Source organism: Herpailurus yagouaroundi, unplaced genomic scaffold (genome assembly GCF_014898765.1).
Source record: "Herpailurus yagouaroundi ecotype Mexico unplaced genomic scaffold, PumYag 196, whole genome shotgun sequence".
Taxonomy (NCBI): domain Eukaryota; kingdom Metazoa; phylum Chordata; class Mammalia; order Carnivora; family Felidae; genus Herpailurus; species Herpailurus yagouaroundi.
The window spans coordinates 7,286,802-7,357,956 of NW_024412427.1; the positions used below are offsets into that span (position 1 = coordinate 7,286,802).

At 53.4% G+C, this 71,155-nt stretch overlaps 2 long non-coding RNA genes across 2 annotated transcripts in view; one reads left to right on the forward strand and one right to left on the reverse strand.

The window, feature by feature from the left end:
* The first annotated feature begins 18,105 nt into the window (after window positions 1-18,105).
* LOC121011984 (uncharacterized) lies at window positions 18,106-33,162 on the forward strand. The gene is made up of 4 exons (XR_005781894.1): window positions 18,106-18,116; window positions 18,170-18,175; window positions 19,880-19,894; window positions 33,052-33,162. It is a non-coding gene; the product is annotated as an uncharacterized LOC121011984 (long non-coding RNA).
* Window positions 33,163-70,159: 36,997 nt separating this feature from the next.
* LOC121011985 (uncharacterized) overlaps window positions 70,160-71,155 on the reverse strand; it is a 7,840-nt gene continuing 6,844 nt past the window's right edge. Inside the window, exon 3 of the long non-coding RNA XR_005781895.1 lies at window positions 70,160-71,055. This is a non-coding gene — a long non-coding RNA (uncharacterized LOC121011985). The remainder of the gene's footprint in view (window positions 71,056-71,155) is intronic.

The window sequence follows — 71,155 nt, forward strand, 5'->3', positions numbered from 1 at the left end:
TCCGATCATGGTCTCATGTCTCATGAGTTCGAGCCCCACATCGGGCTCTGTGCTGACAGCTCAGAGCCTGGAACCTGCTTCGGATTCTGTGTCTCCCTCTCTCTCTGCTCCTCCCCTGCTTATACTCTGTCTCTCTCTGTCTCTCAATAATAAATAAAATGTTAATGCTGGTGAGGATACGGAGCAAAAGGAGTTCTTGTTCGTCGCTGGTGGAAATGCAAAATGGCGCCACCACTTTGCAAGACAGCTTGGTGGTCTCTTACGAAACTACACATGCTCTTACCAGGTAACCCGGCAGTTGTGTTTCTTGGTATTTACCCAAGAGATTCAAACACTTACGTCCACACAAAAGTTTGCATGTTTTGGCAGCCAGTTTCACTCATCGAAGCTTTACTTCTAATTGCCGAAATTTGGAAGCAACCAAGATATCTTTCAGTAAGTGGATAGATGAACAAAATACGGTACGTCCAATCAATGGAATATTTTTTCAGCGCTACGAAGAAATGAGCCCACTAAGCCCTGAAAAGACATGGAGGAAACCAAGTGAAAGAAGCCAACCTGAAAAGGCTACATGTGGTAAGATTCCAGCGACATAACATGCAGATCTTTATTGTCATTTCTCTGAATTCTATAAATGGTGCACAATGATCATCCATGACTTGTGCAGCTCTAAAAAACGACAATGAGCTACTCCGTCTCATGCACTTTATCGGGTCAATTTTCCACAGGGGATGGGCAAGCAGAAATCGCCATGATCACCCTCACCTACCTTGGGGCCGCCTTTATTATCTGAGTCAGATCAGAAAATATTGTGTAGACTCTCCTCTGTGTAGGAGAGTCCGTTGACCCTCCCTTAGCCCACACCCCGTCCCTCTCTGGAAATGTTTCTGAGACTAGGTCACCATTCTTGTACACCCAGATCCTTCCTGTACCAAAGGCCCAAATGTGACTTTTTTTTTTTTTTTACACTGAAAGGCTGATCTGTTTACTGACAGAAGATAAACCTTACAGACCCCCAAGCCTGTTTTATCATCTGTGAAAGAAGGTTAAATCCTTGCCCCACGTGGAGATGAAAAGACAAAACTAATGAAGGGTCTTGGTGTATATTAATCAGACAAGATAAGCTAAGTAACAAACAAAAATCTTTGGGAAGACCACAAAGTTTTATTTCTTACTACACAACACATCTCCCAGAGGTCAGCTGGGGCCTCTTCTTTCTATGATCTTCACTCAAAGACTCAGGCTGAGGGGCACCCCAGCTCTAGAACTTCTCTTTGCCAAAGTAGTTGAAAGAAAACATGGCACCTGATGCACTAGCTTCTAAGCCTCCCCCCGGGGAAGGGACCACGTCACTTGGCTCTCACTTCATTGGCCAAAACAAGTCACATGGCCGCACCTGAATGCAAAGGAAATAGGGGCCTACAGTCCTACCACTTGTCCGAGAGGCTGAAAACCAGAAATATCGGTGAGCCGCAAAGACAGCTCCAGCAGTAGGCATCCATAAATGTTTTTTGACTCAGAAGTACTTCCTTCAACCTAGCACTGGGACAGAGGAGCCTATGTTGTGTCAGGCATGGTACTGGGTAAAATTTACATGGGAAATTGATTTAGGTGATTTCTGCCCACAAGTCAGGCACCGAAGCCCTGCTCTCTGCCCCAGGTGCTCCTGCCCGTCATACATCTGTGCCCAGAAAGGGGCTGCTCCTGCGGCTTGGGGACCAGCGTCAATGACAGACAAGTCCCCTGGGGCCCAGAGCGGCCAGAGGGGTCCGAGGAAGTATAAAACTCAGGGCCAGGCCCCATGCCAGGCACTGAGGAGAAGGTGATCCACGGAAACAGAGGCAGTCCCTGCAGGGAGGGGCCTCCCATGGGGGGGCAGGGGCAAGAGACACACACTGTTTAAAAGCACGAATAAACGCACACTTCAGCTCGGGGAAGTGGCAGGAAGCAGGGGTACACGGAGCTGGAACATGTGCCTCGGGCTCCTCACCTGTATGACAGGTAAGAATCCCAACCTCACAGAGTTGATGTGAGCAGGATATGAAATAATATGCATGAAGTACTTTTAACAGTTCTTTGGCACAAAGAGCAGGCCTTATATTGTTAGCCCTTGATTACAGCTGGACCTTCCTTATCGAGGGAGGTAACAAAATGAGAGATGAATAAGGGCTTCCGCATGACCGTGGCAGCTGAGGTGATAGCTGAAGGATGAGTAGGAATTGAGGAGATGAACGGCAAAGGGCAACAGGAACGTCACGTGCAAAGGCCCTGTGGCAGGAAGAAAGCAGGGGCCGTTCCGGTAACTGGGAGAGAGGCTCGGGTGGTTTCCGTACAAACAGGAGGTGGTTGTTCAGCCTGGGGCTGGAGGTGCTGACAGACCCCAGACACACGCAGCGCTGAAAGCCATGGTACACGGGCAGCCGTTGGAGTTTAATAAGTGCATGAAGGGCCAGTGCAGAGCCCTAAGCAGACAGTAATACATTTACATGTTGAAAGAGCTCTCCGACGGAAGTGAGAACAGACTGAAAGGGGGCTATGTCAGCCTTCCATGGAACACCTGGAGGGGACAACCCACGCTGTGTGACAGTGGTGACGGCCACTGTCAGAAATCCATTGACCGAGTCTGGGGAAAGGGCAGAAAGCATGACCAAAGGGGCCCAGGGTAGGATCGCCTCCCTGGCGGAGGGGCTCCCCCAGTGCACAGAGAAGCACAGCAGGGCTGTGTCTGCAACCTTCCGGGGAGTGGGAGTCCTGGGCGGGTGGGAGCATGAGGACAGAGGTGACTTTAGGCCCGTCGGGGAGGCAGCGGCGTCTTACTCCTAAGGCAGTAAACTTGGAGCGGGATCCAGGCAGCAGATGGGGATGAAAACCTGGCCCTGGTTCCCAGGGAGAGAGTCGCCGGTAAGAACAGAGCTGACGCAGCTCTGAGCAGGTGTCAGGCCCCCTGTCGCAGGGTCAGGAGGGGAAGAAACCAAGTCATCTGATGCGCCTTGAAGGATGACAAGTGCATTGGATCCGATTTCACCTGCTTCTCTGCCTGGAACTCTGCGCTGCGAAGGATCCCAAAGCCAAGTCAGGCTTGGGGAGGAAGAGCGTTGGGGGTTCTGAACACGCCCGTCATGGCCGTAGAAGGTAGGGACAGGTGGCGCATGCACCGTCACCTTGTCACCCGTGAACGATGAGTTGTAGGCATCCAAACTCTTGTGGTTGCGAGCGACGGGAACCCAGTTCAAAACTGCTCAAGCAAAAAAAAAAAAAAAAAAAAAAACAAGAACACATTGGCTGATACGACTGGGAATCTAAGATACAGAACTGGTCTGAAACACGGCAGAATCCAAGGGGTGCCGTCGCCAGGCCCCGGCCTTTCTCCTTCAGTCTTGGTTTTGCTCGCCTCTTGGCTGTGTCCGCAGGGAGGCTGCCCCTCCTGAGGGTGAGCGAGGTCGCCTGGGGCAGCTCCGGCCCGGTTCTGTCCTCGAGGCTCCTAGTCTAAGGGAGACTGTGCCACCGTTCGCGACGTTCGCGATGCTACCTACCCGGCTGCATATAACGAACCCCCTCAAAACTCAGTGGCTTCGAATAACAGCTCCTCTCTGTCACGTGTCCGTGAGTCAGCTGGCCGTTCTCTCGTGCGTCCCTAGTCCGTGGTGACACGGGGGCTGGTGCTGTCATCTGATGGCTCAGCTGCGCTGGACGCGCAAGATGACTTCGTCACCCACACGTTTGCCACCTCCACCGGGACGGCTGGAAGAGGCAGGGCGGTCCGGGCAGCTCTCCCCGCGTGGCCTCCCCAGGTAGACAGCCCGGGCCTCCCCACAGCTCGGGAGAACCGGGTCCCTTGCGTCGCAGCTGGTTTCCCCCGTCCCGAGAGAAGAGAAGTAGAAGGTTCCAGTTTTTTCAAAGGCCGGCGAGGCCCCGAACGGACACAACATTCCTTCCTCCACACTCTACTGGCTGGAGCCGTCACGAGCTTGTCTTTCCACCTCTCGGTGGGGGAGTCACAAATAATCTGCAGCCACCATTGTCCCCCAGCGCTGACCAAGAGAAGGGAGAGCAGTTTTAAATTTTTTTAATGTTTATGTATTTTTGAGAAAGAGAGAGAGAGCAGGGGAGGAGCAGAGAGAGGGAGACACAGACTCCGAAGCGGGCTCCAGGCTCCGAGCTGTCAGCCCGGAGCCCGACGCGGGGCTCGAACTCACAAACCGCGAGATCAAGACCCCAACCGAAGTTGGACGTTCAACCGACTGGGCCACCCAGGCGCCCCGGGAAAAAAAGAACAATTTTAGATTTTTAATTATAGTCACCATTGTTATTGTCACTGCCTTCATCATCACTTACTGTGCACCAGGTTTACTATGCTTGGCCCTTGAGAGAGAGAGAGAGAGAGAGAGAGGTTCCCATTTAATCCTCACAACCATTACTCTTCATTTCATAGAAGATGAAACTGAGGTTCAGAGAAGTTCAAGGATTTTCCCAAGACCACACTGCAAGTGACAGAAATAGGACACAAACCCAAGTCTCTGTGACTGCAGAGCTCACAGCCTGGACCACTGACGCGTCCGCTGACCCAGCACCTCTGGTCCATCTCAATTATCCTTCACCCCGCTATTGTTTGGTCCACATTTCACTCATCCCCAGAGGACTCACCCTGGGCTTCCTGGATTTCCAACACGAAGCAAATCTACCAAGAGCCTCCTTGGATTTTTTTTTTTTCCTTCAAGATAATGCCCTGTTCATCAGCCATGAGTTGGGAATGACCCAGCGGCTCAGGAACTGCAAGTCATATTTCTACAGGGAGCCCAAGAGGGGCTGCCAAAGTACCTCTCAGCCCGGCCAGGGTGAGCAGGTAATTAGATTGAATCCATTCCTTGGCTCAGTTTCCTTCCCAACCAGACCAGCTATTGAGCAATCCATTCTCCAGGCACTAATACATCACCTGGGAGCACGGGGCCATGATGGATGAGCTCGACCGTCAGCAGGGCCCACGATGGATGGGTGTCATTCATCACAGCAGGGAGCCATTGGAGCCATGAGTTACTCAGGCCGTGGCACCTTCCACCCCCACTGGGGCCACAGCCAGGAGGACAGAGGGGGGGGGGGGGGGGGGACGGTGGGGGAGGTGCAGAGCTGGAAGGACTTCTCTGGGAGATGTGCCAGCAACCACGGGCACACTGTCTTGAGCCACTCCAAAGCAGGGAGCTGTTTAATGGAGTTTGCAGCCAAGACAAGGAGAATATAAAAGAAGGAGAACGTAATGGATAAGATCACGGGTTCTGGAAGTCACAACTGCCCGGCATATCCTTGTGGCCTAACCTTCAACAAGAGACTCACCTCTCTGAAGCTGAGTTTCCTCGCCTCATTCTAGGTCATCCCAGGGGCTTCTTTATAGTTCCAGCCCCTCATAGGTGGGGCAGGGCCATGGAACAAGTTCCGGTGAATGAACTATACGCACAAGTAGCCAGAGCCGCATGAGTGAGGCCGTGAAAGTCCCCATGGGCTTCCCAGCCTCTGTCTTCTGCCATAACCACCAAGCGGCCTCGTGTTGAGGTATTAGAACTGCAGGATCAGAACGGCCTGATCACCTGGAAGACGGATGCCCTGGAGGGTTGCACGGACCCACAGCTGCCACGAAGTCAGCAAGAGACAAACCTCTGTTAGGCTAAGCCATTGAGGCCGCGAGCTGTTGGTCACCACGGCATAACCTGGCCTGTCCTAACAAATACTCCGTCTCAGAGTCTGGCAGAGAGCCAACGAGTAAATATTCGAGGTCCCGTGGGCCGGACGGCCTCTCATATTCTTCTTTGTTTACAGCTCTTGAAAAATGTCAAAACCGTTGTTAGCTCACGGTAAGCCACGGGCTGGACTCGACGTACGGGCCGTAGTTGGCCGACTCCTTGCCAGAAATCGTAAGCTTGCCGTGAGAGTCAAGTGAAACGGGGACACAGACCTGCTTTAAATGTCAGGTGCTACTGTTTTTACTACTGGTGATGATCATTATCTACAAAGAGTAGAGAGTTGCACCAGGCACTGCTCTAGGCGTTGGTGATTCGCGATGAACAGAGCGGCACGGAGCTTTCTTCACCGCAGGCTGTTGTTGTTATGGCAATGGCAGTGGTGAAAACTGGGGGGATATGTAAAAACGTGCACCCAGGGACGCCCGGGTGGCTCAGCCGGTTAAGCATCTGACTCATGATTTCGACTCCGGTGACAATCTCATGGTTCATGGGTTTGAGCCCCACGTTGGGCTCCACACTGACAATGCAGAGCCTGCTTGGGATTCTCTCTCTCTCTCTCTCTCTCTCTCTCTCTCTCTCTCCCTCTCTGTCTCACAGAATAAACAAATAAACATGTTTTCATGGGAATCCAATCCCCGGGGCCCGCGTCCTGGTCTCTGCTATGATTTGGGACACCTGTCAGGGCAGGGACCCGAGAGATGCGTCCTCTTGTCCATACCCCATGGTTTTCGGGGACAGAAGTCACCCGGCCCTTCCACGTGGCCCTGAACCACTGTTAACATACGAATAGTCCCTGTTCTCCCCACACCCCGCCCAGAGTTAACTCCCTCCCCACCCCACACAGCCCAAACCAGTGTTCTTGAAAGCCCCTTTCGCTGTGGGAAGCTCAAAGCTGCCTTGCTCACTCTGGTAGACAAGTGTGGTTGGATGACGTACATGCCCAGGGTTTGCTGGGGTCGGAACAAACCTCTCCCTCGTGTCTACGGCTCCAGACGCGGCATCAGGATTTCTACAGAAGATCGCAAACCGCATGTTTTGGGAGCCCGTGATGTGCCAGAAACAACCGTGAGTAATCCTCATAATTCTGCGAGCCAGGGGTTACATTATTCCCATTTTTCAGATGAGGAAAGTGAGGCTCAGGGAGGTCATCAAAATTGCCAGGCTACCCGATACATAGGCGGTGGGTGACCGGAGCATGTTAAGGGCAGGCCGGCCTTTGCGGACTCTGGGGTCCGTATGTTCCGGCTACTACACCACACCCCCTCCACGGAAAAAGACTTCTCAACGGTGCCCCAGGGAGACGCTGATTGTGCCAGCCACGTCCAGTTCACGGGGAGCGTGGGGGCTTACCTTGGAACCTAAGCCGGGTGGGCACAGTGATACCACGCCTCCCATCCTGTGCCCAAGGCAGACGTCGCCCACTGCGTGCAGCACTCTTTCCCACGAAGGCCAGACCCAAGTTTCTTCCCCACGCGGAGCACCAGCCATTACTAACGGCTCGGGGCTTGGCCACAAAGCGGGATTAGACGGCGAGCGGCTTGAAAGCAGGGGTGTTTGATTCGTTTCTGAAACCCCACCGCCTGCACAGAGCCTGGGAGTGAGCGATGGTCACCCCGCCTGGCAGAAGCACACCCACGTGCAAAATACAGGGACATGAGTTGCTCCTGGGGGCTCTAGTGATGGGGAGAAGGTGGTCGGCCCTGTGGTGACTTGCAAGACTGAGAACTCATCTCTCACTTCTAAGAGCATCACGGATCAGCATCTCCTCCTGTAAATGGTACCACAACCCCTCCAGATGCTCACACCGGCGCCTCGAGTGATCTCTGCTTCCCCCCCCCCCCCAACTTCTAGTCCTCGTCCAATCCGTCAGCAAGTCCTGTTGATGTAAACTCCCAAACACATCTGACACCCAGCCACTTCTCTCCATCCTCCCCTGCCCACCGCCCCCCCCCCCACCAGCCCGGGCTGCCTCCCCCCGACCAGCCCGGGCTGCCCCCCTCCCCCACCAGCCCAGGACACCTGCAACAACCTCCCTCTGATCTGGGTGCTTCCCCTCTTGCCCCTCGACGGTCTGTCCTCCGTGTCGTAGCCAAGGGGAGCTTTGCACAATAAAAATAACACCACGCTCTTCCCCCCAAATGTTTCTCACTGCTCTTAGAGGAAACCCAGATGCCCTCACATCCGCTACAAGGCCCTGTATGGTGGGAGCCCTCCTGCCCCGCCCACCTCATGGGATGCCACCCTCCCCCTTTATCATACAACACACTAGTCTCCTCTCAATTCCTATAAACACCAAGCCCTCCCCACCAGGGGGCTTTTGCCTGTGCCTGAAATGACCTTCCTCATTCTCTATGGCCCGTTCCTTGGAAGTCCTTGGAGAGACGGTCACTGATGCGCCCCATCTAAAGAATGCTTCTCCCCCCAACCTGGAACCTCAGCACTATGTTTATTTCCTCCTTAGCACTCATCCCAAGCAACATATCCTTTTCATTTATTTGTTTACTTGTCTGTGTCTTACCCCCACCAGGCTGAGAGCTCCATAAAGACCGAGATGAGCTCTGCGTTTGTCTGGATCACAACGGTATCTTCCGTGCTCAGCATAGCCACATAGTAGGAGCCTGATAAATATTTGTTGAAGGCACGATCCATGACAAAGAGACCTCCCACCAGGGTCACAAGGCCCCATGCCCTCACTGACATAGCCCCGTCCCGCCACACTCACTGCCCACCCGTCACACCTGTCACCACACCCAGCTTCACTGGGCCATTGTCACTTTAGCTGCTTGATCTCTCCCCGCACAGACTCCTGAGAAAGATCCAGAAAGAGGGAAAGTGTCCTCTGTGCCAGAAACAGAGAAAGTGCCCTCTGTGCCTTCGTGTCCTCACGGCCCAGGACAGTGCCCTGCACCGGGCAGGTGCACAGGAAAGGTAGGTGATGATGGAAAACTGTCCTTCAAAACGGCATCGCAGACAAGGCGAGGCCAGCAGCATCCCTCTGGCATCATCTCAGAGCCACATGAAGGACCTCTGAGAAACCAAGAAGAACGTTAGAGTGGCCAGAAGATAAATAACGTTTTGCTTTTCTAAGAAAAGGAAACAATCGGATTCAATCCCAAGAAAAAGTCTAGGTCTTCTTAACTGGTCAGCTGGCAACTGATGTACAAAGAATGAGACATTTGCCAAGATCCAACGCCCGTCCCCAGGGAAGGTCAGATGAAGTCACTCTAATTTCCTTTTTGACAAGGGGCCTACACGTGAGACTGACACCATGTGTATTTCAGCAAGTATTCACTCTACAAATATTTATGGAGGGGCCACCGTAGGCAGGCGCTGAGCTGGAACCATGGACGCAGTGTGACTACAACAGGCGGAGCCCGTGTCCCAGGGGGGCAGGGACTGCATGGCGGGAGCTGGTGCACAGCTAGGCGACAGGCACAGTGGGATCGATGGCAATGAGCTCGTGGAGAAAAACCCAGGCAAGCTAAGGAGACGGACTGATGAGGAAGCAAGACAGAGCATCGGGTAGGTGCTCGGGGAAGGAGATGTCAGGGCTGAGACGGAGGGAGGTAGGAGGGAGCCACGCAGATCACTGGGAGGAGAGCATCCCAGGCTGAAGAAACGTGTGCTGAGGCCCAAGGCGTGGGTGCCAGGTTGTGTGAGGAGCATCAGGCCCGTGAGGCTGAAGCAGAGATGGGGGGTGGGGAGGGGAAGAAGAGGGTAGGGGTGCAGAAGGAGGGCTTTGTGAGGATTTGGCTTTAACTGAGGTTATACATGGCATGTAGCCGGGTTCCAACTTCACACAGCCACTTGAAGTCAATCAAGACAGGAGAACTTGCCCGGGAAACTGAGGCTGAGAGAGGTGTTTCAAATGTTTCTTGGAAACATTAAGGGAATAAATCAGGGACTGGGCGAATATGATAAAAGACAGATCTTAAAATCAAAGACTTGGGTACGATACACAGTCTTATGATCCAACAATTCCAGTCCTAGGTATATACCCAACAGAGAAACAAACGAGGTTCCCCAGGAGGCATGTTCTAGAATGTTCACAGCAGCACTGTTCACAATTGCTAGAAACGCCCATCCATGGGAGAATGGATAAGTACATTGTAGCGTGCTCACACCGTGAGATATCCTACAGCAAAGAGAATGAATAATAACAAAGATAATGCGAGTGAACAAAAACCAGAAACAAGAGTTTTAAACTGTGTGATTCTGCTCACATCAAGTTCAAAAATGGGCAAAAGCAATCCATGCTGTTGGAATTCAGGACCAAGGTGGGGGGGGGGGGGGGAGGGGGTCTTCCTTGGTCTGGGTGCTGGTCACACAAGAATGTTCCGTTTGCAAATTCATCAAGCTGCATGTGTCTGATCCGTGTGCTTTGTTTGTGTGCTAACTTTCCAAGAGTCACTGATGAAAATAAGTCGTTTAGGTTAGCTGAGACAAAGCCAATAAACTAGCATGACTGATTAAAAAAAAAAAAAAAAAGAGCCCTGGGTTGGTTCAAGTTTAGCACTTATTAGCAGAGGAACGGGGCCAATCATAGCCTCAGTCTTCTTGTCTCTAACAGGGAGGCCCTAAACCAAGGGCCAAATGAAAATGCACGCAAAAGCCCTTCAGAAAATAATTTCCACGATACTGACATTAGTTGTTGCTAACAGAACCTCACCTCGGGAGTGCGCGGGGATCACAAGAGTGGCTGGAGATGGGCCACAGACTCAGTTCTTGCCATGTTCTCCATAACTTTATAAACCACTTGGGGGAAGACTTAGAAGGTATACGCCTCCTTTCCAAAGGATGAAAAGTAACTGAGTTGACAGAATCAAAATGATCCCAACAAACTGGAAGGTTGGGAGGCAACCCACAGGCTAATTCTAGCGCGACCCACTGAGGCGCAAAATACACCTTGCAGAAGCATGCGCCCCAGCTCAGGGAAAGAGCATTTGGGATCCTGTAAAATCTAGGATTGTTTGGACAGAAACAGGAACGTGGGTCATGGGAAGGGATTCTCCTTCAGTCCTTCCGTACCACACGGAGCATACCTGGAGCTCTGTGTCCGGTTCAGGGGTCTGCCTTTCCCTGTCCCAGCCCCAACCGATGGTGACAGGAACCGTGTTTGGCAGAAGGTCACCCGCCATCAGTAGGTGGTGCTGAGGGCACCAGGATTCCCTACTTCCCCTCAGCGTGAGACCCCAGAAACCCATCAGCAATGCCTCCGTTTCCTTCAGCGAGATGGGGCCGCGGTGAGCCCCAGGGCAGACTGGGGAGGGGGTTGGCTCTATCATCAGTCTCTGGTTCCAGTTCCAGGAAAAGTCCAAGAAAAGACTCAGGGCCAACATGGGGGCAAGGCAGGAGACATCGGCGGCCAACACTGGGAACAGCCTGTCACAACCCTCACCCCCTCCCTCGGACCACATACATCGCCATTTTCCGTCACAGCCGTGTTGTTGGGGAAAGGTGAGACCAACTCTGCCTTTGGGACACATCTGCTAGAGGTTAACCCAGACCCAGGCACCCACATGAGTCCCAAGGGGGGGGCGGGTTCAGGCTTGCAGCTCACTGTACCTCAGCAGGGGGCAGACGGGGAGGAAGAGGTAGCTGGCTCTGGGCCGGCTGGAGGCTGACCACCTGGCCGTGGCCCCGGCCCTGGCCCTCAGAGGGGGAGGTCAGCAGTCCAGGATCCAGTGTCCAAAGTGATGGAACACATTTAGTTCCACTCAGCCTAGATCAACAGCCAGATGGGCCCAATCCAGAGCGGGACACGAGGCGATGGCTGGGGCCAGAGTGATGGGGTCCAGCGGGATGGGGAAGTGTTAAGAGAGGCCCAGGCGTACATGGGCCCAACGTCACGCAGGCGAAGTTAGAGTAGGACTCCAGCACCTGAGACTCCATACGAGCGGGTCACTCTGTCAGCTAGAAGTTGGGAGCGCTGCCACAGGCCCAAAGCCAGAGAAATCATGCTCAGCGGGGAGCCAAGGAAGGCTAGGACTCGGCGCATGTAAGATCACCCCGGCACTGAGGCCGGCAGGATTAAGGCCAGGGAGCAGAGGCAGGGGCTCTGTTCACATGGACCCAGGGCCTTGACGGGACCTGCTAGGTCTGGCAGGGCTTCTGGGCATGGAAGGGACCCAGCCCAGGTCAGGGACCTCCCTCCAGGCAGCTGGCCCTCGCAGAGAAATGGCCAAGCAGCACGCGTCTGCCAGGGGGAGGAACTCACGCAGCAGGAATCTTGGGAAAGCCGTGCTCAGCAGCCTTCCACCACCGGCCAGAGCCACCCTCCTCCGCTCCCAGCGTCCCGGCCCCGGCCCAGCCCCCGCGCTCCGGCAAATGGTCCCCTTTGCAGACGAGCCCGGTGAGAACAGCTCTCAACGCCACTTGTTCCTTAAAACCCGCTCCTATTTTCCGTATCTCAACCGCAGGGCATTTCTCAAAGTCGGCCAGACTTCTCCGCATGGCTTGCCTTTGACCAAGTTTTCCAGGTTGCTCGTTCCAAAGGGAAAAGCCCGAAGACCCGCGACTGCCCTCGGTCATCAGGGTTTGGGGCCCAGGCCGCTGTCTGTGGCCGCGGACGTCGCTGTTGTGTTACTTCTGGGCACGTTGCGACTTTAAAAAATCATAACAAAGGTTGGCTTCCGTGGGGGCGCGTGCTGAGGCCTCACAATGCTTGCTGTCATCGAGGGGCTGATTACCCAACTCCATTTATCAAAGTGCCACTTCTCTGACAGCCCCTAATAAATATCCTGCCAGAGACCCCGCACCTGGCAGCCGGGCCACTCGGCAGCACGCCGCTAACCTAATTTGCTAATTGCTGCTTTCCCCATTAATTTTAGTCCTGTCTTATTTGGTGTTGACGTGGAGGAAAAAGAAATAGGGTGGAAAAAACAGGCGAGAAAGGAAACATCTCGGGGTCCCCCAGCATGCACCCTCCCCCCGACTCCTTCGCACAGCCACTCACTCGTACTCCCACCTAAATACCAACTTCCTCCCCTTTCTTTTTCTCACCAGGGCTGCAGGAGATTAAACATTTAAAGGTGCAGGCACCAGATTTCCCCAAACAAAATCCAGACACGTGTCTGACGACGGGGTCGAAGGTTGGACCACGGGGCAGCGGTCTACACGCCAGATACACGCCTACAGATACATATTGTATCTGAAGCCATTCTAACCAAGCAGGACCTCAAGGGGTTAGCAAGCCCAGCCCATCGGCCCTCCAGCCTGGGCTCCCCCTTCCAGACCCTCCCTGTGTCACAGGGGAGACTCTGCCTCCCTTTTGGTCCCACTCTGAGTGTTGATGTTCAAGACAATGGCGCAGAAGAATGCTCGGGGACAGGACTTCCCAGCCAGGGCTGACTCTCCTTATCACCTGGGCTGGCCACACCGCCTGCTCCTTCAACGGCTCCTCTCCAGCTCCCGCCAAAGGCCCTAATGATGGAGAGGCGGCGTTGTGGGCTAGCTGATTACAGATCGTGATAGATGAGCCCAATGGGTTCAGAGGCCCATCGGAGAGGCAAAGGCAAAAGTGGAAAAGGCTCCAGTGGCGAGCAAAGGGGAACGAAGGCACACTCCCTTCTCTGAGATGAACCAGCTTTCCCATCTACAAAGGGAGGTGGCTGCGTCACTCACCCAGGAGTCTACAAATGACCTCCTTCTCCATCCTGGCTGGTGCGTATGAGTCCTGGGCGGTCGGCTGGCGTCCCACGCTGGGCAGAGTGAACGCGTCCACAGGTTCTGTTGATCTCTGGCACTTCCCTACGGTAGATCTCACTGCAGCCCAACCAGCCACAGCAACCAAGTCAGTGCCGTGGCAGAGCGATGTTTTTTACGTTTAAGCGGACAGAGATCACGCACGCTGGCTGTTACACAAATCTACACCTTCAGAAAGGTCCAAAGAAGGAACCAAACATCCTTCCGGGGTCTCCGCGCTCAGAGACGGCCACCACCAACATTCAGCCCTTCTGTGATTTACAACCCCCCACACCGTGGGTGTGATTTTACCAGCGGATCATGCTATGCACCCCCTGCCTTGATTTTTTGCTCCCATGTCGAGGAGCTCTTTCTGTGCCTCTGAAAGCATACCCCTCTCACGCTTGTTAGCCGTTGTATCAGAATGTATCTAACTACTCCCACATAGATAGATATTTAAGGTGTTTCCTTTTTTCCCCTAGCCACCAGGCGATGATGCGTAGCCCTCTTCCTACACCTGTATGAACTTGTCCACTTATTACCTTGAGGATAGAGGACAAGAGGTAGAAGCACCAGCTTCAACGGCGCATACATTTAAAATTTAGATAAACTTTCTCACGTCGCGTCTCCAGAAAAGGTGTGTGCATTTTCATTGACCCCCCACAGTGCGTGAGCGTTTCGCTTCCCTGCAACCTTGAAGAAGTCAGTTATTTTTAATTTGTAACCATTGCCAGTAACAAGTGATCCGGCTCCTCCTTGCACCTCTCGGATCACCCGTGAAGTTGGGCGTGTTTTTCTGCGTACAGGACATTCACATGTGTCTTGTGAATTGCCTGCTCTGAGCCTTTGCTTGTTTTTTGTAATTAGAGTGTTTGTCTCTTTCTCATCCATTTTTTAAATTAGAGTATCTGTCTCTTATCCACTTGCAGGAGCTGTTTAGTTATTGGGAATATTGCTCCTTTGCCACGTGCAAATTTTTGATGTCTTCCCTGCCATGCTCATTTTATCATTTGCCCATGATGAAATCTACAATAAGGAAGTACACAAGATAAATAGAATCTGTGGACACAGGCACTCTCCCAGCGTGGGACACCAGCCGACTGCCCAAGACTCAACACAAACAGGAGGAGAAGGAGGTCATCTTCCGACCTGTGGCGGAGACACCCCTAAAATCTATCACCTCTGTGTCTCTGGTCTCCTGTCCACCTGCCCCTTCGCTAAGTGGATGCCAAGTTTCCCGGGGGCCCGACTTCCAGGAAGCGGACAGGCAGTGACAGAAATTGTGCTCAGATGCAGGGACACGTGATGACTTGAATAACCAGCCTCCTGGGTCCTGGCCTTGACACGAGTAAGGAAGCCCTCTGAGAGTTCACGTCTGGCTCCAACCTGGATGGAGCACCCACTTCTCTGTCCCCAGATCACAGCACAGCCCATGCGTCCTCGCCGAGAAGGGCAGCTTGACTAGAAGAGGGGCCAGAGTGGGAGGAAGAGGAAACTGTGGAAGGGCCGCCACATCTGAGTACGTCCCCCAGTCCTGCATTCCGGGCTCCAGGGCCAGGTTACCGCTGATAGTAGAGAATGAAGCGTGGATGGTCACATACACTGAGGACAGAAGACCAAGGACGAGGTCCACCGTGCGGGAGTGTATGGGTGCGTGTGCTTACACTCCAGCCTCGAGGTATCCGCAGTCGTGTGCACAAAGCTGTGCACCAAACACGTGTGGTGGGGGGGGGGGGGGAGTGAGGTTGACGTGAGAGAGTCACCGATCACCCCGTCCCAGCACGTCCACGTGATCGTCTGTCTACACAAGGGCAAGTGTGCCTCGACAGGCGCTGGAGACAGGAGTCTCTGTATGTATGTGCAGGGTTATAATATTGGACATCAGGCCCAGGGCACTAACTTTAATGAATGCTTTCCGGATTCCTACATTCAGTCCCAGAGGGACTGACTCCACCTCCGGACTGAGACCGTGTGCTCAGAATATCCCTCCTTCGTATACCTAGAAGGCTTCTATTCTTACTGTAGGGCCTAATCCATGTATCCCCCTCCTCCCTAAAAAGCCTGCAGGGAGGAGCCTATCACAGGCCCAGTGTTCCAGGACATTCTTCGTAGCACATTCCAGTTATCTGTGCGCATACGTTTCCTCCTCACTAGTCCACAACGTCCTTCAGGTCAGAGCCTGTGGGCCTGGGTCTTGTTTCTGTCTATACCGCAGCACCTGGCTACTGACACTCAGCGGGTAGAATAAACATTCGGAGAATGAGCTCTTGAATCCTGGCCCTCGCGGCACCGGGGCCGCGGTTCTTGAATCAGATGCCAGCGACGGGGCAAAACAAAGACATTTAGACGCTCTTAATTCCTCTACGTCAGCGGCACCAAGAAAAGACGTAGCTATGTCTGGGCTTGCGTGATCAAAGCAGTCACTAAAAGCCCCTGGGGCCTCCAGAGACAGCAAGCAGGTAAGCATTAGAAGCCATTCTTCCTTCCCCACAGTCTGGGGTGGGGGTGGCAAACGGTCTCCTGAAAGGCCAGATAGTAAATGGGCTTGGCTTTGAGGGCTGCATGATCCCTGCGGCTCCTACTCAGCTCTGCCATTTGGAAGCAGTCACAGACAATGCATGAACAGATGAGCATGGCTACAGTCCAATAAAACTGCATAATTGGCCAGCCTCTGGTCTAGCATGCTGAAGCGGAGGGACGACAGGCTCAGACCCGCCGGTGACGGCAGAGGCCTCTGGTTATCAAGAGGACCTAACCCACGAACACCCCTTCTGAGAACCACACGGTCAGACCCCACGGCAACATTCCACACCATGCCAAGGCGGAGACCTGCTGGAGGCTGAAGACCGGGCTGTCGTGTCTGGTTGTCCAGGGTGTGCACTGCACAAATCAAGGAGGTGCCATTCACACGGACGGTGATATGAGTGGTTCCCTCCTTGAGTTGGGCAATGTGTCAACCCTGCCTGAGGGTCACCAAGGAGCGCCACATTTGTGAGAGAGAAGAAAAAAATCACCGGTAGGGGACCACATGGACTCTTGGCTACGATTTAACTAGTTCCGATATTTGAATGACGGAGGTGTCTCCTCCAAAATAATTATGAGCTACTTACTGCATGTTTGGAAACAGTTTGACGGGAACTGGCACACTGCATGGACAGTTTGAGGTTGAAGGGGGCTGGGGCCAGAAGGTCCCTGGAGGGAGTGGATCACCCCCTGTGGAGAACTATGGGGACTAAGGCAACGCTATTCCTGTTGAAGCTGAAAGGGCATTTGACTTGGGGGCAGAGGGCTGCCTGGCCGCGGGGCGCCTCTCCTGGGAGCCTCCTGCTCTGCGTTCCCTGGTTGCTCCAGGACCCAGGGGTCAGCGGGGGCCTCTGGAAGTCTCAAGCCTTTCACCCCGCCCAAGGCGTGTGGGGTGGCCCTGGGGAGGAAGTGCGTTCCTCCTGTGTCCTCACAGGCTCCAGGGCCCCTCAAGAGCCGGGACAGGAAGCACCCCGCCCCACCCCTCCCACCCGCAGGCCCCAGAGCTGGCTGCAGCTGGCCCCAGGTCCCTCCCAGGGTAAGCCTGCTGTCCGGGTCTCGGCCATTAAACTTCACCGAGCTTCTTTCCAACAGCTACACATGAACAAAATATTGCCCTGTTCCCAGTTACGTTAAAAGGGCCTAGTAAAGAATAATGGCAAAGATGCTCGCAGCCAAAAGCTGCTCTTGATGGCCCTTTAAGCAAGATTTACAGCAGGCATTTAGCAGTGTCCCTGGAACATTTGCTGGCACCGATTGGTGGGAAGTGCGTGCGTGGCGCCTCCCCGGGCCAGCAGGGAGGCCCATCCTTCATCCCAGGCAGTTCTGCCTGCCCTCTGCACGGTGCCGGCTCCCCCACGGGCCCTGCCCAAGTCCATTAGGCCCTTGCCTGGGCTGCCTACTAATAATCCCAGCTGTCAGGTGCCTCAGGACCAGGCCAGATAAAAGCCCGTCCCAACAGACGGCCGTGAGATGGGCAGGGATCTGAGAAACTGAGGCAGGGACGGGGGTAGAGCATAGAACACAGAGGTATTCGGGGTTCCTGGAGGATAGAGGGCCATGTTAACTTGTTCCTGCAACATGCATTTATTGAGCCCCTCCTGTATGCCGGGCAAGCTGGGTAGAGAGGAGCTCCTTGCCCTTACGAAACGTGTGACCTGGAGGGAAAGAGAAATAGTGAACTAGCAACAACAGTAAACTATGACAATTCTTTTGATAAGGAGAGCCCAGTGTGGGAGCAAATATATCCAAGCTCAGGGCCATGCCTGAGGACAGGGGATTTCCCTAAGACGTAAACCTGTGCTATCCCCTATGGTGGCCCCTCACCACGTGTGCCCCTGGGCGCTTGCAGCGTGGTTCGTACAAATTGGAACGAGTTGCGAGGATAAAATGCGCGCCAAATTTCAAAGACTTCAAAGTGCAGAAGAAAGCATGCAAAATGGCTCATCGGCCATTTTTTTATTGATTCCACGTCAAAATGATAAGAGTGGGGACATACTGGGTTAAGTAAAACGTATTTTCAAAATTAATTTCACCCGTTTCTTTTTACTCTCTCTTAACGCGACTGCTAGAACGTTTAAAGGTACGGAGCTAACTCACGTCTGTGGCCGGCATCGTATTTCTACTGGACGGCATGATCTAAAGGGTGAATACGGATTAGCCAAGCGAGGGTGACTGAGTGTGGACCAGCAAACTGAAGGTTCGGCACCAGAATCCACCCTACTAAAAGAGAGTCAGAAGTCTGGCTCCGACAAATAACTCGGGCTCCAGGCGGAGGAACCGAGGCAGAAACCCCTCTGCCAGGTTGCGCAAGCCCGCTGCACATCTCGAGAGGGCTGTAAACCCAGTGGGTGAGCCGGTCCCTGAAGCCTCCGCTGGGATAGTGGGTCTCCGGCTGCACAGTTCACTCCAGATCCCACTGAAAGGTTCTGCCTCAGTTCCCCCCCTACCTTTCGGCTCCAGCTTTCTGAGCTTCCGTGAGTCTGGCACTGTGCTCTGATAGAAACAATTCCTTGCCCGTTGAGATACGAGGGTTCCTACTTCCGTCTTTCATTTCCGAAGTAACGAGCAACACCTAGGACAAAAATGCCAAATACATTTTATTTCGTATACCTCCTCCCGTAGATTGGGATTGACTGTCTAAACCACCGTGTTGAGGAGGATTCAGAGGCGCAACAGAGGAGAAACCATGGGTGATTCATCATGTCTGCCACAGGAGCATGCTCTGTGTGGTGATTGCTATTCTGGATCTAGGTGGAGATCATACTCTCCAGTGAGACGGTGCCCAGAGCAGACCTACATCCTGGAATGGAATTGATTATATGCTCAGCAGCTCATGGGAGTGTGTAGGGATTTCACGCGACAGCAAGGAGGCATCGCAACATATGCCCCCAGAATATACCAGAATCTCAGGCTGTATTCAGAGAGGTTACAGGAGGGGAGGGGGTGGGGGGAGAGTCCCGCTGCTCCAGGCCAATGGGACCACACCTAGACTACACGCTTTAGAGGGACATAACTGCCATGAGTACGCTCAGAAAAGCACGAGCAGCTTGGACAGCGGTCACAGGACTGCATTATGTGAGGCTCGATAGCATGACCTGGTCCCTGGACCAGGCAGCATGACCGATCTCTTCAATGCAGAGTCAAACTCGACTAGTTCAGCATTTAATAAGCTGCTACTAAGTGCCAGGCTCCGGGCACACAACACTGAACGCGGCGTACCTTCCACAGGCCCCTCCAGGTCCCCTTGTGCCCTTCTCCGCTCTGCCCTGCAGCCCTAGAGGGTGACCTTAGGGAAATGCATCCACAGACTCTCCTCCCCTCTGGCTTCCAGTCAGGCTCAGCCAATGAGAGCCCAGAAGGTAGGAGGAGAGTGAGGCCACAGTATTTGCCAAGGTGCTTCCGGGAACTCGAGAGCAACCGACAGCCTCTCTTCCTGCTAGGTGGCCCTCTCCCCACCGTTTCCTCTGGTTCCAGTGCCTTTCTCTGCCCATCAGCCACTGGGTTAATAACAGCTTTTTTTTTATTACTTATTTTTTTTTATCATTTATTTATTTATTCTTTTTAAGTGGGATCCACACCCGGCATGGGGCTCGAACTCACGACCTTGAGATCAAAAGTCGCACGCCATACCGACAGAGCCCGCCAGGCATCCCGGTAACGGCTTCTTAATGCTGCTAAGCCCTGGGGTACACCTGCCCACACCCTTGTAGATATGGACAGTCCCCTTATTAAACTCAAACTGCAAGAGGCAAGTGTGATATCTACGTCTTACGGGCTTGGTCCCTGCCCTGGTGGAGCTTATACACAAGGAAACAAGAAAACATAATGACCAACTGAAGTAAGTTCATAGCGATAAGGCATGATAAGCAACTGGGGGGATAGCACCGAATGACACAGCGGTCACGGAGGCCCCTGTGGACGAGAATTACCTTAGTGAAAAGCTGTGCTCGTCTGATGTGATCCAGGAGCAAGGTGGCAGGGGTGAATCTGGCTCCCCAAACTTCTCCAGTCTGGAATAAGCCGCCCGGGGAGCTGGCAAGCTTCCTCAGACATACTTACTAGACAGGCTGCAGGGTTCCCGGGTACAAGGTTTCGTCTCCTGGAGAAGGGGCAGGACTGGTGGTGTGTCAGAGCCGGCCCGTCCTGAGCAGGTGTCCCCAGCCCTCTGGTGCCCAACCTGAATCTTGGCACAATACCTAACACCCCTGCCAGCCACGTGGGGCAGAAAAACAGAGATACAGGAGTACTAACCTGTGCGTGGCAGAAGACGGCCAAAATCACTGCCATTCTACGCCAGTTCCCTGGGGGTGAGAGGGAGGAATGACAAGTCCATGAGGAAAAAGGGGTTGAAACACGCAATAACTCTGTCCACTGCCTACAAGGGGCGGTCCGGTATCTAGAATCTGCCCCACTCCCTAAGACGTAAGAGGGAAGAGCAGGGAGAAATCTGCTTCTCTTGAAATAAGGAAAGGACCAAGGATTCCCTTCTTCCTCCGAAGCTGGAATCACAGGGATCCATCCAGTGGCTCTGGACACCCATTCAAACCACTTGGAAGACCCTTTGGAAGGACCAATGCCAGGGCCTCACCCCCAAAATCCTGGTGTAATCGATCTGGGATCTCATGTGTAGTCCAGACCAAGAGCCCCAGCCACAAAGAGTGGAAAAGGCTAAAGCCAGCAAACAGAGAGACCAGGGCATCCCAAGGGACCGTTCGAATAGGGGTCTCACTGAAGGAACATTCTCCAAGTTATTGGCAAACTTGAGGATGAATCAGAATCACCTGGGTGCTTGAAATTCATAGATTGGAAACCTCCACTCCAAACCGGTCTAGGAATCTGCATATGAAATGAGCTCTCAAATGGATTAAGGAACAACAACGGGAGTGAGGAAAACACCTTTGGGGAAGGGGGTGGATGGCCTCCAACACTTTGACTCCCACTTGAGAGTTTGGGGGCGTCAGCCTCTGGGCAGAGGGAACAGTGGGATCGGGCACCCTCCTGGAATCTCCGACGTGAGAAAATAAAATCATGTGGATAGAACAGGATGGCTGGATTGAGGAGAGGCTGGAAAACAATGGAGGCCTGGTGGGTAGGGAAGGGTGAAGGGGGCATGAACGGTCTGGAAGGCAGAGCGTGAGGACTTACCAGCAAAGAAGTGAGGTCAAGAGGAGGATACGAGCGTTCCTGCATCCACCCCATTGCAGGGGCACGTGAAAGGGGAGGGAGAAAGGCTGGGCATTGAAATTCACAAGCGACTGAGCCCTTACGTTTTCTGGGCATTTTAAATGCATTTAATCATGCAATCACTGGGACACCGTGCGAGGAAATGAGCGTGACTCCCATACGACAGAAAGGACAGATGAGAGGCTCCGAGAGGGGAACTGGCTTGCCTAATGCCAGGCCAGGGAAGGGGCCGGAAGATGGGACCCCCAGGTCCCTGACGGGCTCTCATACATCACACCAGCCCCTCCCCCCGCCCGAAAAAACCTGAGGGACTTTGTCGCCACCACTACGGAGAAGGAGACACGGAAACTGAACTCCATGAAAAGAACTCAAGAGAAGACAAGACCCAGGGAAGGATGGGAAAAAAAAATTCAAGGCAATGGAACAGACTTTTCCTTCCACAAGCGTTTGAGGGCTTACTCCCACGCCACTCTCTCCCAAACAACAAGGCCACAAACGGGAACGAGAAAAACACAGTCCCTAACTTCGTACAGTTCCATCTAGACCCGGATGACAAATTCACGACATTTACGCCCTCACCTGCCCTTTCTGCACTCCTGACAGACATCACTAATCAACCCCCACACCCTTTCTCTGATCTCCAGTGTGGCCCCAATTCCCTTTCCAGGTGCCTGCTGTCAGCTGCAGGCAGGCCTGAGGGATCTGAAGACTCCTGCCATCCCTGGTGCGGGCGTTAGGGATCGGCCGAGGATTTTCTGAGCACCTCCTGCTTGTCACACGTGCTGGGGATTTGTAGAGCGTGACCCCCATGTTACAGATGAGGAGGCCACTGCCCGGGCTGACAGGACTCTGTAACGACCCGGTTGGGCTGTACGGGGCCCCTACGGCACGGCTCGGAGTACGGGGAGCAGGGGTGCGGTGGGGAGAGCTAGGCGGGTTCAGCTTTATTGAGATATAACTGACAAATGAAATTGCAAGATACTTGTATCCATTGTGCAAGGGTCCCTGCCACGTAATTGACATATGTAGCCCCTCAGCGGTGTTTCTTTTTTTGATAAGAGCACTTGAGTTCTACTTTCTTAGCAAATTTCAGCCATACGGTACAGTGTTACCAACTACGGCCACCACGTTTTCCTTTAGATCTTCGATCTTCGCCCCCGCATTCCCGTTCTAGCTGCAAGTTGATACTCTTTAACCAGCCACTCCCTGTATCCCACAGCCCGCAAAGGAGGAGCCTTCAAAGCATGTCAGAGATCCCTGGGGCGAATCTCCGCTGTGGCTCCGCCACGGCCTCCTGGGCCAGCCTGTGCCCCCTCCCCTCTCCAGCCCCTGTCCTGATTCCCTGCTTCTCTGGGCAGATACTCCTCTGAGCATCTTTGGAAGGCAGGGAATGAGAAGGAAACTGGAGGTCCCATTCCTGCCACATCCAGCCAAGGCGGAAAAGAAGGGACTTTGACCTGCCTGGGCCTTTGCTATTCCCGCCAGGCTCTCGGTCAAGCCTCAGTGCCTTCCCAAGCCTGCCATCCCTGAGTACTGGTTCTCAGACTGGGCTCCCACTGCCTGGCCCCCCTCCCAGATCGATTACAGCAGAATCTCAGGGGACCCTGCCTCGATGTTTCCAAAGCTCTGTGAAGTGATTCTATCTAGTAGGCGTGCAAGTTGGGAGATGGCTGTCCTCGACTATCCTGCTCCGGGTACCTCCCCTCCCTGTGCCCGGGGAGGACAGAGCTGCCTGCAACTTGCTCGGAGTCGAGTCAGCTCTGCGAGGTGATGTCCGAGGCGGAGACAGGCGGCCGGCCTGCCAGCTGCCCGCCCTCCAAACCCAACCCCCGCCGGGCTCAGCGCTGAGCCATGCCAGGCCTGCTCCCCGAGGCGCCACGTCCTCCAAATCCAAGCAGGCGGCCAGAGTTCAGGGCCCGCTGGCGTTCTCCCGGTAAGCACCTTTCGTTCCAGGCTCAGAGCTGTTAATTAAAGAGCCGTGATTAATGAGGAAGCGCTCCTGGTCCCCATCTAGGATGAGAGGTCCTGGGAATGCTGACTTTGCTGGAGGAATCTGCAGTCAGATTCCAACTGGAGCTATTTATAGTCCGGACTCCTCTAGGGTTGGGGGGAAGGTGTGCTCCCTCCTCCTCACCTTCCTCCCCCCCCCCCCCCCGCCCACCAGCACACCGTGATGGAACCTGGAGGTGGAATATGTATGGAGGAAGAATTCTTTAGAAAGTAAATAAATCTGAGCACGTACACGTTCATATTAACTCATCCAAATATTCACCCCCCCGACACGCACTTACTGAACACCTACTAAGTGCTGGGCTCCGGGTTGGTCCGTGTGGCTGCACGCTGGTGAAGAGACGCATGGCCGTGTCCTGGAGCTCTCGGGGAAGGGTCATTAGCAAGTACGGGGACCATAGTAAGTAGAGGCAAGTGCTTCGCAGGAGGGGACCACGGCTCCGGTAGTGATGAAAGGATTCGATGGTCCCTCCCCACAGATCCGACAGCAGGTCACTGCCTTTTGCGCCTCGAGTGACAAAACAGACTCAGGGAGTCGAGGGTCCCAATTCAAAATCAAGTGTGGCTTCCCAAACTCGTGTCCTCTTCCCCCGACACCCAACTGGCGTCTCTTGGGGTCACACACAGCCCCACAGCTGAGTCCCAGCCCACGGAATAAGAGGAGTGATGTGCACCGGTCCTGGGGGTGGCCCCTGCCAAACCTCCCATAAGCTGTCCTCCAGGCTCTGGCTGATGAAATCTGGGGTGACCTTGGGAGGGGCTAGGTGTTGAAGTGCAGGGTCTCCATCAACCTCACTGTGAACCAGCCCTGAGACACCCCTGCCCTTCTCGTCCTCCTTGACACTGCAGTTGGGCAGCACGACAGCAAGGAGCCCTGGAAACAGAGGGAGAACACCCGGGACACGTCCTGGGGATACCGTGGGGGCGTGGCTCGGGCCCCAACTCCCTCCTCCATAAAGAGGGCACATGAAAGGGCCTCGTCACAATGTCTGACCCATGAGTGACAACAAGCTACAAACCCACCCGTGGGCAGCAAGTAGTCCAGAGTGGAAAGGACGTGCAGAAGAGGAACCTGCCCTCTGGGACGAGCTGTTGAGCTGCTGAATCGCCCAATCCCAGAACCACTTCCTGTTCGGACTTCTCAGTATCCAAGCTGGTAAGTAAGTGGCCCTCATTGTTTAAGACAATTCTGATCGAGCTGTGACTTGTAGCAAAAGACATTCTGACTCATCTATAAAGCAAAACACTTCTAACCTCTGTGCTTCTATTTCCCCACCTGTAAAATGGGAACATCGTTCTTTTTTTTTTTTTTTTTTTTTGACTGAAGATTTTTGCTAATAGGACATTCGTAATAAGCACACCCACCTTGCCAGATTGTTGTGGGGACCCCTTGAGCCTGTGCTACCTGAGCTGTTCGTGTTCCAGAATAGTTTCGAAGCTACTTCTCTCCCGACAGGACTGCCCAGTGTCCAGAGGCTTTATTTTATTCTTATGGTACTCACCATAGACACCAAACTCTCTGATTGTGTGAAATGATATTCCAAAGCCCCGTATCCCATGTGGATGGAACAGGATGACAGTTTTGCAATTTCTAAGCCCAAGAGGTTTCTAAGGAGGTTGGCTCAAGAGACAGCCTTGTCCAGCTTTGTGCCAAGTTGTGCGCTGGGGTGGGGTCTGCACGTCTGGGAGAGCAGGACTGCTCACCCCATTCCAGGACAGGACACAGGAACTGAGAGCAAAGAAGTAGAAAGAGAGAGGCCTGCGATTCGTCAAAGGCTGTGCACCGCGGGGTGACCCTGTCCCTCCCTGGCTGCGATGGTGAATTCTATATGTCAATGTCACTGGACTGAGGGACACCCAGGGCACTGGTAAACCCGGTGTCTGGAAGGGTGTTCCTGGAGGAAATTAGCCTTGAAGCTTACAGACTGAGTAAAGATCACCCTCACCAATGCAGATGGCCCCAAATAGGACAAAAAAGGTCGGGGAGGGTTATTTGCTCCCCGCTTGAGCTGGGACATCCGTCGTCTCCCGCCCTCGGACACCGGAGCTCCTGTCTCTCAGGCCTTCAGACTCAGACTGCCCGATCGGCTGCCCTGCCTGGTCCTCAGGTCTTCCGGCTTGGATTGTTCCACCACCCACTTTCCTGGGCCTCCAGCTTGCAGACAGCAGGTCATGGGACTTCTTAGCCTCCACAGTCCTGTGATCCATTTCCCCAGAATAAGTCTCTTTCTATATATCTATGTATATCCTCTTGGTTCTTCTTCTCTCGTGAACCCTGACTAATACACTGGAACCCCAAAACTTCGGTAAAAATCTCATTTCTTTTTTTTTTTTTTTTGAGTTTATGTATTTATTTTGAGAGAGACAGAGACAGCGCAAGCGGGGGAGGGGCAGAGAGAGAGGGAGAGGGAGAATCTCAAGCAAGCTCCGCCCTGCCGGTGTAGAGCCAGATGCAGGGCTCGAACCCACGAACCCATGAGATCATGACCTGAGCCAAAACCAAGGGTCAGACGCTTAACCGACCGAGCCACCCAGGCGCCCAAATCTCCTCAATTCTTGGTATGCGTGCCAAAGAAGGGACTGACTTTCTGACTTTCATGGCAAGGGGTCCATGTTTAAGAGCAGAGGTGGAACTCAAAGGGGCCAGGGTTTCAGAGGCAGGGGAGACTCAGAGAGGGGCAGGCACCTCCCTAAGGTCACATAGCACTTAGGGGCAGACACACAGGCAGGGCACTGACAGCCTCCCTGCTGAGCCATCCCGGGGTTCCCTGAGACCGTCCAGCCCCACCCTCTTAAGCCACCCAAGGCGCTACCATTAACTTGGTGGCTAAGAGCCTGGACTCAGAATCACACTGTCCCACTTAAAGGCTGTGTGGCCCCAGCCGCATGCGGAACCTCCGGAAGCTTCCGTTCCCTTCCTGCAGCATGGGCGTGCTGGTGCCCGGGCACGCCATTGCTGTGAGGTTTGGGTACAATAACGGTTCACTGCTTTCAGAAGACGCCTCGCACTTGAACAATGTTCCCCACCACTCAGGGCGGTCACGCACCGCTCTGTGGGTCGGCCCCTGCCCCGGGGCACCTACTCAGGAGGGCACCCAAGTGCAGCTGGAGTCTCCAGCCTGGGCTCCACTCCCTGGGCCATGCACCTCGGCTCAGACAGAGGAGGGCCTCTTTCCCACCGGCCACCCAGAGGGGAACATCTCTTAGTCACCTGTTTTACCCTGAGGTGGTGCCTTTTTCTAAACTCTCCCAGAGGTGCTGTGTGGGCCACCAGTGGCTCCGATTATCATTATTGTTATCATATTGTTGCAAGCTAATTAATTCATAGGTGGTGTCCCTTAAAGCACAGGGAACCCAGGCCAGTGTTTCAGTCACTGCCTTGCCCGAGCAGAAGCATTTCTCAAGTAGGCTAGGACGACTTAAGAAATCACTCTGGTCAAGGACCCTCCAGCCCTCTACACGGCAAGGATCAGGGCAGACCCACCTGCTTCTGGGCCCAGAAGGAGCTGAGGGGACAGGTGTCCGGGAGCACTTGGGTCTGTGAGCTGTGTGCCATCCACAACTCCCAACATACCAGTTGGACAAAGGAAAAGGTTATTTAATGAGCTGCCAAGGAAATAGTTTACCCAGAACTTCTGGGGACATATCAGTTCTTCGCTGACCTTGCGTCCTTGGTCCCCGGCAGGGACTAGAGTGGGTCCTACAGACTGCCTAGGACGTGATCTGTTCAAGGGAGGAGAGAAAGGAGGACACAGATTGAGTGGATCAGCATTGTCCCTGCGCCAACTTCTCCCCGACCCCAGCTCGCCATCCAGATGCTGTGTCTATACCCGTGCACAACCTGTGAGAACCCCGCCCAGCCCATTAAGGGCTCAGTCCTCTCCCACAGCCCTTGGGGCTCCTCTCCGCTCTTCCAATCCCTTTATGTCCAGGGATGCATTGTTCAGGGGTTCAAACAGACCACACTACCTCTGCAAACATCACAAATTTCCTTTTTGCCAGCCCGAGGCCCTGAGCTCCTCTGGAATCTAAAACGAATGCTGTTCTGCAGTTGAGAGAGAGCTTTTCCGTTTTCTTGCCCCAATCCCCGAAAGTCTTCATAAAACCGTGGCCCTGAAATCCCATTGTGGGAGCTTCCTGGAGCTCCCTTCCACGTGCACCCACGGAGATAAGCATCCCTCCAGGTCCAGCACCCAGCCCCGCATCACCCGGGGGATCACGGCCGAAAGTGGGAAGCACAGCGCTCGCCCTGGGAGGACCCGTGCTGTCCCCTGGGAACCACCCACTCGCCCCTGTCCTAAGTCAGATCTTCCTGTCCCTGGCAAGCTGGCAAGAACAGCCTCCCTCCTCAGCCCAGCGCAGTCAAACCGGGCATCAGGGCAGGGCCCAGCCGTTGACGGCAAACCACCCACCGCACGGACCAGCCCGCCTCCACCCACCCCACGAGCTTGCCTGTGAGCTTTCCACATCTCCCCTCCGACAGGCAGAGCCTCAGAGAGCCAGGTTCGAGCGCAGATGCCGGAGCCTGTCTGCACACACGTGCTCACACGCTCTGCACACACACACACTTGCACGGTGACCGGACACACGCACAACCACCCTCCCGATCGCCAACGCTCTACTACTAAGTGAGGGAAAAGAATTATACAGACCCGCACACGTACACAACCCTGACACACATGTGTGTACTGACCACCTCACCCACGTATGTTTACACCACCATACGCGCGTGCGTGTGTCCAGAGACCCGCCTGCGCAAAGGGAGACACACAAACAGAAACGCAGGACGCTTGTGGTAACACCCGGGAGGTGCACACGCACGCCCGCGGGGGCACACGCAGACACACAGTACACATGTGCGAGCGCACACAGGCACATGTCCTGGGCACGCAATACGCACCCACACGCGAGCGCCGCTGGGAAATCCCACGTTAAGAGAGCTCTGGTCCAGACCGGCCGGGAGGCCGCCAGGGGTCAGTGGAGAGCCGCAGCAATTAGCTCTGGAATTAAAGCCCTCTTGCCACTCGCCCGGCCCCGAGGACCCGCGCACCAGGACCTGGCTTGGATCCTGGGCATCTCGGAGGCTGCAGATGGGCCGGGCGGCCGGGGCCCAGAGGCTCGGTCTGGGTGGTAATTAGGGACGGGGACCCAGCTGAAGGACTCACCGGCCAACCAACGGGTCCATTCTTCTCTTCCAGCAGAGAAGGTCCTGCCAGCTCCCCGGCTCTTCCTCTCCATGCCCTAATTACGCTCCGGCTCCCTCTGCGCCCTGCCACACCCCACATCCCCAACACACACACACACACACACACACACAGCCTGGAAGGTTGGGGGTGAGGGCCCCCGGCTGGTGCAGGCCTGCCGCTTCCACCCCGACCCCCCACCCTGCTTGGAACCACAGCCAAAATGGGAACCAGCCTAAGTCAGCCCCACCCGCAGTCACTCTCCAGGCGTCCCAGGCCCCTCCCCAGACTGAGCCCCCAGCACGGCCCCTCCCCCCTCCGTGGGCAGGGCCAGGCCCTTAGCCTCCACCTGTTCGTGTGGGTTTGCTTTGACTGTCACAGCAAAGTCTCCCACACTAAGTGGCTTAAGCAGCAGAAATGTGATGGCTCACCATTCTGGAGACCAAAAGTCCAAGATCAAGGCGTCGGCCGGGCTGGTTCCTTCGGAGAACCTGCCTCTCCCCTGGCTGCCGGTGGCTCGCCCGCATATTCGACGCTCCTTGGACTCCTTGTAGGTGAATCACCCCCATCTTTGCCTCCATCTTCGTTTGCCATTTACTTTCCCTGTGTGCGTGCGGTCTCCCCAAATTTCCCCTTTTTCTGAGGACCCCGGGCACACTGGATTAGGACCCATCCTAATGACTTCATTTTAATTTGATTGCCTCTGTAAAGCCCCTGTCTCCACATAAGGTCATGCTTCATGCTGAAGCGGCTCCTAGGGTTTCAACCTATGGGGGTGCAGGGGTGGGGGGCACAGTTCGGCCCGTAACGCTGCACGGTTGTCAGCCATACATGCTCACACCTTGTGAGCCAGCCTCATACTGCTGCTCGCTCCAATTCCCATGTGAGCTGTTCTGGCCAGCGGTGGGTTAATGCGTCATCCCCCTTTCATTCCCTCACTCAGTGGGTATTTACTGAGCATCTCCTATGTGCCCGGCACTCTCCCGGGTGGCCAAGATAAGCAACGACAATAAACAAGTGAGCACATAGGGAGAAAATCCCAGCATGGGTCGAATGCCGCGGAGGATATGAACAGGACAGGATGGAGAATAATGGGTATGAGGAGAGTGATTTAGGACTGGGTCATCAGAGAAGGTTTTCCCAGGGAGGAGATGTTTCAGCCTGAAGGATGGAAGGGAGACCACTGTGCAAACATGTTCAAGGGAGAATATTCCAGGCCAAGGGGACAGCAAGCCTGAAGACGAGGAGTCCGAGGAGAGCTCATCATGTCCTGGGAAGAGAAAGGAGGCCAGATGACTGCCGTGTCCTGAGAACCAGAGGGAGCCCCCCTTCTGATGCAGGAAAGATGTGAGCAACCCCTGAGGTCCTCAGAGCCTATGGACGGGATAAGGTGGGAGGCCCAGCAAGGACGGGATCACAAGGGGCCGCTTGGGCCACAGTGAGGAGTTTGAATTTCATCCTGGGAGCAGAATGGGTCCACGTGACCGCACTGTGCCCTGGCTTTCCGTGGAGGCTGCATTGGAAGGAGCCAAGGTGAAAGCGAGGAAAACACAATCATTTTGAGCGGCCCCAGCAGCTCCACCCGTCTGAGCCCACCTGAGCAGGTGCATGTGTCCTGGTGAGGCCACCCGCCACGTTGCCCAGTGCATTTTAACCAGAAGCTGCCATGGATTTTGGTGCTCATAGGAAAACATTCCAACTTCAACACTTCAAATGCTGATCAACTTTCAGCTCTGTACCTGTAGGAAATGGATTGAACATGGCCTCGAGGCAGCTTTCCAGACTTAAGCTTGGACCCTCATGCGCCCCTGAGACCCTGGATTCCCCAGGAATTCCTGAGAGTTCCACGGTGCAGATGTGGGGTATGCAAATCAGTGAGCAAACTCCAGCCGCAAGGCTGGAGAGGGCAGGGGGCCCCACGCCTTTCCCGCATCAGACGGGGACCCCCTCCGAGTTCCCGGAACACACAAGCTTTTTCCCACCTTGGTCCCTCCACGCTTGCTGTTCCTAAAGCCAGAAACACTCTTCCTTCGCCTCCCCCACAGCTGGTTCTTCCTCCTCCTTCAGGCTTTCACTGAAATGTCAGCCACTCCAAGGGCCTTTCCCTGATCACCCGTCTGAAGGTGGTCCCTTCTGGGTTTCTCGGCCAAAGCAGCCTGCGTCGCATCGGTTGTAATGATTTCAGGGCTTCATAACTAGCTCTGCGTTCCCCCATTCACTACAAATTCCCCGAGGGCTGGTCATGTATCTATCTTGTTTAGGAGGAGGAGAGGGGGAGGAAGGGAGCAGGAAAAGAAGGAAGGGAGGGAGGAAGTGGGGAGGGAAGGAAAGGAGAAAGGGAGGGAGGGTGGATATTTGGGGCTCGAGATTCATACAATCTAAGGCAGGTTTTCTTAACCTCAGCACGATTGCCATTTGAGACGAATTAATTCCTTGTTGTAGGGGCTGTCTGGTGCATTGTACAATGTTTAGCAGCATCCTTGGTCTCTACCCACCAGGCACCACTCCCCCTGAGTTGTCACCACCCAAAATCCCTCCGGACATTGCCAAATGTCCCCTGGAGGGTAAAGTCGCCTCTGGATGAGAACCAAGGTCTACAGGTGTTCAACCTGGGTGGTTCGGTTGGTTAAGCGCCCAGCTTTGGCCCAGGTCATGATCTCACGGTCCGTGAGTTGGAGCCCCACATCGGGCTTAATGCAGTCAGTGCAGAGCCCGCTTCGGATCCTCTGTCCCCCTCTTTCTCTGCCCCTCCCCCACTGATTGGCTCTCGCTCCCGCTCTCTCTCTCTCTCTCTCTCTCGCTCTCTCGCTCTCTCTCAAAAATAAATAAATAAACTTAAAAAAACAGAGGTGTTCCATCTGTTTGTGACCACTGAACACTTGCTTCAAACCTAATTTGATATGGAGCCCCAATATATGAGACACATCACAGGGGAGCAGCCCCCGGGCTCCGTATCTGTCAGCTAGCACCTCACTAACGCCGCGTAACGGATGTCCCAAAACTCAAAGGCTTCCAGCAACAGGCATCTGTTGTCATGAGCTGGGTCTGCGGGTAGCCTGGGTTCAGCTGACCTCGGCTGGGCACGGCGGGGCAGCTCGCTGCCAGCTGAAAGGTGGCTACGCCTGGCTTTAGGCTGCAAATTGGGTTCAGGCTCATTCCAGCCATGTTGATCCCAGGGTAACACGGACACGCTCTTTGCGACAGCAGATCACCGACAACGCAGAAGGGCGTTAAGCCAGACCACGCAGGCACGTGTGCGTGTCTCCTTCAGTGTCAGGTCGGCAAACATGCCATTGTCCCCCGGGGCAAAACTGACATCCCTGGTGGGGAAATACAACTCCGTCCCCGAGGGAGGTTGGTGAACATTTGCTTCTCCATACTCCAGCCTCCCTAAACCTAACAACACGCCGGTCCAGACAGCCGGGACTCACGGACAGGGCCAATCCACCGGCCTGCGCTGACTCCTCCCCGACGCCTCGCTGAGCCTCCGCTCGGGATCCCAAGAGCATCACAAGGCCCTGAAGCCAGGCTCGGTCCACCAGCTCCCGATCACGCGTCTGCGCACTCAGCCGCCCTCCTCGCTCTGGCTCTCCTGAGCACCGAGAGGTGCGGCTTTCATTCAGCAAGTATTTTTCCAGAGCCTCCTCTGTCCAGAGCACTAGGGATCCAGTGGGGATCCTGGAGCACACGGCCAAGAGGGGCGAATGACCCCCCCACCAGGGGCGGCCCCACCGTCCACACGGACGGTACCATCGGCTGCCATGATCTCTCTCCTCTCTGATGAATGCTCCCGGTATTCATCTCCTCCGAAGCTGCGTTTGGGGCCCCAGAAGGACCCTTTTCCTGCTACGGCTCCGGCCCCTCGAACAGGGATCCTTTTGATACGGGGATTTGTCTTGTCAAGATATCATCATGTCTAAACCGAGGCTCTGTCAGCGGCCCCATGAAAATGAATAATGGCCGCAATTATGACCCGTATAACAGCCCAATAAAACCTAATTAAAATGATCCACATCCCATCTGCCAAGTGCAGGGCAAAGCAGCCAGAGAGGGATGGAGACCCAGTCAGTTCAAGGAGAGCAAGTAATGCGAATAATAATAATAATAACACTAATAATAAGAATAATATAATAATAAATATATAGTATTCACATGTTATAAAACAATATCATTATGACAATAACATCGTTACAGCTAACATCATGTGAGTACGGCGTGCCAGCCCCGGTGCTAACGGGGACTGTCCCTGATACACTGGATATGTAACATCCGTTTAACTTGCCATGGAACAAGTACTCTCATTGCCCCCATTTACAGAGGAGGAAACTGAGGCACAGAGAGATTAAGGAACCTGTTCAAAATGACACTACCAGTAGACGGCAGAACCGAAGGGTCCGGCTCCCTCGGTGCTCAGTGCACACGTGTTGAATGCCTGAATGTATCTGGTCAAGATTCCACGTCAGGCAACATAAGATGCCATGCAAACAACAGCAAATATTTAGTTAGCCCCCACTAGAAATCCAGGCCTTGTACTAAGAACAAAGCAAGGAGAAAAGATCAGCCAACCATTGACGTCTGAGATGATCATTGCTCTAATGAAGGTAGGTACGGATGTGAGGGCGATCTGGCCGCGGCATCTGTCACCCTGTTGATCGCCAGGGTTGATTCGGCTGACCGGGCTGGCTAGGCGTGTGTCCCCTTCCTCCCTCACCGCTCCATGTGTGTCCCTCCCGAAGCTGTGCGCTCGGTCGAAGAGGACGACCTTCCCCGATAGAGGAGGACCGTTCTTCGGTCAAGGGTATACGAGTAGCTGCGCTCCCCTGCTAGAACCTCCAAACAGGCTCTCAAGGTAGGTGAGTACAAGGTGAGTACTCACAAACACAGTGAGTACAAGGGCATGGACCCGGCCCAGGAAATCAAGGAAGGCTTCCCATAGGAGGCAAAACTGGAGCTGGGTCCTAACAGATGAATAAGAATTTGCCGGACAGACAGGCAGAGGGAGGCATTCCAGGCAGAGAGCCCAGCATGGGCAAAGTTGCCAAAGGGTCAGAGCCCCCCAGATGCCGGGAGTCACAAAGGGAAGCATGCAAGTGACAGTGGCAGAGGCGTGTGACAAGAAGGCTGGCGGGGTCAGCGGGTCAAGGTCATCAAGCACCTTTTAGGCCTGGCTGAGGAATTTATTTATTTATTTATTTATTTATTTTTTAACGTTTATTTATTTTGGGGACAGAGAGAGACAGAGCATGAACGGGGGAGGGGCAGAGAGAGAGGGAGACACAGAATCGGAAACAGGCTCCAAGCTCTGAGCCATCAGCCCAGAGCCTGACGCGGGGCTCGAACTCACGGACCGCGAGATCGTGACCTGGCTGAAGTCGGACGCTTAACCGACTGCGCCACCCAGGCGCCCCCTGGCTGAGGAATTTAACGTTCACCCCATAAGCCATGGGGAGCCCTGGAAGACCTCAAACCAGACGAGTGATGCGGTCAGATTCGTTTGCTAGGATGGTGCCTCGGGGAGCTGGGCAAGGACTGTCTTAGAAGAGACAGGAAAGCGCGAACCCTGGGACCTCTGGACACGGCAGCAGCACTTCATGAGGAAGCACAGGTTACCAAACTTCTTTATTAGAGATGAACCTAAAACAGGCCCCACGCGTGGCCAGATGGGGCCGCCCCGGCACCTAGCCCTATCCAGCACGACAGCCAGAACTGGGCCTAAGTAAGGAGTGGGGGGGCACAGACTATCCCTAAGCGGTTTTTTCCACGAGCATCCCCTGCCCCCGCCCGCCAGGAAGCCCACTCTGAAATCCCGGAGGCCATCACAGGTCTCCGTCTGCCCAAAGAATGGCGGGAGGTAAGACACCCTGTCTCCCGTCTCCGGGCCTGAAGTTCAGGAAGGTTCTGACTCTTCCAAACGGATGGGTCTTTAAAAACCCCAGGAGTCGAAGGCCGCAGGCACAGGAGACAGACTGGTTAAAAAAAAACCATTTCTGTCGTTGCCTTTGTCATTTCAAACGATGCTGCCCTTTGACCCAGGAAGAGTTTCCAAATGCATAAATAGAGCAATAATCTCCAGCATCAGTGTTTTGATAAAATGAAAGGCGGGGGGGAAGGAATATGTATTATAAACACCACCTCCGGGAAGCGTAGTCAGGAAAAGTTATTAAACATTCTGTCACAAGCTTGGAAGACAGCACTGTCCACCCCACCCGCCACTGAGTTCCTAATAAAGGCGGCATCTTGGAATTTGTCACTCTTGAATGCATAATTCACTAGTCAAAAAGCAGCGGTAATACATTGCATTTTCATAAGGGGCTCTGAAGCTGTCTAATTTCCCTGAGCCGCAGGACGACAGGAGGCTGTGGCCACTCGCAGAGGCCCCTTTATGCATTATGGATAGAGCCTTTGCAATTCAAAGTGACAGCTCAGCCTCCCCGTCACCTGCCCCCCAAACCCCAGATCATATTGGAAGGCCCAGAACTAAAGGGCTGGTCTGCCCTGGAACCGACCTCTGCCATTTGGTGCCTAGAAGTGAGGGTGTGTGTGTGTGTGTGTGTGTGTGCATGTGAGTGCGTGTTAAGGTGGGGGGAGGAAGCTGACATCATTACCCGGGTCTCACGGAACAGTCAGAAACACCGCCTGACCTGTCACGTGATGACATACCGGCAAGATGAGGCAAGCAAGCAGGCAATGAGCGGGTGAGGGCCCCCACACGTAGCACCGATGCCCTCCTCAGCCCAGAGCTCACGTAAACACTGGCATCTCTGAAAGCTGGATTGTGGCATCGGCGGGCGGACTATACCGTCAGGCTGCCGGCCGCTGAATTGGAGGAGTCTTCATGTGTCTTTGCCCGGCTGCCCCACAGAGGAGGCAGAAGCAGAGACAGAAAACCAGGCAAAGAAAGGGACGGTCGTGGGCAGAGGGTCGCTCGGAGTGGTGGGAAAATCCTAGACCAGGACCCAGGAGGCCCAGACCCTGAGCCCACCTCCCACGGTGAAATCGTAGGACCGAAGGCAAATACTCAGCCTTACCTGGTGTGGCCTAATAAAACTGCATAAGGTATTAGAAGGGGCATAGGACAAGTGGAGAGAATCGGGCTCACGTCCTGGCTTGACCACTGACTCACCTATTGCACGGCCCCTGAACACCTGGGCCGTCCTCTACTCACGCATATTTGACCCCAATGGTCAGTGCGCAACTGTCCCTTGTCCTTGGGGCTGAGGGTCCAGCCCATCTTACTACACTCTGTCCTGCCTTTTCTTTTTTAATGTTTATCGTTGAGAGAGAAAGAACATGAGTGGGGGAGGGGGGAGAGAGAGAGAGACGGAGACACGGAATCCGAAGCAGGCTCCGGGCTCCAAGCTGTCAGCACAGAGCCGGACGTGGGGCTCAAACTCGCAAACTGTGAGATCATGACCTGAGCCTAAGTGGGACGCTTAACCGACTGAGCCATCCAGGTGCCCCGACCCTGTCCTACTTTTTATGCAGAGGGTACAGAGCTGAACTGCCCGAATTTGAGTCCTAGCTCTGCTCTAACATCTCTAGACCTCAATTTCTCCATCGCGAAAACGGGCATAAAAATACTACCCACCTCAAAGAGATGGTGATGACTGATCTAGGGCAGAGGTGCTGGAGAGGAAAATGAGGAGAAGTGTGACACCGAGGTGGAGCTCAGAAATGCCAGACCAAAAAAAAAAAAAAAAATGGAATAGAGTGGTAGATGCCAAGTATGGGCTGGGTCAGGCCAGGGCAAAACAGCTCCAGGGAGCACCTTTGCTGGTGGGTGTTTTCCAAACCCCGCAATGCCAAGGAGTGCCACGACCAGCTTTCTGCTCCCAAATACACTGGCATCTGGGCTCACCGACCTCCTTCTCCGAGGGCCGGCTGTCAGTGGACAAGGCCACGAGGGCCAGAGAAGCCCTGAGACACAGAGACAGCTGGGTCTACGTGACGACCAGTGTGGTCAATTCAGTCAAAATGAGGAGAAGTGAAAAGCAATATCTAGTAAGAAACAGATGGAGGAAAACCTCTCATTTCCTCCTTATAACCATCGCTGCCACAACGAAGCTGGTTCTTTTCATCCTGCTTGTCCTCAAGGGGCCCCCCAGGGCCTTGGTGGTGACAGACGAGCATCCAAGGGTGACAGAGGTTAGCACCTCTTAACAGCCAGCCCCTCTGGGAGCAGGGGGCAGACCGTCTTTGTGCAAAGGCCTCAACGAGCCACCTGAGATGGACAGCGAGGACCCAGAGGCATGGCAGGGAGTCCACAGAGGAAAAGAACTGAACTTCTCTGCACACGACAAGCAAGATAATGGTCCTGACTCCTGGGAGGACAGGGCAGGAGAGCGAAAAAGGGGAAACAGTTGAGAAGGGAAAGGAAGGAAACCTGGGGAGAATGACACCCTGTGACATCTGGTGAAGCCCTGTTGATTAAGTGGCTTGAAGTTATTTAAGACGAGGATGTATTCCGGTCGTTAACCCCTCGCCCCCAAAATACAGCTTTACTTAAATCCTGCTAGCTTGGCACACTCATGAATGCTGGGAAGAAGTGGGGTCCTTCGTGGGCCTCGAGGCAGGGACTGTGTTTCCCAGTTGGGTCTGTAAGCATTAACCATGGATTTCAACCCCGAAGACCGAAGGCCCAGGACCAAGGTGTCGAGGCAGAGAACTTGGGAGAGTTTGGGATAAATGTCAGATACAAAATAGAGGCTCCCAATGGAATAGAATAGAAACCCCAGAACTAGACCCACAAGCGTGTGGCCAACTCATCTTTGACAAAGCGGGAAAGAACATCCAATGGAAAAAAGACAGTCTCTTTAACAAATGGTGCTGGGAGAACTGGACAGCAACATGCAGAAGGTTGAAACTAGACCCACTTTCTCACACCATTCACAAAAATAAACTCAAAATGGATCAAGGACCTGAATGTGAGACAGGAAACCATCAAAACCTTAGAGGAGAAAGCAGGAAAAGACCTCTCTGACCTCAGCCGTAGCAATCTCTTACTCGACACATCCCCAAAGGCAAGGGAATTAAAAGCAAAAGTGAATTACTGGGACCTTATGAAGATCAAAAGCTTCTGCACAGCAAAGGAAACAACCAACAAAACTAAAAGGCAACCAACGGAATGGGAAAAGATATTTGCAAATGACATATCGGACAAAGGGCTGGTATCCAAAATCTGTAAAGAGCTCACCAAACTCCACCCCCGAAAAACAAATAACCCAGTGAAGAAATGGGCAGAAAACATGAATAGACACTTCTCTAAAGAAGACATCCGGATGGCCAACAGGCACATGAAAAGATGTTCAACGTCACTCCTCATCAGGGAAATACAAATCAAAACCACACTCAGGTATCACCTCACGCCAGTCAGAGTGGCCAAAATGAACAAATCAGGAGACTATAGATGCTGGCGAGGATGTGGAGAAACGGGAACCCTCTTGCACTGTTGGTGGGAATGCAAATTGGTGCAGCCGCTCTGGAAAGCAGTGTGGAGGTTCCTCAGAAAATTAAAAATAGACCTACCCTATGACCCAGCAATAGCACTGCTAGGAATTTATCCAAGGGATACAGGAGTACTGATGCATAGGGGCACTTGTACCCCCATGTTTATAGCAGCACTCTCAACAATAGCCAAATGATGGAAAGAGCCTAAATGTCCATCAACTGATGAATGGATAAAGAAATTGTGGTTTATATACACAATGGAATACTACGTGGCAATGAGAAAAAATGAAATATGGCCTTTTGTAGCAACGTGGATGGAACCGGAGAGTGTGATGCTAAGTGAAATAAGCCATACAGAGAAAGACAGACACCATATGGTTTCACTCTTATGTGGATCCTGAGAAACTTAACAGAAACCCATGGGGGAGGGGAAGGAAAAAAAAGAAAAAAGAGGTTAGAGTGGAAGAGAGCCAAAGCATAAGAGACTCTTAAACACTGAGAACAAACTGAGGGTTGATGGGGGGTGGGAGGGAGGGGAGGGTGGGTGATGGGTATTGAGGAGGGCACCTTTTGGGATGAGCACTGGGTGTTGTATGGAAACCAATTTGACAATAAATTTCATATATTAAAAAAAAAAAAAAATAGAGGCTCCAAACAATCTTCACTAGAACTCTAAGGACCAGGAGGTGCCAGCTGGCATCCAGGGTCCACAAGTCATCTCCATCCAGAGTGTAGCCCTACAATCTGCACAAGGTCGAATGGGACCACCAAGGAAGGAAAAGATGACTGCCCATGTGGGCCGTGGCAGATAGATGTAAGTTTTCAGTCTGCAAGGCCATTTATTCCAGGAGGAAGAAATGGCATGTTCAAAAGCACAGTCATGAGCAAGGCGCATGTTTGAGAATGCCAGCTGGTGCAGAGCACCTGGAAGACTGGGAGAATACACAGGGTAGAGTTGAATATGGAGTGGTAAAAGACAGGCCAGGTCACATCAGCACAGGCCTCACTGAGGAGTCAGGACTCTGTCTGAAAGAAAGCAGGGAATCCTTAAAGAAATCCATGGGGCGCCTGGGTGGCTCAGTCGGTTAAGCGTCCGACTTCAGCTCGGGTCACGATCTCGCAGTCCGTGAGTCTGTGCTGATAACTCAGAGCCTGGAGCCTGTTTGAGATTCGGTGTCTCCCTCTCTCTCTGACCCTCCCCCATTCATGCTCTGTCTCTCTCTGTCTCAAAACTAAATAAATGTTAAAAGAAAAATTAAATAAGAAATTCATGAGGGAGGTGTCATGGCCAGACCTGTGTTATAAGAAGCTCAGAAGAAAGGGGACTAGAAGTGCAGAGAAACAGTCCAGGGAAGAAAAATGAGGCCTCCTCCAGCATCGCAACATCCTACAGATAAGTAGCAACCGAAACAAAAATAGGAGAAGGACTTGAACAGTCCACGCACAGAGTACGAGCGTTTAATAAGCATCTGAAGACATACTCGATGTCATTAGTCATCACAGAATTGTGAATGAAACAACCATATGTATCTAGTAATAGGACAAAAACCGCATTGGAGGGACAAGCACCAACCCCGTGCCAACGTCCACTCTGGGGGAAAAAAAGGGAAGGGACACGTATCAGGAAGCAAGCGTTTGGGGGCCTTCAACCGTGTCCATGGTGTTTTATTACTAAAAGAAATCTGAAGTCAGACCAGAAAATATTAAGATCTGATAAAGTTGGCCACGTGTGAAGGTTTATAAGCAGTCCTTTTATTAATCTCCATTATCTTTCTGAATGCAATACTTCATAATAAAATATTTCTAAAACAAAAAAGGACTCACTTTCCACGCCAAAAAGTTAAAATAAAATGACTCCTAGTGATGTGGGAGATGTGGGGCAATGGCAACTTTCCTGTCCTGCTGGTAAAATAGAAATTAGGAAATTTCCGAAAGACAATTTAGCAATAACTGTTGAATGTTTTTGAACCTTTTGATGTATCCATTCCACCACTGGGAATTTTTTTTTCCCAAGGAAGTTACCATGAGTGTACCCAGCGTTGAGCTTTCTAAGAAAAAAGGAGCACCTGGGTGGCTCAGTCGGTGAAGCATCCAACTGGGGCCCAGGTCATAACCTGACGGGTCGTGAGTTCAGGTCCCGCATCAGGCTTTCTGCGGTCAGCACAGAGCCCACTTTGGATCCTCTGTCCCCTCTCCCTCTGCCCTCCCCCCACTTTCTCTCTCTGTCCCTCTCTCAAAAATAAATAAAAGCATTTTTTTTTAATTTTTAACAAATTTCTTTCAAAAGAAAAATTAGAAACGGTATAAATGCAGATCAATATTCTGTAGCCATAGAAGACGGTGTAGAGAGATATTAAATGATACGGAGAGACGTCCATGATGTTAACTAGTAAAAGCTTGATGTTTGCGTGTACCTACAATTCCCTCTTTGGATTTGGGAAAACAAGTAAGTGTGTGCACATAAACAAAACATAGAGGATACACAGTGAAATGTCAGGAGTGGCCCTTTCCGAGTAGCGTACTAATGAATGGTATTTATATTTTTACTCCTACCTGTTTTTCTTTATATATTCCTCAAACAACTTAAATGAATAATAACTAATCTAGCGTATTCCTTTACCAAAAATTAAAAAAAAAAACACAACAGTACCTCTGTGCTAAACTAAACCCAAATTAAAGAACATCCGACAAAACTTTTCTGGATGTTTCCCAAAAATGTCAGTTTCACAAAAGGCATCAAAGTGTGAGGAAATCGTTCCAGGTTAAAGAAGAGAAAAGACACTTGACAAAGAAATGCAACACAGGACCCTGGATCAGATCTTGGATCTGAAAAAAGCATTATATTGTAATAAAAGACATTCCTAAGACAATAGATAAAATTTAAATACCAGCTGCGGATCAGATGATAACGTGGTTTGGGGAGATGTGGGGTCCAGGAGAAAAAGATGAGTAAGTACTTAGGAACAAGAGTCAGGTGCCTGAAACTTATTCTAATGGGTCAACGATCATAAAACAACAATAACAAATATATACGTTTGGAAAGAGAAATAAAGCAACAATGGCAAAATACTGACATTTGATGGATCAAGTTAAAGGGTCTACAGGGGTCTCATTTACTGTTTTGGGAATTTTTCTATAAGTCTGAACTTCAATACAATTTAATAAGAATCTTTCCAAGAAATAAAATATAAAAACAATTTTAAAAAACACAATGAAATAAAGGGCAGAGGTCATAACACACTGGAGTTAGCTCATGCTGGCTTGCAAGAGTTCACTGTTAAAGTTTCAGGAATTTTGGGGGACACCCGGGTGGCTCGGTCGGTTAAGCATCTGACTTCGACTCAGATCATGATCTCACGGTTTGTGAGTTCAAGCCCTGCATCAGGCTCTGTGCTGACAGCTCGGAGCCTGGAGCCTGCTTCAGATTCTCTCTCTCTCTGTCTCTCTCTCTCTCTCAAGATAAATAAACATTAAACAAATTTTTTTAAGTATCGGGAACTTTTCAAACCAGTGGACAAATTGGTAGCTTGAAATTGGCCATCGCGGGAATATTGACACCACAGAAACTGGCAAATGTTATAACCCAAGAGAGCCCAGAGAGCCCGTTGTAAAGCATTTACCAGAATATCATTGGATGGGCCCGTTCTCCTCAGGAGCCAGTGGAGACAGTGTCGTTCTTCCTGGTTCCCTGGGCCCCATGCAGGTCTATGCCCGTGTGATACTCGTCTCTTCTAAGCAGCTATCAGATTTCAGGTCCCTTGCAAGCTGCTTGGCTTAACGAGGGCTTCTGCTACCCCAGCGTCTGGAGCAGGTCAAATCTCTGCATCAAACAGATGATGGCGGCTACGGTGGAACCTCTGCTCTTTACGTCCCACCAAGATTTCTGCTCTGGGGTGAATGTCAAGGTAGATACGCAGAGATGCCATCCTGCTGCCGAATGAAGTCCGCTTGGACAGGAAGCAGTGCAGCCACACTGTTGGCTGCTGACCCAGCCACTGCATTCATGACTCCAAACACCATGTCCCCAGGGTGTCTACGCCTAGATTCTTGGAGTTTGAAAGATAATTGACGAGTTATTGCCTTTGCTGCGGATGACTGGTGATAGATGGGTTTCTTAGGCTGGGTCCCCCAGAAGCAAACCTGGAGAAGAAGATTCAAGGCCAAGTAGTTTATTGAGGCAGGGATCCCAGGAGCCACCCGTTAGAGGAGAACAGAAGCGAGATGGGGAAGGGAAGGAGAAGGGAGGGGAGGGGAAGGGGGAGGGAGGGGAGGGAGGGGGAGGGAGGGGGAGGGAAGGGAAGGGAAGGAGAGGGGAGCAGAGGGAAGGGGCAGGGGGAGGGAGAGGGAGGGAGGGGAAGGGAAGGGAAGGGAAGGGAAGGGAAGGGAAGGGAAAGAGAAAACCAACACAGTGTGTTGCTGAGCCCTGTGCTGCTATGGACAACTGAGGTGCAAACCCTCTGTGCCTTCCGGGAACACTAGGAGACAACAGGAAATGGAGTCTCGGCATCATTTTACCCAGGGGGCAAGAGGCTGGTTGTTTATCCTCCAGCCCCCACGTGGTAGGCTAAATAATGGCCCCTGGAAGGGATCAGAACCCAATCCCTGGAACCTGCAAATGTTACCTTATATGGGGGTGAGGGGGGATGGGGGTGGGGAAGGACTTTTGCAGATACGATTAAATTAAGGATCTTGAGATAAGAGAGATTATCCTGGATTATTGGGGCAGGGGAGGCTTAAATACAATCAAAACAAGAGGGAGATTTCACACAAACAGAGGAGGACAAGGCAATATGACCACAGAGGCGGAGATTTCAGTGGCCAATGCCAGCCTCAGCCTCAGCCTCAGCCAGAACTGGAGGGACACTAGGAAAGGACTCTTCCCGAGAGCTTCCAGAGGGACCTTGGTCCTCCGACACCCTGATTTCAGCCCAGCCCAGGGATGTTGGTTTTGGACTCCTGGCTTCCAGAACCGTAAGAGAACACTTCCTCTTCCTCCATCAAGAGCTTGTGGAAATTTGTTATGGCAGCCACAGGAAACTAATACGCCCCATCAGGCACTAGCTGAGGGCACCTCCCAGGGGCATCAACTGTCAGCACTCATGGCCTTCCCGCGGCCAGCAGAGATGAATCCCCCTGGCTGGAGGAAGGCCAGATGTCAGTGAGCAGCTCCCAGACCAAGGAACGTCAAGGGGGTATGGGCAGGTCACAGACAACATCGGGCTCAGACTCAGGATCTGGGTTGGGCTGTATCACTGCGTTAACCCTGGCGCTGAACAGAGCAGGGCCCTCTGGGTGGTTGCAAGGTTAAGTCCCACCTTTCTCGGCCAGGGAACAGCCTAAGACGTCCGGCATTGGAGGCTGAAGCTCCGGAGAATCAAGGGGTCAGAAAGCCCAGGGGACAAAAGCAGGAGAGGAATGCTTGCAACTTAGAACAGGAGCGGGGACCTGCACCCAGAAAACACAGCCTCTGCAGGTGCCAGGCTTGCCCTGGGTGCTGCCAGCCACACCTTCAGGTTGAGGCTTTGGAAGAGGACAGTGTCAGCTGCTCCCATCCCCCATCCCCTGACACCTCAGTTGTTAGTAAGTGTTATACTGAAACCACTCCACGGTCAAACAAGTCTGGGTAAGGCAGAATCAAGCCAGGTTAAACAGATTTACTCCTCAAGAGAGGAATGTTATACAATTTCCTCTCTACCAGCGCCCCCCCCCCCCCCCCCCCCCCCGGGCAAAAATTTTTTTTTTCCGGGTGTAGTTTTTTTTTTTTTTTTTTTTTGCGAAGTATCCCATGGGATTCGTTTCACGAAACACCCCTGGGGGAAATGCTGCCCAGTTAGCTGATGGGACAGGACACGGGAGGCTCCAGGGCAAGGGGGCGTGGACAGAGGGGTAGAAAGGCAAGGCCAGGCAAAGGCCAAAGGCATGGTCGCTGCCCTGCTTGGAGGTGTGGCACGGACCAGCAAACTGAGGTTCTGAGAAGTGAGCCGTGGTGGGACATGCAGGGGGTGAAGGCAGAGCCGACAGGGCAGGGGCTCCAGGACGGAACGGGAGGGGCATCAGCACCCCTGGCTGGATGGGGGTCATCTGAGGACGATCCAGGCCGTCAGAGAGTGAGCTCACTGGGGTGATTCATAACCCAAAGCTTAAGGCTTTCACAAGGTGACTCACAGCTGGGGATCCAGGACCGGGAGGTACCAGACGTCCTGGCTGAGCACTGAGACAGAACAGAAAGTCAGCCGGGTCTGCTCCGTTCACCACCGCGTGGACCAGTCGGCCCACCTGAGTGTTACCTGGTTTCCTGGGAGCAAATCTGCTGGAGCCAGAGGGACCATGAATGTGAGAGAGCATCCGGCACTGGGGGCTTCCGGTCCCTCCTAACTGCAGCAACGTTCTCATCCCTGCTTTGTCATGGAAGACGGTGAAGTGAGCTGGTAAACAGCAGAAAGCACCTGCAGTCTGGCTCCCCAGATTCCGGGCTGTGCAGAGAAGACCCTCTCGCTGCCCCTCCAACATCCACTGCCTTCGACCCCCAGCCTCTTGGTCAGCGCAACCCGGGGCACGCGGACGCCTTCGCTGCCCGGGGACCCGCCCGCCCCTCGACCCGGTCACCCAGCCGCAGCATATCCTCCGATATCAAACAACTGATCTTGTCTGAGATTCAGTGAGCAGATGAGAGGCAGCATGACTCTACAACACAGCCAGTGAAGGCCAGAACTCTCCACGCCCGCTCTAGAGAGGACCGGCCAGTGTGGGCTGAGGTTGCCTGGAATCACCAAGCCAAAGAGTTAGCCTAGGTTGAAGAACCAGATCAGGGCCAAGCCCCAGGGATGGTGGGCAGGGGATGACGAGAACCACCGAGGAGGGGACACGGCCTCCTCAGGGTCCGGCTTCTCTCCCTGTGGTCCCTGGACCGGCAGCGTCGGCATCCCCTGGGAGCTGGCTGGAAATGATGAAGTTCAAGGTTTGGGAAGCAGTTTCCTTGAACATCTAAGCTTCTCTTTCGCAGGAATTGGGAGCAAGAAGGAGGCAGAAAGGAGAGGATCATCTCCCCCTCATTGTGTGCAGAGGCTTGCTGAGCTGACTGTCGGGGCCTCGGGAGCTTCCCCCTGGCTGGGAAGTGAGCACAGCGGCTGGGACCCCCGTGGGCTCACTCTGCCACCTTCATTGCCATCAGTTGGCTCCGCTGTCCCTGGCCTGACGCGGCCTGGGTGAGAAATCAGCTCCTCCTAATCACCAGCCCAAGCTCTGCGCCAGCTCGGCTTGGCTTGTGGGCTTCTCGGGGGGGCCCCCAGCCTCCGTCTGCCAAGAGCGTGGGGGCAATCCCTCCACCCCAAACTTTTGTGTCTTTGGAAAATGTTTAGCGAAAAACTGCCGACTATGTAAATCAGAGATCATTAGAGGTTGGGTTTTTCCTTGAAGAATGGATTCAGCAAAAGGCTGTTTTCTCCCCGGCTCTGGGTCTCTATTTAGGGGATTGGAGCTCTGTTTATTTATTTATTTATTTATTCATTAGCTGGGCCCACAGTCAAGGAGAAGGGAGCAGGGCCATTAATCTTTCCTGTCATCCATTCACAGATGTGGAGTTCACACCACAGCAAATGTGAAGTCAGCAGTACACAACCACAAGGTGGAAATTTCAAGAGAAACAAGCTTGGAGGACTAAAAAATAAATAAATAAAAATAAGAAGGCAGTGGGGGCAGGGTGGAGGAGAGCGCGATGCGGAGCCGAGCACATTTAAAATACAGCGTCTGTGCCTCCCTGGGCGCTTGTGTGTGCCTGAGAGTAATCTTGTTCCCAGCATGGAGGTGCCATTGATATGTTAATAATAATTTCCTCTTCCCTTCATCCTAAAGAAATGAAGTTTGCAAACTGATTCTGAGAAGTAGATCTGATTCTGTGTGTGTGTGTGTGTGTGTGTGTGTCTGTGTCTGTGGTGTAAGTAGAGACAAGGACAGACAGACAGACACACACACACACACACACTCCCTTCTCTGTCTATTTATGGCATCTACTTAGTAGATTCTGGAAATTTCCATGGAAAGGCAAGTAGTCAAAGGCTATGACAGAGTCTGAGAAGCACTGGGTGCTCCTTCTGGGGGATGATGTGACTGCTGGCTCTCAGGGGCTGTGGAAACAGCCACTGCATTTTGAAGGAGAGAAAACCTGGCAAGTCACAACAGGTTCACATGGGGCTTCTAACACAGGGAGACCCCGCTGCCCAGGATCCTTGAACCAGGTCTGGGCAGTGTGGGGCTAGACCAGAGGAATCAGCCTCCAAGCTCCTTAGAACTGGCGTCTTTCTAAAGCCTGGCAAGTCTGCAGGTGTCCTGGGGCACGCGGGTGGCTCAGTCGGTTGAGCGTCTGACCTCCATGATCTCGTGGTTTGTGAGTTCGAGCCCCGCGTAGGGCTCTGTACCGACAGCTCAGAGCCTGGAGCCTGCTTCGGATTCTGTGTCTCCCTCTCTCCCTGCCCCTCCCCTGCTCGCACTCTGTCTCTCTCTTTCTCAAAAATAAATGCACATTAAACACCAATCTGCAGGGGTCCTGACACGTGTGTGCCCACCCTTGCACAGCACTGGACTGGCTGCTCCCCTGCCTTGGTTTCTTTCTTGCCGTGTTCCTATTTGGGGGTCTGAGACCCTGACACTTTATCTCTTTGCCTGCCCACCCTTGCCCCCCTCTGTCCTCAGCAGATCGGTGATCCGAGCCCCAGAGTACGCTTCCTAATCAGAACGATCCAGAGACCCTGGTGCTGTACCCATTGCTCCGGCCAGATGCTCTGTTCGTTAATCCCAGCCTGGCCCAAACCTGACTGCATCATTTACCTTGAGCTGCTGCTGTTCCCCTGGAATCCTTCCCCACCTGGGTCCAAGATGTTGAGTTCCCAGCCACACAGCCACATGCAGGGATGGCCCCGTCTCAGGAGGAAAGGCTGAAACACTTGTACCCAGAGTGTGCCCCGTGCCAGCACAAACAATAGCGGAAGGCGGCTGCCACCTCAGAGGTAGCTGAAGTCAGTAACTTCTCTCATCAGAATGTGAGCTCCTTAGGGCACAGAGACCATGTTTATTCATCCCTGCTCCTTGACACCTAGTGGATTCTCGGTGAACATTTGTTGACTTGTGTTAAATTCTGAGTCAGAAGCAGAGTTGATGGAAAGGCTGGCTGCCTGCGAGAGGCGAGTACGTTTGTGCTGAAGGAACTGCGTGAGCCAACCCTTCTCCTCCGGATTAACGAAGGGCTGGGAAGGACGTTGGCTGACCCACGGGGTCAGGATCCTGTGTTGAGCAGGATCCTGAGGCTGTCTGGACTCGGTGGGAGAGTTTGGAGATCGCGTAGCAAGTCGGTTCTGGGCACAAGACGGAGAGTGATGACGTTTGTGGCCCCCAGTCAAGCGCTGAAGGGTGGCTGCTTTGAGTCACAGGGCTTTTTCCTGAGTGTAGATTTGAAGACCATATTGGCCCAAGAGGCAGGGCCTGAGGACAAAGGGCACAGTTTTAATGGGAGGGAAGAGGTAAGCCCACAGCTCAGGGAGCCCCATCCCACTGCCCCCCCAGGGAAGGACCCAAACCAACCTTCGCTCATACCTCTGGCCTGTGTTCATGCTTTTCTCTGCCTGCAGTCTTTCCCCTATAGGTCTCGGATTAGACACTGCCTCCTCCAGGAAGCCTTCCCTGACCCACCCCCACCCCCAAAGCCACGTACTTCCTTCTGTCGCAGGATTACCATGCTGTACCGTCACGGCCGGTTTGTCTTTTACTAGACAACAAATTGGCAAGTTTTTTTCTGAAAAGAACCAACGGTCAATAGTTTATTCATCAGAGGTCCTACAGTCTCTGTCGTAACCACTCAACTCTGCCCTTCTAGTGCTAAAGCAGCTGTAGACAACGCGTAAATGGCACCCCTGTCCCTATGCCTCACCTCCCGCATTATCAACAACACCTGAAACTAAGGAACTGTTTCTTTATTCAGTGTTCCCACCATTGTGCCTGGCACAGAGAACATACTGGATACTTAATGAACAAAGGCATGGTGTTGAAAACAGTGTTTCTAAGCCCCTTCAACTCCTGATAGGACTGAGTTAACCCTTCTTATCCCTAAAGTCTGGGGACAGCTGCCTAGGCATTCGGCCTTAACCTGAGTGTGGCTGGGACCGTTGCACGTCCTGGAGAGCATGCCAATTAAGACTAGTCGTGCGCTGTCTCCAAGGATAGACCCCCAAGAGGGCAGAGAACTCCCCCATACAGTAATCGGGGCTACCCCTTCCTTCAAAGATGGAGTTTTGTTAACTTGGGTAAGCTCCTTGGCCCAGCTCCGTGTGAACCCCCAAAGGAGCTCGTTTTCATGAGAGTCGTCCACCCCCTTTGTAAATTGCCTTCTGCTGCTCCAGGCCAACCCGTTGTGAGACATTTCCCAACAAGCATGAAGCTTCACTTGCACAGGCCTTAGCTTTAACCCCAGCATCTCAACCTCCAAACCCCTCTGAGTAAACATAGGAGAGCGCACCGTGGGCCTCAGTCCATGTTAAGATCGTACATCCCACCCTTCGCCGTGTAACTTTCAGGACCCTCCCTCCTAAGGGAGAATTTATGTCTCTACCTGGCTGAGGTTTGGCTTGGCCACGTGACTCACTTAGGCCCACGAACCAAGCAGAAGCCTCAAATGTGCTGGATGGTTCGTCGGTCCTCTGCGCTCCTCCCACCCTCCGTTAGAAGACCGTGCTTTGGTGCAAGAATGAAGCAGACCTGAACCCGGCCCACTTCCTGGAGCCCAGCCTGGCCCAGCCAAGGTCAGCCGAACCCTAGCCGACTCACGTGCCCATAAATGCTGATCGTTGTTTGCCACTGAGTTTGGAGAGTTTTGTCATGCAGCATTACCGTAGCAGGAGCTGAAATAATGGAGCAGGAAACTTAGCCTCCAGGGACTAAGCATTGAAGAGAATGCTTGGGGGTACCTGCTCCCCCATGCTTGCCATCAACAGCTCCACTGGATTCCACTGGAATCTACCTCGGTATTGATCTCGTTTCTGGGGAGGCTGTGAGCTTTGGAAGCCTTTAGACTTCATTTAGGTTTGGCTTTCTGAGCCTTTAAGCAGCGTGTGGAGCCCAGTGGAGGCTCCCTTGGTCTCTATAGGCTTTGAGGAGGCAGTATGACTTGGCATCTTCTAAAGATGATGACAAAGCCCCTTGTACCATGGCTGCCACTAACCGTGCTGGGCTCCACGGCCAAAGCTAACCTGGAGTCAACTGCTTTTGACAAACGGATGAGGAATTAATGGCCTCAGTCCCATGATTCCCAGCAGAGTCTAGTCTTGGAGGTGAACCAGAGGCTCAGAAACATGAATTGGGTGAGCCCATCGGAGTGAATCTTAAACGCAACTCTTTGCTGCCTGATAAAACGTGTTGAAAAGTTATGATAGCTTTTTGGGAAATGGTGGTAATTATTCACTTCCTTGTATCCATATCCATTTGCAATTAGACGTGGCAGGTCCTCTCACCACGAGGTAGAGTAAATTTCCCCACCCCTGGACTCTGGACTGGCCCGGTGTGATTTGCTCCGACCAATGGAATGCAAAGGAAGTCATTTTGTACCACTTCTAATGGGAGGCGACAAGAAACATCGCATGCTTCGGTTTGTTCTCTGGGAGCCCCGTCCAGGGCTCACGTGACCACACATGACCAGGAGAGATGACACAAAGCACCAAGGAGTCATCCCAGCTGAAATCACCCTAGACCGGTCAACCCTGAAGTTAGCCCTGAACACGTGAGTGAGCCTCGCCAAGACCAGAAGAGCCATGTAGCTGAGCTCAGCCCATTTTGCCAAGTCGGGGAATCATGAGCTGAACAAATGGGGGCTGTTTTAGGCCACTGACTTTGGAGTGGTATTTACGAAGCACAACTGATACAGCGGTCATCATTAAGGATTAACTAAGACCAATTTACCCCCATCAGGAGAGCGAGTGCAGGAGAAAAGTAGAGAATAACAAACGTTGGTGAGGATGTGGAAAAATTGGAACGTTCGTGTACCGCTGGTGGGGATGCAAAATGGTGCGGCCACCGTGGAAAACGATATGGTGGTTCCTCTGTAAAAATTAAAGATAGAAATTACCATATGATTCAGCAATTTCACTTTTTTGATTCAGAGAGAATTAAAAGCAAGGTGTAGAAGAGAGATTTAGACATTTATGTTAATAACAGCATTAGTCAAAATAGCCCATGTACAGATGAATGGATAAGCCAAAGTGTGTGTGTGTGTGTATATATATATATATATATATACACATACATACAATGGAATATTACTCAGCCTTAAAAAGGAAGGAAATTCTGACACATGCTTACAACGTGGATGAACCTTGAGGACATTTATTGAATGAAATAAGCCAATCGCAAAAAGACAAATTACTACGTGATTCCATATATATAAGGTCCCTAGAGTCGCCAAATCGGTAGAGGCAGAGAACAGTGGTTGTCGGTTGCTAGGGACAGTGGGGGAGGAGGGGGTCAGTCTCCAATGGCTCCGAGTTTCCACTGTGGGGGATGAAAAGCGTCCTGGAGAGGGACAGTGGTGATGGCAGCAGAATAATGTGACTGTACTTAATGCCACTGAACTGTACCCTTAAAAATCAAGATGGGGCACCGACATGACTCACTAGGTTAAGCGTCCGACTTTGGCTCAAGTCGTGATCTACGGTTCGTGGGTTCGAGCCCCACGTCGGGCTCTGTGCTGACAGCTCAGAGCCTGGAGCCTGCTTCGGACTCTGTGTCTCCCTCTCGCTCTGCCCCTCCCCCGCTCGCACTCTGTTTCTCTCTCTCAAAAAAAAAAAAACTTAAAAAAATTAATTAAAACAATTAAGATGGTAAATGCTATGCTATGCCTTTTTTACCACAATTAAAATTGTAACTAAATGCATTAGGGCGGGGCTGGGGTCTTGCTGAGAGTAACTCGTATTCAGAGAACCCTTGCCACTCTGAGAAAAAGCATGGTCTGCAGGGAGGATCAGGGAAAGAGGCACAAATAGCCTGGAAGTGGGTGGTTCAGAGGGGGCTCAGGACGCCGTCACTGGGATGTTGACGTGGGATGCTGAATTAGACAGGATTCTTTTGGTTGCAAGTGACAGAAAACTAACGCGCACGAGGCTAAAGCAGAAAATGAAGTCTTGTGACCTAACCGAGAAGGAGACGTGCTTGGGCAATTTAAAGTCCCAGGAGGACGTTGCCAGCAAGATCCGGTCCCCGGGTGTGGCTCCCTCTCCTCTAATCTCTGTTTACCTTGACCTTGCCCTAGAGCCCTGGCTGTGAGCGGTCCCTCACCTCCCTCCAGCACAGTGTCTCTGGAAGATAGCCCCTCCTCCAGCTCCTAATGGAAAAAGCTGGGGGAGGCATGTGATTGGTTTGACTTGGGTCCAGTGACCTCCCCCCCAGACTCACCGTGGCATTGAGGGAGACGGGGTGTTCTGACTGGCCCACTCTGGGGCATGTGACCTTTGTGACCAGGGCTGGGATGGGATTTGCTTCAGAGAAGGCAGATGGGGACACTTTCTGGACAGACATACACTCTTTCCACCGTCCGTATCGGGGGCTATTATTTCAGAATGAGGGTCATTTGGGGCCACCATCCCCACTGCTGAGAAGAGTCCGTAGGCTCAGGTTCTCAATACAACATAAAAGTCAAGATTCCAAGCTTTGGGGGAACATTAGACGTGAGTGTGAGGCTCCACCACCAACTAGAGTATGAACTTGTCCAAGATCTTAATTTTCAAAGCCTCAGTTTCCCCGTTTACAAAATGGGTTTCATACCACAGGGTTGGTATGAGGGTAGAATATGGGAATGTTTCTATATTGTTTCGCACGGCATCTTGTAAGTCTTGTAAGCATCAAAACTTAAATTTAGAACGACAGTGATTGAAACTCTTACGGATACTGCCACCGGCCGGATCTCCGTACCGTCTGCCCCGCGGAGAACCGGAAAGTGGCTTTCCACTGCAGGCTGACTAGCTTTCAATCATCCAAGCCCTCTCTGAGCAACTCTGTGTGCAAGCAACCCCACAGGGTGTCACATTTCGGGAGGCGTCACTCTCAGGGACCCGCAGCTCTAGAGTCAGTCCCTCAGACTGTGCCCACACTCTCATCCCAGTGATGTCTACTGCATTACGATCACTTGGGCATCGTGTTAACAGTTTATTTTTGGGCCTAATCCAGCCCTCCAGAATCAGAATATCCAAGGGTGCCTGGGTGGCTCAGCCAGTCAAGCCCACTTGGGATTCTCTCTCTCCCTCTCCCTCTGCCCCTCCCCTGCTCACGCTTGCCTGCTCTCGCGCGCGCGCTCTCTCTCTCTCTCTCTCTCAAAAAAGAAAAAGAAAAAGAAGCAGAATATGCACGGGCAGCCTGGGACTTGGAGAAGAAGGTCCCATCCCAGTGATCCTTCTGCTGACAGCCCAGACCTTGGCTGGGGACCGGCTTTGAGACTAGGGCAGTCCCGTGTGCTGATGTGGGGGTTTGCAGAGCAAGATTTCGGCAGAGATGCCGGAGGGTATCATGGGGCGGAGGGCCAAGGGGGCCAGTGAGGTGGACCCTGCCCGCACCTCAACGACTTTAAATGTTTACATATCAGGCTTTGGTCTAGGATGTCCTTTGCCGAGAGAGTTCCAACTGCTTTAAAAACAAACAAACAAACAAACAAACAAATGTTTGAAAACGTCTGAGCTGGAAGAGGAGGAAAAGCCTTTCAACCAGCAGACCAGCCTCTCCAGGCAGGTCACACATTCCCTGCCACTGTCCCCCACCCTCCAGCCTTTCTTTCTCTCCTTTACCCCAGAATAAACCCCACCCTGCAGCTGCAGGGCTGGCCCTCCCAGCTCCACGAGGCTGGAGCCCATCCCCACTGGCCCCGCTGCCCCCCACCCTGCACGCCTCCCCTCCGCCTGACCCAGGACCCCCTGAGCACAGCCTCCCCGGGGCTGGCCTCGTTCGGTGGCCTCCCTGGGCTGGAGGTCAGGGTGAGGAGAAGCCTCAATCAGCCTCAACTTTGCCCCCCCCCCAGGAGATCTGAGTCCCCCCGCCCCACCCCGTGTTCCCATGGAAAGTCCTTCTTCAGCCAAGCCAGGGGTTACAGGAGAAGAAGGGTAGATCTAGAGACTAGGAAGGTCCCATTCTAACCAACGAGGCCCGACCCAGCCAGGATAACCTCCTTCAAGTCCCTCCTCTGACTCAAAAAGGCAAGAAGGTTTACACGTGATCTCATTTTCTAAAAAGCATTTTTCTCATAAATTTAGAGACTTCCCCCAAGTTTTCTTTGAATTATTTTTAAAAAGCTGTGGAGATCTGTTATTTCAGTCCTTGTGAATTAAGTGACTAGGAAAACTGCATACACCCTTTCAGCGCACCCTTCCTGATTTCAATGCTGCCGATTTCAACGCCGATTTCAGGGAACTTAGTTTCATTTCGGCAGCTCACCCGGGCAAACCTGGGGATAAATATCTAAGGGCTTGGCGATGCGGGGGGGTTATCGCTTTGTGCTGGGTGGCATTGTGGTTCAAGAAATTAACTCCGCAAGGGGCGCCTGCATGGCTCAATCGCTAAGCGTCTGACTCTTGATTTGGGTTCAGGTCGTGATCTCACAGTTCATGAGTTCAAGCTTCGCTGGCATCGGCTTGCAAAATATTAATAAATAATAATTATTTCTTTTCTCAACACAAATAAATAAACTTTTAAAAGATTTAAAAAAAATAAATAAGTAAACTTTTAAGATATTAAAAAGAAAGAAAAGAAATTAACCCCCCCAAAAAGCCAAGAATCATACTGGAGAAAAGGCCCTCCTTCCACAAATCATCGAGGATGATTGAATATCACCGTCACAGGGCTCTGGGCTGCAAACACCCAAAAGCAAAGACCAGCCATCAAACTGCACAGAAACGACCCTGTCCCTCCCACCAGCCACAGCTTCTAACACTTGGATTGAACCATGTTTGAACATTAAAACGGAAATAGATTATATCTCCAAAAGAGATACAAAAATGGCTGGACGCTATGGATATAATCTCATCCAAATCATGGGCCCTAATCGACATTTAATTGATGCAGTAATGTTTGTTCATGATGGTAAATAAACAAAATGTATACACAGAAACATCGCTGATGTTTAATGACTGCTTAGCCGCTATTTGGGTCAGAGCTACTGAGCCCTGATAAACAAACGCTTAATAATCAATTGAAATGCATTTCTCTGGTTATTGCCTTATTAAATCAGGATCCAACTCCAGCCGCAGACTGTTCCTTCCACTGGAAAGAAAACAGGAACGGAAGAGGCTAAAGCAGCGGGTCCCAGCGTACGATGTGAGCTAAAAGGAGAGGCTTTTCTCTCTGTACCGCCACAAGCAGAAGGAGCTCACGCCCGCCCTGCAAGCGTCCTGGGCTTCACGGCAGGAAAACCAAGTCTATCTCCTTCCCAGGCCTGACGTTCATTAGAAACCCTCGGGTGTCACCTATCTTGGGGGTAGTCCACGCAAATAAAATAATCCGCGGAAAGTGCTTAGAGCAGTGCCTGGCATGTAGTAAGGGCACCACAAATGGTTATCCCACCATTATAATCCCAACTGGTCCCTGCTCTCTGGGCACGTGTGACATTCACTCTCAGCCACCGCACCTGAGACTTTTTTTTTTTCTTCCATATAGATAAGCCTCGGTTTTCGGTGCCCAGCTCAGGCCACACCCTGCCATGCAGCCAGTGGTTCAATCAGCTGCAGCCGTGCCCCGGAAAGGGCCACCGCCGGCCACCGCCGTGCCTGCCAGGGAAGCTGCCACCAGCTGGAGCCGTGAACTCCCACAATTTGATGGCATTCTGGGAAGGGGCAGAGACAGGAGAGAGAGGGAATCCCAAGCAGGCTCCGTGCTGCCAGCGCAGAGCCCGACGTGCAACTCGAACTTCTAGAACCGCAAGAAACCTGAACCGAAATCAAGAGTCCGACGCTCAACCGACCGAGCCACCCAGGTGTCCCTGATGGCCTCGTTTTCTGTGTCACCCCTGGTCCTCAGGCTTCCAGGAGGAGAGACCTGTATTGGGGCCCCCAAGCCAGGCAGCCGGATGTCCCCCGGGATGGACATACTGTGTTTCCCGATCATAAGCATTTCCCAGAGCCCAGCTCCGGGGCTGAGCCTGTAAGTAACTCCAAACACTCCTTCCTCATCACTGCAGCCGTGAGGCCCTTGCCAGCCCCTCGGTCCCCTCCCTTCCTCCCCCCTTCTCCCTCTCTCCTCTCCCCTCCCTTCTCTCTCCTCTCCCCTCCTTCCTCAATCTCCTCTCCCCTCGTCCCTAGCTCAGCCAGCAGAGGCCGAGTCTGAGAGCTGTCCGCCCAGGCTTAGCAGGAGACCGGAGGAACAGAGACGAGGAAAGGAGGGAGCAGAGGCAGGGGAGGATGACAATGATGAGATAAAGCACAGACCATTTGGTGCCAGCGGAACGCTTAAGGGAGAGACCAGCCCCAGGATGACAGTAGCCCATTGGAGAGACGGGGCCCGTGCTTGGTGGTCCCAGGGCGCCATCATGTGGCCAGTTCTTGTCATGACCGGGGCTTTCTTCCAGGGACCCCGTAGTGTGGACTCCTTCTAAGGGACCTGATCCCTGACCCGGGAATAAAGCTGTGCCCGAGCGCTTCCTTAGACCTCAGGAGCCCCGCTTTCCACCCTCCGGGAGGGATGGGAATAGAGGCAGCGCCGAGACGAGAAACAGAAGGCAGAGGTCACAGCACAGCACAGCACAGCACACCTCAGAAGGTGTGCCCCGGGAGTATGGGAGGCCCCCTAGACAGGACTGATCTGAAAAGCTGAAAAGCTCCCAGAAGAAAGGGCGATCGGATCACGAAAGTCCCGGTGAACAGAAAAAGCACAGCTAGGATGATGGAAACCCACATGGCCCCTGCTGGAGCACTGGGCCCCCGAGACACCTTGGTGCAGAGGATCTGGTGAAAGGGAGAGCCAGATGGGGGACGAGGGCAGACCCCTCTGGGGACCCCTCCTTCCCACTTGCCACCCACCTGCCCCTCCCTCCCGCCCTCCACGAGCCACATTTCTCTCCCGCCAACCCCACAGTCTAGGAGAGTACAACCGAGGGGATGGTAAGAGGCCATGGAGAAGAAAGAGTATCCCCATGGCCCTTCGCAGCTCATCACCCCTGCATGTAACCCCCATGCCTCTGCCAGGTCTGTGCAACCCCGTTTTCCTGACATAGCCGTGCTCGCTCAGGCTTCCCTGAACCTCCCAGCCTCCTCAAATACACCAAACCCTGTCCTGTCTCCCAGCCTTTCGTACCAGCTGTTCCCTCTGCTGAGAACACCCTTCCCCCTGAAAACTGAGACCCAGACCGAATTTTCCCTGCTCTTCAAGGGTCTTTTCCCCCTCCAGGCCATTGAGGATCCCAGGAGAACTGCCCAGGCCTTCAGTAGGGCGTGGATCGCACCCCCCACCCCCCACGCCCGAAACCCCCAGGATCTGCACCAGGCGGTTCTCTCCCCCTGCAGCTGGGCCCAGCCTGGAGCTGAGCAGCACAGTAGGTCCTTAGTGGGTGTGGGAGGGAGGCTCGGGAAAGGAGGGGGGAGAGAGGAGATGGGGTGAAGAGGGAGGGAGGGAAGAAGGGAGGGGAGAGGAGAGGAGGAGGGCGAACGGAGGAGGAAAAGAGGAAGGGGGGAGGGCAGGAAGAGAGGAAGAAAGAGGAAGGGAGGGAGAGAAGCAGGAAGGAAGGAGGGGGGAGGGGGGGAGGAAGAGGAGGAAAGACGGAGGGAGGGAGACAGCCAGCTGCTCCTCTCCCCACAGTCACCTTGTGGGGGCCCCTTTCCTCAGCCCGGAGGAGGCCCCGGGCCAGCTGGGCAGGAGGCAGCTCTCACCCCCGCACCCCTGGATGCCAGTACCACCCCCCCCCGCCCCTCCCACGCTTCCTCCCCACCGACCCCCTCCTGCCCCCAAGGCGAGCACCACGCCTGACTCCAGATTCTCCCCGAGTCGGCATTTTCCTTCCCAGGCTGGGGCACAGGCGCAGTCCGGGGAGCCAGCACACCTGCAGCGCCTGTGCTGACACATGGCTTTTCGGCAAAGAACACAAAACAAGCCGGGATGGGGCCGGGGACGGGGGCTCTGGCGTTGCACTGACGGTGGCCCCCACTGAGGACTCGGGGGCTCTTCTCCAGCGGCCCCCATCTACCCCCACGTCTCCCCCTGCCCCTCGGGCCCACGGAAAGGGGTGCAGATGTTGGGGGCACGGGTGCTGGCAGGAACAGGCGAACAGAGTGACGGGGTGCACAGGAAAGAAGCCCTGGGCCCCCTGCCCTGGACAGACAGCAGGGCAGCCCCTTTCCCCAAACCCTGCAAACGGACCTTCCAGAAATCTGCACACACACCAAAAAAAAAAAAAAAAAAAAAAAAAGGCAAGCAAAAATCAGCAGCACTAGAACAATTTGACAAAATAAAATGCCCTTTTAAGAACATTCTATTAGCCTGCCGGTCCCTCTGTGGATGATTTATTTGGGTTTTGTTTCTGCTAAAGCAAAGTTGGTGTCATATCTTCCTTGAAGAGATGAGAGAAAGCTTAGTTCCAGCAGCTCTGGGAGGAAAAAAAGAAAGAACTACAAGTCTGCAGCCAGCATGCCCTGCCAGACCTTCAAACCTCAACCCCAATCAACAAGGATGAGAGTAACAGGGAGCCATAGCAGCCCTTACTTACTGAGCAGTTAGAACCTGCCAGAGGCAAGAGCCAGACACTTCAGTCCTTGATTCATTCCTCCCCCCCCCCCCCCACTATCCCAGCAGGAGGCTCTTAGTCTCATTTCACAGAGGGCAGCTCAGAGAAGTGAACTAACCTGCCCAAGGTCACACAGCGAGTAAGAGATGACTCAGGATATAAACTCAGCCCACGCCCTGATTCTGAATGTTCTTGTCTTGTTCACTTGCCCTCTGTAAATAGTCCGTTGTTGGGCATTGTCCAAGATAAGTCTAGGGATAAGGGCGTAACAGGAGTTAGGAAGGCTGGGGGGAAACCCAGGTGGAAAAAGAAACGGAACCGGAGGCCGGGTTGGGACGATCGAGGTGATCACTGCCTTCCTATGTGTCTGATCCCAGCTCCCTTTGGACCTCGCCAAAGCATAGCCCTGTGACTCTCAGTCACCCTGGGCCTGATTGGGAAATGGGGGTGGGCACAAAGCTAGCAAATAACTGCCTGTGGACCAGAACCCATGAGGTCAGGACCCACGTGAAGTCAGAGCGAAGCAGGGCCCGGGGACCGCGGTAGGGCAAGAGACCAGCTCAGGCCTCCCCAAATGGACGCACGGTCAGGAGGAGGGTGTGACAGCCACCAGGAACTGTCTTCTCAGATTTCCTTAGGTGGGTCACTCAAGATTCAGTGGTAGTGTGGACAACTGGCTGCCTCCAGACCTCAGCAGGGCCAGCAGCCGTGGGTCCCAGCTGGGCCAGTCTTCCCCCATGAAATCCTGGCACCTTTGGGCTAAGACAATGACAATTTCCTTTAGATTGTATACATGTTGCCTGGAACGGGGTGTCATAATAACCCCAGAATAGAAATAAATTTGATTTCCAGTGTCATCAGTGATCTATTGGTAATGACTGCCTAGAGCAGGGACCAGAAAGGGCCTAGGGAGCCGCCCATCAATTAGTGAGGTCTGCCAGGGACAGAGAGGAGGACCAGACAATGGCCAGCCCAGTGTCAGTCCACTCTTGTCCGTTAACTTATCAGAGGGAAGGAAGGAGAGGGGCGCTCTGGACAGACGGAGCAGGAAGGTGTCTATGACCAGCCAGAGCCACGCGGTGGCTGAAGCGTGACTCCTGAGTCCCTGTGTCATAGTGTCACTGGCGTGCCCAATAGTCCCTTCACAGAATCCTTTGCTGTTTAAAAACAGTCAGAATTCATTTTTCCAGGGCGCCTGGGTGGCTGAGTCGCTGAAGCGTCCGACTTCGGCTCAGGTCATGATCTCACGGTTTGTGAGTTTGAGCCCCGCGTCGGTCTCTGTGCTGACAGCTCGGAGCCTGGAGCCTGTTTCGGATTCTGTGTCTCCCTCTCTCTCTGTCCCTCCCCTGCTCGTGCTCTGTCTCTGTCTCTCTCTGTCTCTCAAAAATGAATAAACATTTAAAAAAATTCATTTTCCCCTGCCTGAACTCTAACACGCACTGCCAGCTTCCTTCACACCTTCAGGACCCCGTCATCACAAGAACACAGGCAGCCGGATGAGGGGGTCTTATTAAGGGTCTATGGGTAAGGGAACCCCTGTAGAACAAGGAACAATTTCAAGCCTGCTGCTGGACATGATGCTTGCTGAGAGCGGATTCCCTCCTGCTCACATCGGCCTTCGACTCTGCTACATGGAACATCCCCGTGTGGCTTCCTGAGAAGCTCAGGGTTCTACCCGTGCTGAGCAGATAATCCTCTTTTCTCTGCCCTCACCCCTCCGGACCCGCCCAGGTGAGGCCCTCACTTGTCTCCACCACGAGGACCCATTCAGTGCTCTGTCCGCCGCAAAAGAGGCTCACGACTGAGGTGCAGGCGCCCCCTTCCCTAGAACACGGAAGTGCAGCTGTGTTATTTCTGGACAGCTTCCTCTTTCCTGCCTGCCACACTAGCCTGTCCCCTGATCGCCAATCGTAACTATTCTGATTACTGAGCATGGGGAAGGTGGCCCAGAAGTGACCCCTGTCCCCAGATCTCCTCTCTCCACAGGGTACTCAGAGTGCTTTACCTAGTGCGGATGCCTGGGCCCCGTTCCCAGAGATCCTGATTCGAGTGCTTAGGGTGGGGACCTGGCCTGGGTGCCGCCTGCGAAGTCACAGCGGAGAGCCTTGGCTCCACACTGTCATTGTCACTCAAAGCTAGAGGGCCGTGGCGGAGATGGCTTTGCGTGCCCCAGAACCCAGTGCCTCTAACTGGAGGGCATCCAAGTAGACTGCCTTTTCCCGTCACCCTTGCAATTGGCCAAGTCACTGAATCCTGGTGGAATGAATGGTAATGGAAAAGACCTGCACATCCAAACCTGGCCCATAAAAACCTCTGTGCTCCACACCCTCGTGTCACTGTTTGCCAAGGTTCTCAGAGATGACGGCCCTACTGTGCGGGAGGGCTGGGTCCCCCCCCATCACCTCGTGGAAAGCCACCTGCCAACACCCAGGTGGGATCCATGGGAGAATTAAGCGTCTGTGCTGGTAAGTGCCTGACATCGGGAAGGTTCTCTGTTACGGGATCTGGAATTACTTTCACTCATGTTAAGGTAATTTCCTGTCTGGAGTATGTGCTAGGGGACTCGGCCCGGATTGTCATTGGTTCAGTGGGAGATATTTGGAAGCTCCTTGGCTGGGTTCAGAGCCTACATCTCTAGATTCTCATCCCGACACTCTGCTCCATTAGTGGGAACTCAGACGTGGAGCATGAGGGCTGGCCTGGACACCTGCATCCACCGGCCTGGACCACCTTTCAGATGCTTTCTGAAGCTTCCGGCCCCTCCTACCCATGACCTTCCAACCACAATGGCACTCCCCTGGCTCCCTGGACTCAAGTTCTCTCATGCCCCAGGGCCTTTGCACACACTGTTCCTTCTACTTAGGACTCTCTTATCCACACTCTTCCCATGGCTGCCACCTCATGCCTCAGGTGTCAGCTCAATGCCACCTCCTTAGAGAGGCCTCCTCTCCCATCTTGTCTCAGCTGACACCCCCACTCCTTTATCTGTATATCAGCACCATATTTATTTTCTTTAGGACACTGATCTCAGGCTCTAATCACACATTTCTTTGTTTTCTTGCTCACAGCCTACCTTTCCCAATAGACTAGACTGTCCTCAAGGAGGGAGGAAAAAAGGGAGAGATCTTTTCCTCTTGTGACAAGCACAGTGCCTGGCATAGAGTAACGTGGTCGATAGCTACTTATTAAATGAACGTCCCAGGGGCGCCTGGGTGGCGCAGTCGGTTAAGCGTCCGACTTCAGCCAGGTCACGATCTCGCGGTCCGTGAGTTCGAGCCCCGCGTCGGGCTCTGGGCTGATGGCTCAGAGCCTGGAGCCTGTTTCCGATTCTGTGTCTCCCTCTCTCTCTGCCCCTCCCCCGTTCATGCTCTGTCTCTCTCTGTCCCAAAAATAAATAAACGTTTGAAAAAAAAATTAAATAAATAAATAAATAAATAAATAAATGAACGTCCCAAAGTCAGCCTAGGGATTCAGGCTTTGCAATGCCTGCTCCCAGTTCTGGAACTCCCGGTGAAGCTACGAGATCAAGGCCACAGCCAACCCCCCACTGGAGAAGGCACCAAGGCCAGAAGCAAGGTTTTAGAGCCGAGGCAGACCCAGGACCAGTGCAGCGCACATCTCTGGGGAGTGAAGGTAACATCACTGACCATGCGAAGGTGACCCTGGGGCCACACAGGGCACAGCCTGCGTAACCCCCAGCTCCAGCTGGGGCCAGGCAGCGCGAGTGGATACTCCCAGACAGATCACTGACACGCAGTGCTCCGGAAATCTTTGTTCACCCCTTTCCTCAAATAGAATCTTCCGTGAAAACCAATTCACAAAGATGAAGCTGCTCCTGCTGAATAGAATAGTCTGCCAAGCCTGCCCCGGTGGACTTCAGAACACTTGAGGGTGAGGAGAAAGGAAGCGAGGTACCATGGACAGGGCACATACCTCTTTTCCCCACAGGCTGGGTTGGGTGTCTGGAGACCCTAAGAGGAGACCGTCCCTGCCTTGGGCACAAGACAGGAAGCAGGAACTCCTTCTCAGACCACTCCCAGACCTGATGCACCCAGCCCTCTCCTCCCCTCCCCAAGCCAACCCCAGAGGCCAAATGCTTGCGTTGCCTCCAGCATGTCCTAGGCCACTTTGCCCACCCTAACCCTCACTGGATCTCAGAAGGGCAGAATTTGCAGGAAGCTACTGGGAATAAAGGAGAATGGCCCACAGGACAACTAAATACTAAATTCACAGTTCTTCACTCTCATCGCCATCATCCCCATCACCATCCTCCCCATCCTCCCCATCATCCCCATCCTCCCCATCACCCTCATCCCCCTCATCACCCTCACCATCGTCACCATTTTCAGTATCAACATGGCCGTCCTTGTTTCTGCAGTCAATGCAAATTTCTCTCTCCCTAAGTTCTCTTTGGGGGCATTTGATGTTTCTCTGTCGTTCCCCACAATATAAAAGATACTCACATTTGTGAACCATGGCTCTCTCTCTTCTCTTGAGGGGATTCCGCTTAACTCTGAGATCGTATCCTTTCCCAGTTCTTGCTATTAAAATATCCTTTCTTTTATAAACCGATAATGATAATGATACTCCCCTCCTCTACCTCAGGGCCTTTCCCTTCTCGGCGCTCCCACAGGACAGGGGTCCAGCACAGGTCACCCACCTCTGTCCGGTACTCCCAGCCTGGAAAGCCCTGCGCTGTGACAGGCCCGTGATTATGTGCTGGGTAGCTCAGGGGGCAGAGTCGGTGCGTCTTCCCTTAACGAGCAACACATCCAATCTAAGAATGGGAGGAAGAGAGGGCTCAGGATGCTGCGTCTCCTGCTAAAAACTGTAGAGAGGTGCCAGAAAGCAATGACCAAGTAACCATACCACAGCATGGCCCAGGAGTGGCAGAGAGGTGTTTGAGGACGTAGCAACTGCTTCAGGATGCCCGGGGGAAGGAGGTAATACCTGAGCCCAGCTCCCGGGGGTTCTGTAGAAGCGTGTCCGGGTAAGCAGGGAGTTCTAGGAAGAGGGAACAACCTTAGCAGTGGCCTAGAGGCACAAAAAACCATGTGGAGTTCATGTCCCACTGCTGGCCAGGCTAGGCTGGCTGCCAGGGAAGGAGCTGGGCCTCTCCTGATTCTCAGGCCCGGAGGCCATCTGAGTGCAGTGCGGAGGAAGGAGGGACTAACCTTATGAAATGGGTCTTGAGGCACACAAAAAGGTTAAATGACCTCCCAAGACATCGCAGGCAGCAAGTGGAAGAGCCAGGGTTTGAACCCAGACACTTGGGGGGCAGGGGGGTGGGGAGGGTGTCTCACTCTTAACCCTAAGCATCATACTGGTTAGCAACAGGGGTGGTTCTCGACCCTGAGCCGCCATTACAACAAGTGCTATGGTGGACTGAGCCCAGGGGGTCATGGAAATACAGAGGAGAGGCCCCTGTGTCAGTCACATTTCTGCGGCATCGACGCCGTGTAAGACACAGCCCCGTATGTCCGTGGCACATAACAACACTCAGAGATCTGCGGTCAGCGAGGTTGGCTTTGCTCCTGACTACAGGCTCCTTGAGGCTCACAGTCTGGGACCAGTGAAAAACTGGAGCATCCTCCTCTCATGGCAAACAGCAGGTGCACACAAGGGGTAAGCAGGATAGTCTGTACCACAGTCCTGAAGCTCAGCTCCATTTCGAGTGCCCACGGTCCCCTTTGCCTACTCCCAGGCGCTTTGTCTACTCAGCGACTGACTTCCCCGTAGCCGCCCAATTCCTCCTAATATGCTCTGTGCTCTGCAAAGACCATCTACACCCTTAACCCAGATCGTCCCTTCTTGCCCCTCCCACCGACCCCACCCTTCTCCCTAAACTAAAATCCTGCCCCCAAGGCAACCTCAGGAGAAACCACTGCCCAGTAGGCTGGCTCCGCTAAATGAAATCCCAGGTCTGGGTGACAGAAACAAGAGAACACAGTTTTATTTTTATTTTATTTTATTTTATTTTTTTATTTAAGTTTATTCATTTTGAGAGAGACAGAGACAGCGCAAGTGGGGGACGGGCAGAGAGGGAGGGAGAGAGAGAGAGAGAGAATCCCAAGCGGGCTCTGCGCTGTCAGCACAGGGCCCGATGCAGGGATCGAACCCACAAACCGTGAGCTCATGACCTGAGCCGAAACCAAGAGTCGGAACGCCTAACCGACTGAGCCACCCAGGCGCCCCAAGAAAATACCGTTTTATGCATCACACAGCACCCAAGGCTGTCTCCAGCATCCCAAACTCTGAACCGTAGGCTGGCCCCACCCACACATCCTGACCCTGGTTCCCAAGCCCCAAGAGTCAGTCCTTCCCAGAATTAGGGTTCCGGGACAGGGGAGGGGGGTGCAGAGAGCCAAGAAGCCACTCAAGAAAACATCAGGTGGGAAACTTCTCCATTTGGGTACAAAGGGAGGAGGGGACAGCGGAGGAATGGACCTGCTGGCTTCCCGGGTTCTTAATTTGAGCCTCCAAAAGAGAAATAATAACAACAATAACCATCCGTGCTGCAGCCACAGCATTTCCCGCCCGTTAAGGCGTCCGAGAAAGTGCTGACGGGGGCGGCTGACAAGCCGTGTGCATTGTAATTCACACCATAACAGCATCTCCAGGGCTCATGGATTTCTCATTGAAAAATTATGTGATGTCTTTTTGGAAACCCAATACTGAGTTATTGATATCGCGAAGGCAGCGGGCTCACCGCTTCCAGCTTATTAGCTTTATACTTTCTGAAGGACTTTTTTTTCCTCCCCCCTCTCATTTTCAACTCAGTTTTTTTCCTTTTCGGTGGAACTCGGGTCACTGTGCCTGCGCGAGGGTCGGTGGTGAGCTGTGCGCCTGGGGAGCGGGGCTTCTGTGCACCCGGGAGAGATGGCCTCATACCCGAGTAGCCACGCAGATATTTGTGTATGTGCCCGTATAGGTGCAGGAGCGTGTGCAGGTGTGTGGCTGGGGATATATACAGGTAGACACGTATGTGGGTGCGTGTGTCCATGTATCTTTCCATCCGTACAGCCACGTGAAGGTGGGTGTGTCCGTGTGTCTGTCTACATATCTGTGTGAACCCGTCTTCCCGCGCGTGTTCATATATGTAGACGTGTCTTTGTGTCCCCGCCGGCCCTTGGGTCTCCACATGCGTTGCTGAGAAGCAGAATTGCCCTGTTGGTGAGAACCCGGGTTCCAGGGTCACAAAGCCCGGGGACCCATACTAGCTTTGCCCCTCGCGTTGTGTGACCGCGGGCCGTTTTCCTAACCTCTCCGGGTCTCAATTCCTCATCTGCAAAGTGAGGATACTATAGCCTTAAGGAACAGAGCTGTCAGGAGGATTACGTGGGCTGGTGTGAATAAAGCGTGCAGCATGGAGCCCCCTGAGCGCAGCTCAGTCCACATGGGTCATTACACGGCGACTTTCAGTATGTGTCAGACGTGGTGGCCCCACACCAAGAAATGGAAAGTCCTACTACTGGCTCTTAACCCACCTGAGCTCCGGGTTGCCGTCTGAACCCGTGTCATGCCTGGAACCTCCACGCAGGGCCTCTGCCAAGGGACCTCGGTGGAGCCGACATCCTTAGTTTGCTTTCAACCCTACTGCTGGGTGTGGGACACGCCCCCCGGTCTGTGGAGGGGTGCAAAGGTGAATCAGACAGCGTGCCTCTGCCCAGGAGCTTTGGCCTAGAAGGGCATGGTGGGTGAAAGGTCTAGAATGAAATACGCATGGTCCCTAAGGTGCCCTGAGGTCCCACAGAAGAAGCCTTCACCCCACATCAGGAGTGCAATACCTTTGTTCAAGTGCTGGCTCTCCAGGTGGGCCTCGGGGAACGAAAGCAGGAAAACCCTAGGAGCCCAGGGAGGAGGGGCTTGGGTGTCCCCCTCAAAGCCCTCTCTGCCCCCTTGAAGGTGAGCAGATTCTGGGCCCTCAAGGGCAGGTGGTGAGAATCCCAACTTAGGGAGTCTGGTTGAGGATATGTCTGAGTGCCAAGATGTACGCGGCCCAGAAAGGAGGAGGCAGATTCATTCTACATAACTGGCGATGGGTTTCTCATCAGTCCGGTGAGGAGCCAGTCCAGTTCAACCCAGGAAGGTGAAGACGTGTGGCATTCGACGGCTGCCCTCAGGGGCACAGAGTCCGCAAAACCTGTCGCCGATTGCGTACCGACGGCACACTTCAATTCCCATTTCAAGTGCTCAGTAGCCACGTGTGGCCAACGGCTACCATATCGGACAGCGCAACTCTAGACTTCCAAAAACGCCGAGGCCTATCTGCCATGGTCCCCGGCAACTTCTCTAGGCCGCCCCAAAGTGCCAAGCGCCAACGTGGGGAGTTGGCACCACCCAGGGGTAAGGGCGGACCGAGCTGCCCTCCCAGAAAGGGGGCACATACCTCTCCTTCCCTCCTGCCGAGGCTGCAGCAGCCAGGCAAGACCCAAGTTCAAGCCTCAGTGCCGGGGCAGCGGGTGGAGCAGCAGAGCAGCAGGGCTGGCGGCTGCGTCCAGAGGCAGGCCTGGTGGGCAAGGGCGGGGGAGGACAGTGGCGGGCAGGAGGGGAGAGCTGACCGCCTGGACCAGACAGCAGCAGAATCCAGTGCCTGGGGCGGCATTTGTGGGGCTGGAAGGAGGAGGAGGAGGGAGAGGTGTGGGGAAGGGAGACGTACAGGAAAAGGTAAAAACCTACCGAGGGCCCGGCTGCATCCAGCCTACCTCGTCTGCTCCCCCAGCATCTCCATGAGTCTGCCATTTGCAACTGAGGGGAGTGTTGGGGCCCCTTTGGGGTCTTCCCGTGACCGGAGGACATCACCTGCCTGGGAGGCTGGGGACGCATCCTGCCGACGGAACCAGACCCACCGTCCCGCTCATGACGCCGAAGGCGCGTGCACCCTGCTTAGCGACGCTTTGACGGGGATGGGTTGGCTTCATTTTACGGGACTGGGGCTCGAAGAGGGCAGGTGAGCTCCGGGCACAGGGAAATGCTCAGTAAACGTGGAACTGATGAGCAAAAATGACCTGGACACTTGCTTGACCCCTTGGGACAACGCTGTGCCCCATCCCTGGTCACCTCCCCGGGGACCCGGGCATCCAGAGGACACCTGGATGTAATGACCTTCATCTACAGTAATGACCTTCATCCCCACCCCATGATCACAAGGAGCCCCCAAGCCCCTTTTTCTGTCTATACCCCTCCTCCCTCCTAAGGGTAAAGGGGGTGGAAGAAAGAAGTTCTCAACCGGGAATCAGAAAATCTGAGCTCAAATCCCAGCTCCTTGGTTGGGCAGCCTTGGCAAAAGCCATCCATCCTTCCAATCATGCCTTCATGCTTTCATTCATTCATTCATTCGTTCACTGCATACATTCACATGGCTAAGAGCAAGTGCTCTGGTGGGAGACGGCCCCAGTTTGGTCCCTGCTATGCCGCTTCCTAGCTGGGTGAACTTGAGAAAGTTCCCTAACCTCTCTGGGCCAATGTGTCCTCTCCTATAAAACAGGGAGACCTATGTCCTCACTGCATGGGAGCAAGGGTTAAATCCGATGCTCCGCATCATGCTTTTAGCCCGGGGTCCATCCATCAGCCTGCCAGTCAAAGGTTCTGGGGGCGGGGGGAGGTCTATGGGATAGGAAGGTCAGTGCCCGCCCATTCTGTCCCTCCTCCCTCCCCTGCCCTGATTGTCACCCAGACACCCTGTGCATCACCGGATGGACCTCCATTGCCTCAAGTCCAAATAGGACCAACGGCAAAAGTGGAAATCAGGCTCTTTGACAAGAACTCGAGACAGATGTGTTGGAGTCAGGAAGCCAACAGGACCCCAAACTCACAAGTGTGGTCAACCCTTCAGGATGGACGGCCAGACCATACTCTGCCCACCTCCACTCAGAACCCAAGAGGGACGGAGCCCCATAGAGCGACCAGGGCCACCTCCTCCAGCCCGCCCACCAGGATCTCAGCCCCAGGGCTTACTTCCCAGGCTGGGGCGGTCAACACCCTCCAACATCCCAGAATCAACGGCCGCACCTACACACCTACACTGTGGAAACAGAACACAAACACTGCTGATACCCCAGATGGGAGCGCACACGCGCACACACACACACACACACACACACACATTTTTCTTTTTTTGTCTCCCAGAGAAAGAGAAAGGCCCCAAGCATTCCGTTCCGAACCCTTTCCAAGAAAAAGGTGTTGTGTGCTGTGCCCCAGTAGGTCTGTGTGACTGAGTTAAAATGCATTCTTTTTTTTTTTTTATTAGATGAATTGCATCATTAAATTACATTATAAAAGCTAAAAATGCACCATTAATTTTCAAAAACAATAGTAAATACATCTCATTTCTAATACATGATTCTGCATTTAATTTTTGCCCGGGGCCTTGCCCTTTTTTTTTTTTTTTTTTTCCCAGCCTCACTGTCTCCCTTTATGCAGACTATATAAATGGAACTAAATTGCCAAAGAAATTTTTGCCAAATGTCCGTAATGTGAAAATAAATGAATTTCTAATTGGCTGTTGCAAAAAGAAAAATTACTTTTTGATCTCAGCTCAGCCAAGCAAAAATCTACCTAGCTTGGGTAGTAAGAGGCAAGCACATGGCCAGCGACGAGCAGGGAGACAAAAGGCCAGCAAAGTGGCTCTCAGAGTGGACTTTCTTCTCTCTCCTCCCTGCCTCCTTCCTGCCCCCCAGGAGTCCAGCTCTCTGCCCTCCAGGGGCCCCTGGGACCTGCCCTCCAGGCCCCTGGGCCACGTAAAAGGCAGCCTTTCAGGGCAGTCTGCTCCTTTGCTGGCCCTGCAACCCAGAATAAGCCACTTGGCCTCTCTCAACCTCCAGTTCCTCGTTTGTAAAATAATAACCATGTCTGCCCTTCTGTGGGCTCGTCTGGAAGTGTCAGGGGTTAATGGTGCGCCCCCCGCTCCGAATTGCCCTAACCCTCCATATCTCACAAGGTGACCTTGTTTGGAGGTGGGGTCTTTGCAGAGGTAGTCAAGGTCAAATGAGGCCGCTAGGGTCGGTCCTAATCCAATAGACAGTGGCCCCATGAGGACAGGAAATCTGGACCCCGACGACAGGCACAGAGAGGGAAGGCCACGGGAGCAAAGTGAGAAGGCGGCGATTCACACACCAAGGAGAGAGAAGGAAACGACCCTACCAACACCTTGATTTTGACCCGCTGTGAGAAAGTAAGTGTCTGTGATGCGAGCCACTCCCTCCGGGTCCTGCCTTACAACTGCCAATGTCGCAGACACACAGCAGCAAGCGTAGCCTCTGCCGTCGTCCCAGGGCCGTCCCGCCCCAAAGGAGGACGGGGGACTGGGGACTTAGCGTCAAGAGCTTCCTCCTGAACACCTGGCTTCGCCTTTGTCCCCAGGACCAAAGAGTCTCGGGAGCCTGATGCCCCCTTGGCTACTACAGTGGCCCCTCTCGGACCTTCTCCCAGCTCACGGCTGAGCCCCGCCCCTCTCCACAAGTGCCCCTCCCCGCGTCACGTCCTCACTGGTAAGGAGCCTCGGGTGAAGCCGCTTCAGGTTCAGGCTTTGGCGACCCTGACCGGCTGCGGTCCTCCACTCTCCCTCCTGCATCATACGGTGGAGGGACCAGTACTCGAGAAATTAATTTTTATGCACGATCCCTCTTGTCTCTCTCTCTTGCGTTCCTTCCTTCTTGACTTCCTCCCTTCCTTCCTTCCCTTCCTCCCTCCCTCCCTCCCTCCCTCCCCTTCCTTCCTTCCTTCCTTCCTCTTTTTGTTTCTGTGCATTTTGAGCCTGTATCCAGAGCCCTTTACAGGTCCCTGAGCCTGGGATTCTGTAGAATGAAAAAATAGGCCTTGCCCATTGTCGCCCTGGCTTTTACAAGCTCAGAGCCATTGGAGAGGTGACCCTAGCCTGGGAGAGAAGAGGGAGTTTCCTCCCAGACTAGGAGGAGGAGCGGGAGGGGAGTGGGAGGACTCCTCACAGCTGCCACCCTCCATAGACAACCAAGGGGACAGCCGTGTCATTCACTGAGCAAAAACCCCAGGCCCTGTGGCCTTGGACACAGTGGGAATCCCCGGTGGGAGAGAGTCACGGGGCTTCAGGGACCTCTGTGAACCCAGACCAGGAGGATGTCTGTGAGGTGGCCACACAGAGAGCAGATCTGAAGAACGGCTAGGTTCTTCTAGATTCTTCTGGTAGAACCCCAGAAGGGGCAGGGCCTGGGCTCTGACTGAAATGGAATCTCCTGCCAGTTCAGGGAGCCGGAGGGTAGGGATTAGAGTCAACTTTCATCGATTTAAAGAAAAGATTTCTCTGGATGTTTTCTCCCCATCTGAGTTTCTGCCACAACCTTGAAAACAACACACCCCTGAAGGGACTCACCCCAACTGCTCATTCCCCGCAAACACAGTTGGCTCTTTCCTCCACGGTGCAGGGAGCTCTCTCTGCCTGAAATATGTCCTTTCCCCCTTGGTTCTGCTTGAAGAACTCCTATTCACCCGTGAAACCCCATCTCCGGTGTCCTCTTTCTGTGAATGCTTCTCCAGCTGCCCCAGGCTGTGCAAGTCACTCTCCAGATTTTCCAAGGAGCTTCTAGAAGGTAGGGCTGAGTTCAAGATACACACGTATCCTGCCTCTCCAGGAAGAATTTAAGGGGCAGCGAACCCTTCCCCCACCCCCAAGTTCCACTCGCCCATCTTTTGCTTCTCCACCTTCCCAGGCACAGGCACAAAACCCATCTTATTTATACGTTGGGGGCGGGGGAAGACAGGCAAGCTGGACATTGCTGTCATACTTCCCAGAGGAGGAGACCACGGGTCAGAGAGGTGAAAGGGCTTAGCGAGGAAGACACAGCTGGGACGCGGGGAGCTAGGACGCAGACCCGGGCCCACGCCTGTTACACGTTCCCTGCCCGTCTGGAAAATGCCACCATTGTATCTGCGTTTGGACAGATCGCTCCAAGCTTTTTCCTCTGGGCATCCAGTGAGTCCCCTGGGACCTCACCTGGGAGGTGGGAGGAGAGATGGGGACCAGCCGGGACCTGAGCAGCCAGAGGCAATCAGAGCTGCTCCTGTTCCCAGTCCGAAGTCCGGGGTCCAGACTCCCCCCCAAGGAAGCCCCCACTGGGAGGGGCTCAGATCTCAGGATTCGGGATGAGTCTGTCGGGAGCAGTAATGCAGGCAGTGGCTGGAGTGTAGGCTCAGAGTTCCCGGGGAGAGATCTGAGCAGGCCTGGGCTGGAGGGCAGGACGAGGTCTGTAAGCAAAAGGCAGGGCACTTAGGCATGGGGACAGGCGTGACAGTGGTGGGGGAGGGGGGAGGTCAATGCCTGATGGACAAGGTCCCTGAATGTCCACAGAGCAGAGTGGCAGAGAGAGAGAGAGAGAGACCCACTGGTCCTGAGTCTCCATCCCCATCCCTAGGGTTCAGCGTCCTGCAGCCTCCTCCAGTCCTGGGAGATGTTACCATGAGGTTCTGTCGCTTGCAGCCACTGAGCTGGGTCCAGCACTCCGCACTCGAGTTTCGAGTGTCGCAGATGTCCTGCTCTGGCCCTGGGCCTTCCAACAACCCCCCACGCCTCAGGCTGACTCGAGGGCTCTCCTACCTACAACACAGAGCTCTGGGTCAGATCCAGACCCCCCCCCCCCCCCCCCCGGGGCTCCACCCCTCGGTCCTGAAAGCCCAGCCATCCTGAAAGAGGCTGT